Genomic DNA, 72089 nt, shown 5'->3' with positions numbered 1-72089 from the left:
ACACACACATCATTTCTCATTTAATTCCAAGACTTTGCAGACTTCAAAGAACCCTGGCCCTTCAGGTACTAGAGCTCTGTATAACTCAAAAAGCCTGGGGCCCTGACATACCCAATAGCAAGTCCTCCAGGAAGCCGCTCCTCAGGACATAGTGCTGCTCCCACAGGACAAAGATGTTTCTCAGCTGCCGCAATGGCAGGATCTCCAATTCATACATATCTCAACCCTTTTTCGGGAGGGTTCTTCCAGCATTAATCTTCCACTGTTAATGAGGTCATTAAATCTGAAGCCTTGTTCTCTGTGTTGATGACAATCTGCTTATCTTACAATCAAGCAGGGGTGACTTATTCTTTCAACACAAATTGAGTGCCTGCTGTGTGCGGGATACTCTGCTAGGGGCTGGGAATCAAACAGTAAACGAGACAGGTGCGATGTCTGTCCTAAATGATTTCACAGTCTATGAGATGAAAGTACCAAGTAATTTGGGGGTGCAGAGCAGGTATGAGATGTTATAGAAAAAGATGGATGCCTGAATCAGTCTTGGGAGCTCAGAGGGGCTTCCCAGAGAAGTAATATCAAAGCAAATTGTGAAGGGAGGCATTAACCAGCAACAGAATGTAAAGGGTAGTGACGGAAGTTAGGTACTTATTCCAAGTAAAGGAAAAAGTGTATTGGAACTCTAACGGCAAAGAGACTGGATGCTTTCAAGGTCCTGAAAATCTCAGTGTGGTTAAACTTGAGAATATAAGGTGGGAAGTGACATGAAAGGGGCCCAGGAAGACCTTGAAGGTGATATGAGAAAGTTCTGTCTCTATCCTGTAGAAAGGAGAGTCAGGGAATTCTAAGCTGAGAAGTCTCAGAGTTCACTCATTCCACCAGCTCTGAGTGCCAACTACATTCTGGTGACAGGATAGATTTCACCATCTTCCATTCATTCATTGGACAGGTACTATTGCAGCCTGTTTCCCAAGCCTGCACCCCATGCTAGGATTCTCTGATAAACACAACCCAGCTCCTGAGGCAGAAGAATAGGGTCTGGAGACAGAGAACGTAAGGCCAATTTGTGCTGACTTCCTAAAAGAGAAAACACCAAGGTCTGGGGGCAGAGAATCTAAGGCCAAGTTCTGCTGACTTCCCAAAGCTGGATCAAAAGGACAATATCTGGGTCTGGGGGCAGGAAGCCTAAGGCCTATTAACACCAACTTCTAAAGCTGAACCTAAAGGAAAAACCCCATCTCCCCAGCCGAGTAGCAAAGGATCAAAGGCTACTTTCCTTACAGTCCTCTCACTCTACCATGGCTTGGATGGAAAGGGAGAGTGCCTTGGATTGGCAGGGCCAAGCAGGGACCAGCCCTTCATCTGCATAGGGCACCAATTCACTTCAGCCTTTAATTAGCCACAGGCCAAATCCTTCATCCAGATAACGGGTAGCTGATAAGAACTTCAAATGGGGTACTTAAAGCCCAGAAAACTTTGGGCCCTTGAGCCACTTGCTGGGGCCCACTCCCACCCTGTGGAGTGCTTTCTCGCTTTCATAAATTCCTGCTTTCTCTGCTTTGTTCCTCCATTTCATTCCTCTGCTACGTTGTGCGTTTTGTTCAATTCTTTGTTCAAAACGCCAAGGACCTGGACAGTACATAGTCAAGACCCTCCACCGATAACACTTCTGCCCTTATGAGGCTCCCTGCTGAACAGAGATGTCTTTATCAAAACATCAAGATGACAAATGGGTGGCAATTCTCAAGAACCCGAAATGCGTGAGTCCTGGCTCAGAACAGCTCCCAGGACACGTGGTGGGTTACCACGGGTGAGGTAGGAGGGGTAAAACTCTGATAGGGTCTTGGTCTCTGTGAAAGCGGCACTGGGCTGGAGGAAAAAAAGTTGCCACAAGGAACACTCTCTGGGTGCCCTTCAAGGCAAGGAGAAATAAAGAAGGCAGGAGCAAAACATAAGTTTTAAATAAATAGTTTTTTAAAGGCCGGCTTATACCAGGGCCTCTGCAACCTCATTACAGCACATTTAGAGTTTTTCCAAAACACTCTTATAAGATAATTAACCTAATTTGGCGTGTTACAAAGTCATTTGAAATCTCTATTTGGTGAATGAAATAATATATTCACCAGCATGTGTATTTTAGTGATAACTCTGTTTATCAAGGGCCAGAGGAACCCAATCTGCCGGCAAGTGCCTCCGTGTGAAACCAGGGGCTGGTAATTATCTCCTGCCAGCTTCGCCACCTGTAATAAGTTTGTCTGTGATGTGGCCTAGTTTTTAAAATAATACCAGGTTGTCTCTAGAGCCCCCAATCTGAGGATTTACACCTAATACGATAAAAGTTGAAAGGAGGGAAGTATCCCATACTAACCAAAACTGCCATTAAGATACACTTAAATCAAATGTTTTTTAGCTGCTTTAAGTTTTATCTCAAAAAATGCCATTTAGTCTTTTTGTTGCTATTTCAGATGTTTCAGAACTAATCCCATATTAAGAAACAAGCCATTGGGGGCCATCTAGATGCATAAATTTTAATTACACGATTCACTTAATTAATTTTGACAGAGGGTTTCACAACAAAGATCCCAAGCCAGTCTTGCTTCCCCTAGAAAAACATTGCACATGTAATCCTTATTCACAAAACTCTGCTGAGGATGGGGTTTTAAAAGCCAGCATTTTTAACTGCTTTGATTATTAATAGCAACATGACAGATAAGCACACTTCTAGTAATGTCATGAAGTCCCAATCTGTCCAAATTTATGTGAATGTGGCCCAGGATTGCACTACTCTTCATTAGCTTTACTTCTGCTGAGATCTGGAGGTAAACATTTAAGCTAAATATTAATTATTAATCCAATATTTAAGCTCTATATTTAGCTTAAATGTCATGTATTCCAAATGATTAATGAGAAAAGTCATGTATTCCAAAGGAAGTGATAAAGTGAGTCCCAGAAAGAAACTAAGTCTGTTGCCCTACCATGTCTCAGACTCTACGAGTTGCTCCAGGGTGGAGGCCATATCACTGTCATAGGTCCACAATAAATGTTTCTACACCTACATGTCGTTCCTAGTCTCTAGCACCTCAGCCAGGAAATGTTCTTTCATTCCCCATCATTCAATTTCAAGAAGCAGGAAATCCTCATTCATTCTACCACAATTAGTCTAGCTAAACAAACAAACCCACTTGTGCTACGAAAGCATTTTACATCTTTCAACCAACTGCTTTGGATTTTTACCATGGGGTCTAGTCGATTCCATTACTCTTTCTGCGAACTCAGTCAGATGTTTGGTGACCTCCTACTGTGATACAGCTGAACAGTTCCTGCCCTTCAAAAGCTGACAATTCTGATAGTTGTACCAAATCTGGCCCTCTTGCAGGGGGACTAGAAAAGCAATTCCTATTTCTAAGTATCCTTTTTCATCCCTTGTGCATGTTCTTAATTTCAAATATGCACAGTGGATCTCTTACTCTTCACACAGTGGTGGTATGCCATGAGCTTTGCTATTTGTTGACAAGCCTCACTTGTAACTGCCTCCACAGACATTCCAACTCTAAATCTGGGCCCATGGTGTTTTCCAACCTCCAGTACGTATATAAGTTGCACAAGGGTCTCATTTGATTTAGTGCAACTAGGGTGACAGGGCCTGAGATTCTGCATTTCTAGCAAGTTCCCAGATATTACCAATGTGGCTGGTCTGCAGCCTACACTTGGAATAGCAAGGGACAGGTTCATACTGAGCTAAACTTTCCAGTTATTGCTCAAGTAAAGACAACATTTTGTTTCCTCTTTCCCCCTTGAGGTGATCTTTAATTCTAATTTACAATTTTTCCTTAGTATCATACTCTGATTTTGTTAGTGTTCCCCAGTTCTCATAAAAACCAACACCACAACCTAAATTAGTTCCACACAGGAACATGGCCATAAAAGTAGACTCACTTCACCCTTTCACCATTTGTCATTTCAATCACTGAAGACACACAAATTAAAAAGGGAGAAAGAGAGAGAGAAACAATAAAGTACCTTACGTCCCATGTTCCCCTGTTTATCTGAAGGTGTTGATTACCTGAAGGTAATTTTTTTCTTGTAAAGTAATTTATTTTAAATAAAAAAAAGGTCAGGCAGCTATTTCATTTATCACTATTACAAAGGAGTCTAACCCAGTGATGGAGAAAAGGAAGAAGAAATTAATTACAAGTCAGAAGCTGCAATAACACTCTCGGTAATTGTGACAAAAATTTTAAATTAACATTTCTGTCACTGAGAAAAGTTTGATTAATTTTACAATTGGAGATGCTATCACCAGAATATTGGGGGGATCGGAGGACACAGCAGTTTGCAGTTTGCAACACAGATCCGCTTCTTTAAGGCTGAGAATATATCTGCAAGGCACCTTCACACTTTATTAACAGCTCAATCAGTGCCATGCTGGAAATAATTAGCCAGGAAGCCATGGAGTAAATAGATCTGGACTGGCAAACCATGTGAAAAGAAATGTATGGGATGAGCTTCTCTGTAGCCATAACAAAGCAGACCTTGTTTTCTGTGTTACAAAGTACCCCAGGAAGACTGCTGTTGCCTCTGTGATTTTCTCTTTGGGAAATAAAACACCAGCAAGCAGCAGTTAGACTTTTTCATTCACATTTTAAGGTGTGATGCTGGGAGGGCTGGGAGTGGATCCAAGGTCTAAACAATAGAAATTAAGAGAAAAGGAAGGGTTTATTAATAACGTATTTAAAACTAGCCTAAAATGTTCTTCTCCTGACAAATTTATCAATGATCTATGAAGTATACTGGTCTCTAGTGAAAACAACATTAAACACTTAGTTTAGGGCTTATTATGTTCCCGGCACATAAATTCTAAGGGGTTTATTTGCATGAATTCATTCAAGCCTCATAACGACCCTTTACAGTAAATTCTATAATTATCCTCACTCTGTGGATGTAGTGCTGTGGCACAGGGAGGCTAAGAAACTTACCTAACATTGTGGACCTAGAAAGTGAGGAACAGAGCCAGAACATGCAAGCTGGCCGCAAAACCTGCAATGTTAATTGGGGAGCAGCAAACTACATCCCATGAGCCAAATGCAGCTCCTCACCCATTTCAGTAAAAAGTTCTGTAGAAACACAGCCATACTTATTTATTTACATATTGTCCATGATTATTTTTCACTACAATGACAGTTGGGTAGTTGCAACAGGGAGTCTCACTCGTAAAGCAAAAAACGTTTATTATCTGCCTTTTACAGAACCAACTTACCAACCCCTGCTGTTAACCACGATGCCACATTGCTTCTTAGATCATTTCTGCATTAACTCACAGCATCTAAGAGAAACCCAACAGTGATAGACACTCTGGGACACTGAAAAGTCGAGTGTCGGGGGAAATGTGAAACTAAAGGGATGGAAAACTTACTTGCAAATCCTATTTGCTAACTTTTTAATTTATTGTAGGCCCCCAACAGTGTTACATTATATTCTAATGTAAAATCTGTCTTTCAACTTGTGGAGGGAAGCTGGAAAGAAATACATTTTCTTTGTACGTGACCCCTATAGTCAAGGAGATGGTGGTTTCTAGCACAGATCACCGAGACACTCATCAGGGAAGTGGACCTAGGAGAACAGTATTTGTTTCTCTCTGCTGAGATCAAATGGAACTGCATGGCAAATTATAGCTTGAGATTACTGCTCAGATTTATATCTTTTGGGTATTTAGAGAAAGTTTGAGAACACATGGGTACTTTCCAATTCCCATAGGATGAAAAAAGAAATATAATCCAACTTGGGAAAGTATAGATCCTTCAAGAGTCTGGGATATTTAACTGTATAGGTGGAGAGACAAACATGGTACAATTAGGAAGAAAGAGAAGGCTAGAAATATAGTAAGAATGGAGAGGATTTTTTTTTAAAAGTGTAAGAGAAATGATAATTAACAATTCTTCATGTTTCACATTAATATGTATTAACTGGCACTTAGTAGAGGCCCCTGGCCTGAAACAGAAGCCTTACATGGTGTGAGTTAGGACAATATGAGGGTGAATCAGCTGGGAATGAAGGCTTAAGCACTCTGGGAACATTTATAATAATCATTCACCTATATAATCGGAGGAGAGAAGTCACACATTAAAAAGCAGAAATAAAGGTAGAAATTAAGAAATACTCTCAAAATCAAAAGAAAAAAAACCCAAGGGAATATGAACTATTTAAAAGTCATAGTAACTAAAACGATTGCATTGACCTAAAAGTAGGTAGGCAGAAAAAAATAGAAAATGAATTAAATCTTAAAATATGTACATAATATAGACAAAGGAGGCATGTAAATCAGTGAAAAAGAAATTTCATAAATGGCCCTTAGATCCCTCCTGACAAATAAGTTTTATATATATAAATTTCTTATATATCCAAATAAGTTTTAGGGGAATTAACAGGTTTTAATAAATTAGATCTTAAAAGAACTAAAAGAGTATAGGAGCATATTTACACACTCTTAGGATGAAAGAATCAAAAAGAAAGAGATTCTGGAAAAGATTTTTAAAATATTTGGCATCATAAAAATGAAATGAAAACCTTATTGTTAAATACCAAAGTCAGACAAAAAGCCTGTGAACAATTTACTGTGTGAATTAAGAGTTTAAAATGAAAAGATACTTTAATTACAATGGACAATACAAAAAAACAACAGTAATCAATAAAAATAATAAGGGGAAACACACAAAAATTCAGTGAGCCTAAGAGTAAAACACTTGAAAATCCCTACCTATCAAAACAATGAAAATTTTTGTAACAATTAGACACCATTTTGACCTAACAAATCACTAAAGATTAGAATCCATCACCTCCTCCATCTGCAGTGCACAGGGTTTAATCCAATGGTCTCCTCAAACAATTGTCGATGATTCAAGCCCATAAAACTTTAAAAGGCCTGATTAACCCAGCAATTCCACTTTGAAAATTTTATCCTGGGGGAAAAAAATCACAGATGTGCAAAAAGAATTGAATGAAAGGATAGTCTCTATACAATAGACAAATGTTAGAAGGGGAAAAAAGCTCTCTAAACTTCTAACAAAAGGGCATGGTTCTATAGGATAAGGCACATCAATAAATAGAATAACGTGCAGCTCTAAAACTCCTGTTGTAAAAGATATAAAGGTGGGGAAAATGTTCCAGATATACTGTTGAGTGAAAAGTAATTACAGCACAGTGTGTGCAATAAAATCCCTGATTCAGAAAAAAAGAAAAAAAATCATATGGAAAATATTTGTTATAGAAAAATGAAAGGAGGAATAGTGCTTTTCTTCTTCTTTGTGCTTTCTTGTATTTTCTAAGCTTTTCTTCGGGGGGTCAGAAATAACTTTGTAATTAGTGTTGATAAATGTGTTTGATGTTGACTGCGAAAGAGAACTTGGAAACAAGGCAAAGTTGATCAAACTCTCCCAGAGACTCAGTGGAGGTGGGGGTAGCAAGAGGGTTCCGGACAGCTGGACAGAGAATCAACCCAGCAATAAGAGACTGGTTAGTTATTTGGTCATATGCTAGCCCACTTAGAGTTAGAACCACTGTGGGACTCTTCTGTAGTACGGTGTTGCCTGGGAACCATCCCTCCTAATTTTCAGCACGTGGCAGCGGCCATGCCAAATGATCTTGGAACCCTCGGTCCACCTGCTCCAGAGCCCGGGATCACAGTGCTGTAAATGAGTCTCTGTGACTAAAAAAAAAAGCCAACTGACATTCCAAGACAGAAAGCATTTCATAGCGAGCGTGTACAATGATTTTTTCCTTCAGAAACCATCAAAAGTAAAGACTCCATTAGAAGTGTTGTCACCCAATCCGATTCTCTCTCCCCTTTCTAAAAGCCGCAAGAAATGTTAAAAGGCAATATGATAGAAAGCTTTTACTTTGAATCCATATACACGTGGCTTCTCTGATGGGAAGTGAGTTCTACCTTTGAAGGTGCGGGCTTCATGCAGAGAAGAGCTCAACTGATGCTCCACCGCCACCACTCCGCATAGTCCAACCTTCTCTTTCTGCTTTCCCAGGAAGGAGGAGAGAACACCAGGGTGTTAGGTAATGAGTAATCTGGGCTCATCTGCAGAATTATGCTAATAGGGTCCATCCCCAAACAGTGCTGGCACCTGGCACAGCACCTGACATAAACATGGAACAGATACTCCATAAATATGCTTGAATTAACAGAGAATTTCATGAAATCCACACTTCCTGGAAGACAACTTGGATTATGCTCTTTCTTAAATTCTCTTTCTATATATTTAACTGGCCAATAGGAGAGTATCTTCAATTTTACTCATTTTTATCTTTCTGAGATCATTCTGTGAGGTTTGGCTTTCTAGACATGAAACACTACTCAACTACTCATCACCACCAACCTTCAACTTCCAGTGCTACAAGTTGTTTGCTGGGTTCTGCATGTTCACAGGTAGGGCATATTGCACTCACCCAGCCCATCCTTCCTAGCTGTACAAATCACAACGTGTCTGGAATTTATTCCTTCCGGTGGGTTCTTGGTCTCGGTGACTTCAAGAATGAAGCCCTGGACCTTCGCAGTGAGTGTTACAGCTCTTAAAGATGGTGTGTCCAGAGTTGGATCCTTCAGATGTTCAGATGTGTCTGGAGTTTCTTTCTTCCAGTGTGTTCGTGGTATTGTTGACTTCAGGAGTGAAGCCGGAGACCTTCGCAGTGAGTGTTACAGCTCAGCGCTTAAAGGTGGCGCGTCTGGGGTTGTTTGTTCCTCGCCGTGGGTTCGTGGTCTCACTGACTTCAGGAGTGAAGCCACAGACCTCCACAGTGAGTGTTAGAGCTCATAAAGGTAGTGCGGACCCATAGAGTGAGCAGCAGTAAGATTTATTGTGAAGAGCAAAAGAACAAAGCTTCCACAGCGTGGAAGGGGACCTCAGAAGGTTGCCACTGCTGGCTCAGGTGGCCAGCTTTTATTCCCTTATTTGGCCCCGCCCAGATCCTGCTGATTGGTCCATCTTACAGAATGCTGATCTGTCCATTTTACAGAGTGCTGATTGGTGCGTTTTTACAGAGTGCTGATTGGTGCGTTTACAAACCTTTAGCTAGACACAGAGTGCTGATTGGTGCGTTTGCAAACCTTTAGCTAGACACACAACACTGATTGGTGCGTTTTTACAGAGTGCTGACTGGTGTGTTTACAAATCTTTAGCTAGACACAGAGTGCTCGTTGGTGCATTTACAATCCTCTAGCTAGATAGAAAAGTTCTCCAAGTCCCCACTCAACATAGGAAGTCCAGCTGGCTTCACCTCTCAACAAGATGAACCAGAGAGCAGGGTGAATTATTAGCTGATTTGAGATAAGGTTTCAAGTTTTCCTCCTCCCAGGCTAGCCTCTGTCAGAGCAACCTTTCACTCAGCCAGTCTTCTGACAGGCACTGCAGGCGGAAGAAGACAAAACTCACACTTGCATGTAAGGAACTATACATTGTGACTTCTTTCCATGTTGAGTTTCTTCCCTACTGTCAGGTCACAGCCATGCATCCCCAAATAATCAGTTTATGTAATTAATGCAAGTCATCTAAATAGGGGAAATAGAACAGTATGGTAGTTTTGATCTGTGTGGATGTGATTGGAGCAAATCAGCTGGTCTGTGTTTTCAATATATACATTTCTGTCCCCTCCCACTCCCACCATCACCCTCAGTGATTCTGATTCAGTCAGACTGGGATGCGTTCCATGAATCTGTGCTTTTCACTTGCTCCCCAGGTGATTGAGGAAGACGGCTTGAGAAATGTCTTATCTCACTATGAGCTCCAAAGATACTGGCAGCCTCTTATGTATTTATCCACAACATTTAGCCCCATGCTTATCATGGATAAGTTGCTTCATAAATATTTGCTGAATTCATGTTTACTAGGGATGTTTGTGCCCCCTTAAAAAACCACAAAGACAGTCTACTCATTGGGAAGGAATTTGGGATAAATATTTGAAATCAATGTGTTACTGCTTTACCACCAAAACAAAATGGTCTCCTTCTCTCATTTGGGTCTCCTGGGATCCTGTCATCTGTGCTCCCACACACTGTACCTCAGGAAAAGATAGGAAAGGCAAGGAGACGAAAGCTCAGCAAGTCCTCAGTTTCCCCAGATCACACATTCAAGGTCTGTCTGAATCTATGATGTGTGCCTGCCACACTTAGTCCTAAGAAGGTCATAGCAAGAACAGCAAGAGAAGTAACAGCCACAGCCATGGAGTTCCAGATGGTTTTAGCACCACCTGTCAGCCATTTGCTCTTGGGTGAGTTACTACTCTGAGTCTCAATTTTTTCATCCATAAAATGGGGAGCTGATTTCACTTTTTCTACTTTGAGGCATTCTTTAGAGAGATAGATCACACAGAGAAGGGTAAATGTGACAACTGTGTGAAAGCATTGTGTGTAAATTTGAAGATTTATATATCTAAGTCATCACTGTGAATAATATTAGTCTGTTAGTACTTTGTTTTCAAACACTCACATTTTCAGTAATAATTGTTTGAGTTTGAAAACTAGACAAGTTTTGACAACATGCATTTGTATGTACCTATTACAGTGCAGTCAATTTACTGAAATTGTTATTGCCCAGCCCCTAAACCCCCAAAAGAAAGTTGGGGGAGAAAAAGTAAATATCAGCTCTCCTTGCAATTCATTGTCTAAAATTATCATGAATTGGAGTTAGTTCTGTCTCTTGAAACTCAGTCTTCTTAATGAACATCATCTCCTTCTCTTTATATCTCTATTATTATCACACAAGCCTGTAAATAGTTTATATATCTTAACATTTAAAAACCTACTTTTGAGATACAGAATCCAAAACACATGATTATCTGCAGAATAATGAAGAGTACATCTTCACACCCTCCCTGTTTTAGTGTATTTGTCATGTCTTTTCCCTGCCTTGATTCCCAACTATTTGAGAAGTATATGAATACATTCTAATGAACATATTAAACCTTAAACTAAGTGGGCTTAATAAAATAACAAACGCCACATGCCCTGTCTTAGAAATTATTTCCATTTCATTCCATTAGTAATTTCACTGGTTCCATTTTCTTCTTCAGGGAATACTGATTTTTGATTTGCCTATTTCTCCCACCTCCCCAATACCATTTCCCTTTAAAGTTAAATTCTCCATGTGCAGTCAGGTGTTGATCTGGTCAAAGATGGGAAAGGAGTCGTGTTAGTCTGGATCATTGGGAGGAAGCTGGGGTAGACTAGGGAGAGCAATCAGTTCATGCTGAAATCTGACCCCAAGTGAGCCAGAGAGGAGAGAAGGTAGGGTGTGTACCTTTGTCACCAGGCATGGGAGAGAACCAAAATTCATGGACAAATATGTCTCTTATCTTCCAGGAATGGGTCTGCCTTAGACTTAAAATAACTTTTAGACTTAGGATAACTGTGACACTCTCAGTTATTTGCAAGGAGTAGTTGGTAGAAGGTGTGGTCCTGTTGCAAACCCATGATGGATTCCAAGTTGAAGTGGCTGGGACCTTCAGTCAGTTATGACACTTACAGTAGGAGGTCTGCAAAGAGCACTCCAATGGCTGCCACTGTCATATTCCAGGAATTTGACATCTGAAGGTCACTTTTCAGGTACCACATTTAATTGTCCCCATGAAGGTGGAGAAAGGACAAAAACGGGGAGAGACTATAGTGTTTGGAATGGGCTCAGGGAAATAACAGCGTTCAGAAATTTTTGGAAGTAGACTTTGTTTGCAAACCCAAACGTTTGTGAGATTTTTAAAAATAGCTTTTACTGTGAAGCCATAAAAGCTGATACGATTCAATCTCAGGAGCAGCAAGACCTTCCAAGTTAAAACGGTAAATAATTTGATTGAGATAAAGATTAATAGCCAAAATCATGCAAGTCAGTCAGAAGCACCAGAGAGCATCAATCTCCAAAGATTAATAATGGTAAAAGACAACATTGTGATAATCAGTTTCATAGTGATGGATCATGGGAGAGTTTAATGAGTGAATTTCGGGAGGAGAATTTCAATCGAGTAGACTAGACTTGGGGAAAGTGCAAATCACATGGCTAAACCTTAAAGCAGACCGTCTGCCTGGAGGACACAGGCGGGAATACCATTTTCCTGTCTTCGTACTAAATGCTGAAATAGCACACAAATTGGTGTCAGGAGGTTGAATGGAATCTGCTGCAGCAAAACGTGACTGGAGCAGAGAAACTGTGCTCACCACTCTAATTTAGAAGGCAGGAGAGCTGAGCTAACAGAATGTAATCGTGTCTTAATGTGCTCAAGGAGACTGAGAATCATTAGTCATTGTCAGAGGAGGCACACAAACTGATGTCGTTTATGGGACTGTCATAGTTCTGAAAGTTGGGAGCCGTTGTCCTCAGCGTTTGTCTCTACCTGCCCATGCAGGCATGAATCCAGTCCTTCTAACAGGTACTGGGTCCTCAGTGGGTACCAAGCACTCTTCTGGGCCTGGGGAATAGAATGACAAATAAGCCATGGTCCTAGGCCTCAGAGGACTTACAATTTAAAAAAGAGGGACCGGCAGGAGCATAAATCATAACACAATGGAATCTGTCCTGGCAATGGGTGGGAACAATAGTCTATGTTTGAGAACATGGACTTTAAAGACAAACTGGCCCATGTTCTAGCATCTGCTCTACTACATACTGGTTATGGAACCATGGTAAGTGTCTGAGTCTTGGATTCCTCATTTGCCAAATGGGGCAAGTCATAGGTAAGTTACTGGAAAGCTTAAATGAGATAAGATGAGTCTGTTCTTCACACAATGCCAGGCACATGGTAATGCTCTAGAAATTGTAGGAAATAATTTTGTCCCATAAATGAATAACTACAGTGATGTATTGCTTAATGACAGGAATACATTGAGAAGTGCATCATTAGGTCACTTTGTTATGCAAATATCATAGATTTACATAAACAAAACTAGACGATATAGCCTACTACACACCTAGGCTATGGAGTATAGCCCACTGCTTCTAGGTCACAAATCTGTAGAGTATGTTAATTTAAATACTGTAGGTGATTGCAACACAATGGTAAGTGTCTGTGTATCTAAACATAAAAAAGGTACAGTAAAAATATCGCATTATAGTCTTATAGGACCACCATTATATATGCAGTCCATTATATACCAAAATGTCATTATACTATGCATGACTATACCTTAAATTGTTATTATCATACACAAAATTAAAATGAAGAGTATAAGGACAGATGAGTTGTTTCTGCAAAGAAGGATGGAACCAAAATGCAGATTAACATCAGGGGAAAACTTTATAAAGAAACAGATATTTGAGATAGGTCTATATAGGAGAGTTTTCCAGATTTAGAACAAGGAAAAGTTTTCACGGATGGAGGAAATCTTATGAGCCAAAGCAGAGAGTATGAAAATCCACAGCCGGTTTGAAAAATGGCAACAATTTCTGTGTGGCTAGGGTATTTCACAGTCCATGGGACAAGGCAGCAAAGGCTGTTTGGGATGAGACAATGAGAAGTTTAAACACCAGGCAAGGGGGTCCTGAGGAGTCAAACTTGTAGCTGGAAGAATATTTTTTTAAAAAGGAAACATTGAAGATTTTTGAAGCATCTTCAAAGGAAAGAATAAGCAAAATGTATAGAAGAAAATGTACTATCACATAATATGTAGATTTTGATATGCCATTTGTCAAATCAGCTTCCTTCCAACAAAACTACATTTCCCAAATAATTGAAACAAGTGGGTTGGAATATGTGTATTGGACCCAAAGACCAAGTAGTAATGGATAATTCTGTCAACATCATCTATGTTTGTAACGATCAGTGATGATCTCACTAAGTGCCTGGGCACAATGATGACCACCATCCATTGAGTGAATGCTCCTTATGTGCCAAGGGCTTTGTGATGCGTGAGTTCTGTTATGTATCCCCATTTTGCTGATGAGGAAACAGAGTTCTTGAGATGTTACATTACTTGCCCAAGGTCACACAGGAAGTGGGGCACCTGGGATGTGACTGAGCTCCAGAACTCTCAAGTAGCCCACGTGTACTTCCTTATTTCCCTCCTTCTCCTTCTCCAAGACAACCAGCAGTGCAATCCATTCTCCATGGAGCAATAGAGACTTTGGACTCCCACTGGTTTCCATTCTAATCACATTGAGCAAATTACATTATAAATTAATCCTGATAAAACATTCCAGTCTTCCCTCCCCATAAGCTAAGGAGACTCACTGCAGTCCTGAGGCCCTGCAGAATGCACCTTCGGAGAAAAAATCCAGAGGCTTTGATTGCATTTGCTTTTTAATTAATCTAAAGTGTTAATTTTCAGCAGGAGGAAAGTTAATTTTTCCTTTTGTTAATCTAATGGCCACAGGCAATACTAGTACTATTGCAGCAAAAGTTTGGAATGACTGTCAAGCTCCCCGGTGCTACAATAAATGCAGTGGCAAATAAAACAGCCTCCCTGGAAGGCACATGAATTTAAATAATTTCCGCAGATGGTCTCTGCTTCTCTCAGTGAAAAGAGAAAAAGGCTAATTCCGACCTAATCAGGCCACACTAACATCTAAGCAAATCCTTTCTTTTGATCCTTTCACACTTCTTTTCTGAAAATGAGAAGGGAAAAAGAAACACGACTTTCTTCCAATAGCAGAGAAGAACCACAAGTTTGGGGTTTGAGAAAGTTACATGTTCTCCTCTCTGGGGACCTATTCTAATCCCAGGCCTTCTCTCCTGTCTCCCATTATACGACCTTATAGGTTGGGACTCTTTTGGACTAGAACAAAGACTCTTATTTGTAAAAGGAATTAAAGCTACAGGCTACCTGGTTCTTCTAAACGAAACTCAGAAAATGTCACATTTGTACGTCAAATAATTTAAGGCAGTCGAAACAAAGATGTTTGTTGTATGTAGCTAGGGTGCTCAAAACATACAAGGGTGATGAGCTGAGATGAGGATCTTATGACCGTATCTCTTGTTCCAAAAACCTGCATGAAGGTTTAAGACACCTCAGAGAGGGCCATCAGGCATTGGTCAAAAGCCAGAGCAGGAACCTGAATTGTAGAATTTAGAAAGGTTGCCAAGGTAGTAGCAGCAACCAGAGGGACATGAAATCTGGCCTTGAGTCTAGACTTCATGAGCGCCGCTCTGCCTGACGTTGTCATTTATCCTTTACAAACACTTTCTTACAAAATGTCTTATTTTATCCTGCACCATAATTTCACATACCAACTCAAACTGATTGTTGGTGGCTACCCAGAGCACCATGTTTAAAAAAGATTGTGGAACTCAGTGGAAATAGATTCTTTAATCTTAGTGATACCCAAGCAGGAACTTCATGACCTTAAGTGCCTAGGAAAACAGGGGCACATATATGAAGTATCCGCTCCCCACACACCACAATTATTTCTTAGCTAGCCAGTGATAGTAAGGTTCCAGTCATGAAGGGAATCTTAACTCCTAAGATATCACTTGTCCAATGGCCCTAACCCTAAACCATTTGGAATGAGAGAATTATCCTTTAAAGAAATCACACAAGCTTTATTTTCCTCCAAATCCATTGTTACCAAAGAAAGTTGTTCCTTGAAGTGAGCCTATCTCCTTTAAAACCCTTTTCTTCTTGATGGAAATAACTTGAAAGGCTGCAGCTTTGTCTCTGAGTCTCTAAATGAAGAACATGTTCAACTCTATATTGAAAACTGAGGGGAAAGACTCATGCAGGCATCAAGGGGTTACACCTTTCTGCGTAGAAAAATCCTTTCCCAAAGCGGGTTAGAAACAGGCACAATGAATTCAGCCCATCTACTTTTTAATGGCTTGCATTATTAAAAACATTACTTATGCCTTTTGCATGACAAAGAACATGAGTAATAATTTTGATAATAACTTTGTCTTTGATACACAAAGGAACTCGGTGTGAAAGTTTTAAAAATACTATCTTTGGGGCAAAACTGGAGATTAGCAACATGCTGGGAAATGAGCTATTCCATTGAGGGAGAAGACTGCAGTGCTTTTTTTCCTCTTTTAAATTTTAAAATTGGAAACCCAGCAGAAAGCTGCTAGAATGCTTAAACAGTCATGTCTATTAGAATATTTGGTCTCTGCAACAACATGTGGAACTGCTGATCAGAAAAAGAGTGTGTATGTATATATATATATTTACGTATCATTTCTTCAAACCTGCCCCTACTGTAGTAGTTTTTCTATCTACCAAAAACATCATGAAGACATTCTTTGTTTACACAGCAGTGGTTTGTGGTTCAATGCAATTAGTGGACAATGAACATTAAACTTTTATGACCAGCTTTAAGCACACCTTCTCTTGAAATTTTTTTAACCAAGTGACAACTGACATTCATTAATTCATTCATTCAATACATATTTATTGAGTATCTACTATGCACCTGATATTGAATCTAAGGGTACAGTGAATAAAACAGATGGAGATTCCCACCCTGGTGTATTTACATTCCAGTGTGGGGAGGAAGATGCTGAAAAAATAAACATAAAGAAGAATATGTTGTATGTTAGAAGATAAGTGCCACAGGAAGAGGTATATCAGACTAGAGTGTATAATTTAAAACAGGGTTGTCAGGGTAGACCTCCTTAGAAAGGGAACACTTCATTCAAGATATGAAGGAAGTGACAAAACTCACCACACTGTCCATCATCACCAGTGCCAAGACCCTAATCAAGATAAGAAAGTTGTGTATGGAGATTTAGCAGGGTCGGGAGATTGGGAGTTTTACTTTGGATCTTTTGGGCTCAAGATCTCAGACGAGAGATGACAAGTGACTTGGATATACTAGTCTGGAGGTCAGGAAGGAGATTTGGGCTGCAATATAAATCTGTATACTCTTGCCATATAGATAGCATCTACCACTGTGAAGCCATGTGAGATTGCCGAGGAAATGAGTAAATCTGCGTATGTTCGTTGCAGCACTATTCTCAGTAGTAAAGACATGGAATCAACCTAAATGCCCATCAATGATACACTAAAGAAAGAAAAATATGGTACATATATGTCATGGAGTACTATGCAGCCATCAAAAAGAATGGGATCATGTCCTTTGCAGGAACATGGATGGAGCTGGAGACCATTATCCTTAGCAAACTAATGTGGGAACAGAAAACCAAATACTGCGTGTTCTCATTTGTAAGTGGGAACAAAGTAATGACAACACATGAATACACAGAGGGGAATAACACATACTGTGGCCTTTTGGAGGGTGGAGGGTGGGAGGAGGGAGAGGATCAGGAAAAATAATGGGTACTAATGGCACTAGGCTTAATACATTGGTAAAAAAATAATCTGTACAACAAACCTCCATGACACAAGTTTACCTGTATAACGAACCTACACATGTATCCCTGAACTTAAAATAAAAGTTAAATTAAAAAAAAAAAAAAAGAAAAGAAAACCAGGATCAAGGGCTGTGCCCTAGAGCTTTCTAACCCTTCCCATACTGGGGAAAAGAGGAAGAACAGCAAAGGAGATGGAGAAGGTAGGAAGAAAAGCAAAAGAACGGGCTTGGAAACTAATTGAAAAATATGTATTGGGGAGGGAGACGTCATCAGCTGAGTCAATGCTGCTGACTCGCAGTCAAGAAAGATGAAGGCAAAGCATCATGAATCTATGGAGGGCATGAGTCACCAACATCTTTATCCAGGCACAGCATTTGCCTCAGAGACTCACACATCCTTTCATTTTATTATGTCTTACTAATCTGAAAATAGTCCACAGCCCCATCCCAGGCAAGGTCACAACCTGGTAGCTCACGAGATGGGGCTGGTCTCAACACCTGTTTGTTGTTGTTGTTGTTTTTGCTGGGTCATCACAGTATTTTAAAAATGTGAAGTAACACATTAAAGTTGTGAAATTCCCTGCTTAAAAATTACAGGTTTCCGTGTCCTCTATGAAACTTAAAGCTCTCACTGATCTGACCCATATTCCCACTGCACAGCAGCCACTGGCTGCAGCTGAGGGCTGTAGGTTTCCAGCTCACCAAGACCCCCAGCAATTTGTACATGGGTGCAAATGAACTCCCATCCCACCAGCCACCCCTATTTACCTGCCCTGTCTGGCTAGAGAAACAACCCACTGCAATCTCTCTTCTAAGAAGCTTTAAAAATAGAATCAGATCTCAAAGGTTCTGAAGGCACTATATGAATCTGCATTTGGATCAAAGTACAATTTTTGGGGAGTTTTGTTTACGAATCTCAGTCTGAAAACCTTATATCTTATTGTGACAGATTTCCTGTGGACCAGCAGGAAACACCGATTTTAGGAGCTGTTTAAAAGTATTAAATGGCAAAAAGGTTTCGTGTTTAAATGAGCATGAGAAATAGCAAGTTCAGTTTTTACTATTTCTTTCTTTTTCCTTTGCTATGGAACATCTCAGAGGTTGTAAATGCTAATTTGTCCTAGGACTCTTAAAGACTCATGCCCTGGCCGGGCGCAGTGGCTCATGCCTGTAATCCCAGCACTTTGGGAGGCTGAGGCAGGCAGATAATGAGGTCAGGAGTTGGAGACCATGCTGGCCAACATGGTAAAACCCCATCTCTACTAAAATACAGAAAAAAAATTAGCTGGGCATGGTGGCGGGTGCCTGTATTCCCAGCTACTTGGGAGGTTGAGGAAGCGAATCGCTTGAATCCGGGAGGTGGAGATCACAGTGAGCTGCGATCGTGCCACTGCACTCCAGCCTGGCAACAGAGCAAGACTCCGTCTCAAAAAATAAAAAGAAAAAAGAAAGAAAGAAAAGAAAAAGAGTCATGTCGTACACAGTGTTTCCCAAACCTACCTGGCCATGGAATACTTTTTTGGATGGATGAAGTCTCCAGAGACATGAGAGATGCACAGGACGCACCCGGGGAATGGCTTATTTCCAGATGTCAACACCTTCAATAGCATTTAATGCACAGATGTTCAACAAGTTGCAGAACAAATTACGAACTGGAGAGGCTGGACATGTCACCCGGCAAAGCTAACAGGATTCGAGACTTCACTCCATCCCTAGATGACAGCTGATGCAATGAGTCCTCAGTTCCTGCACAAAACCAGTATCGGGAGGCATGTCGTGTGAGCACCTCTCAGCTGCATGAGCGTTGATGTCCTCCCTCCAGCAGCAAGTCTACCTCCAGCAGCCTGTCGAACTGATATTCTCAACAGCCTTGGAAAGGGCCTGTTTCCAAAGCTCTGGGTTTACTGAGCTAGTCACGTGCAGAGCACATGGCCTTCCACTGCCTCCATCAGTCTGCTCCCTGACTTCTCCACCTTTGCTGGTGCATCATCACTTGGTACCAAAACTCATCTCACATTGAATTGGAAGACTGTCCCTGGCAGGAGAAGGCAGTGCCTAGCAGTATGTGTCTGGCATTCTGGCTTTAGTATGTGGCAGTTTTGCTACATTTGTAGAAGCATGAGTTTAAATCAAACTCACTCTGAGGATGAAATGCCAGAGAAAGGCCCTGGCCTGGCAGCTGTACCAAGCTGGCCCCCAAACATCTATATCTCTGCCTTTGTTGTTCTTGCCTCTTTTTTAAAAAGTTATTATTTACTCATATTTAATTTTCATAATAACTTCATGAAGCAGATATTACAGATTTACAGATGAGAAAACCAAGGCTCAGAAAAATTTACTCATCTGATACAGAAAGGAACTCAGTGTGAAAGTTTTTAAAATACTATCTTTGGGGCAAAACTGGAGATTAGCAACATGCTGGGAAATGAGCCATTCCATTGAGGGAGAAGACTGCAGTGCTTTTTTTCTAGTAGTGAGTAGCAGGGCTCAGATTTTTAACTCAGGTCTGATCTGATTCTAAACCACCCTTGCTGCTTAACCAGTAATCCTCAAACATGCTGGAAGAGGCTTAGCACAATCCCGTAGGAGACTGATGAACTCACACTTGTCCATATTCTTTCAGGGGATTCTCAGACACATTTTCCACCTTGACATGGTGGACAGAGACGAGCATGTACATTTAGCAAAAGATTTTCAAGTGATTGTGTCCAAACTGTGGCCTGTGTCTTCTTTGCATTGTATTTGGGTTTTTTCCCATGCGATTTTCAAAATTTTCGAGTTCTTTGCATTGAAAATAAATTGTGTCTATCAGTTCTAAATAATTAAAACACGATATCATTTAAAAATTAAATTTAAAGGTGGTACACAGCTTGCTCTTTATAAAATTTGTCCCTCATAAAAATGTCATTATCAATGTAGGCAGGCATTACAACCCCATTCCTGTGGGCCTGTGGGGTCTCATTTGGGGATGATGAAAATGTTTTAGAAATGTACACAGATTATAGTCATATAATATTGTGAATATATTAAATGCCACTGCTTGTATACTTTTAAATGGTTAATTTTATGTTATGTGACTTTCACCTAAAAAACAAAAACAAACTACCCCATATTCCTGGACCACAAAATTTAGTTCAAACACACTTTATCCTGAAGACCCAATTCTACTCTTAGTGAAGCCTCTGCAAGCTGCAGCCCTCCTGGGGCGCCACCAGGCATTACCTGGAACTCAGGGACAACACCAACTCGCAGAGCCGCCAAGATGACCCATTATCATTGGAAATAGGGCTGCAGAGTCAGCTCATTTGGGGCAAGGGAGAAAGTGACAAAGTAAAAGCACCATAATTACCAAGTTTTTAGACCACTCAACAGCCTTACAAACATCTGAAAGGGAGTCCTCCACAGCCTAGTCCCTTATGGTGAAATAGAAAAAGTTGGCCCAAATGTCTGCTGGCTCAACAGCCTCCACCTGAGCCAGGGTGATCAAAGGTGTGCCCATCTGCTGACAAAGCTGAGTCTCATTGGTGTTGAGGAGTACCCAGTGGGTGCTGTTGTCACCATATCTTTTTTTAAAAAAATTTAATTTTTAGTTTTGTGGGTAAAAGGTGTCTATATTTTTGGGGTACATGAGATGTTTTAATACAGGCATGCAATGCATAATAACCACATCATGGAAAATGAGGTATTTATCCCTTCAAGCATTTATCCTTTATGTTACAGACATCCAATTATATCATTTTAGTTATTTAAAAATGTACAATTATTTTGACTATGGTCACCCTCTTGGGTCACCACATCTTTGTTCTTTTCCTCCTCCCCTTTCCTACCTCAGTTTACCAAGTGCTGCTCAGTAGACCAATACTCCTATCCCTCTCCCTGCCTGCCCTCCTCCACACTTATTATTAACACTTGTGTCGAGGCAAGCATGCCATCCCCTCGCATGGAAGCAACACCTCTAATCCTGGGTCTTGCAGAGTGGAGAGCCTGGCCCCGCCTCAGCCCAGTGCCATGCACGGTCACCTGAGCCTTGAAGGTCCTCTGCTTCTGCCCAGCATCTCACAAAGTCCTCTGTCTCAAGTGATAAACAATTCCAATGGTTTCCTGCCCTTGCGCTCCTCACCCCAGGGCATTGCTTCCGTGAGTCTCATCTGAGCCCTGCTCAGCCAGCTAAAAACGTTTGTTACATAAACGTGTTCTTCTCATCACACGCAACACCGCACTTCCGAGTCACTGTCACAGGCACTTTCGTTTGGTGTTCAGGAACGTGGGTGAAATGTGCATTGTCATCTGCTACCGCGGGTGACCAAGAGCACACATTTACACCACGTTCCATCAGAATTCAAAATGCAATTTCAGGCTATGTGATGGTTTTGTGCCATGCAAGGCTAATCAGCCATGCGGGATCCAGGCCACAATGCTGGCCTGGTCAGCACTCTCTCCAGACTTGTTTATACTCCACAAAGATCAAAAAGCATATAGAGAATGAAGGCGAATACCATGAAATGGCCGTATACTTTAATTTCTTTCCTAAAGGTCAAGGCTTTATAATGAGGCTCACAAAGGAGAAATACAGCAGGCTAGAAACACACATTAAAAGAACCTCTCCTATATCAAAGGGAAAAAAATAGGTCATAGACCATTTTAATGGGATCATTTCAGTCCACCTGCCCCTGGTTCTAAAACCATTTTGGAAATAGAAAAGTGACTGGGATCTTTTATATTCACTAATAATGTCCCAACAGCAGTGAGGCTGAATTTAGTCTAAAATGACACACTTCTACAGAAGGAGGGAGAGGCCTGTGAGTGGAATGTGTCTTAGGAAGAGTTATCTCCAAAGAGAGCTTGAGACAAATTTTGTGTGCAAGTGGTTTATTTGGTAAAAGGACTCCCAGAGCAGGAGTGAGGGACTGGGGTCATGAGACAGGGAAGGGGGAATGCAACACAAAGCCATGCCATCAGGTTGGCCCTCCTTGGGCACTGTGAACTGAGCTGCTCAATCCCCTAGGACCTTCTGAGGGGCCTTATGAAACATGACTTAGAAATGTCCACCTAGGAGGTTAGAAGAGAAAGCTTTTATTTCCCGGCTGCCCACTGCCCCTGCCAAAAGTTTCCCTAAAAAGCACTAATTCTTGAGCCTCTGGGTTGCACCTGAAAATTTGCCAAGCAGCTCTGACAGTCACCCTGCGCCATAGCATTGGAAAAGCACAGAACAAAGGCAGCAGGTGTGTAATGCACAGCTGAGTAAGATGCTGTCTTGTTGTACCTTTGCTAAGCTGCTCCAAGGCCTCTGTGAACTGGTTGTTGCCATCGTAGTATAATAAGTCAAGAGAACGCAAAGCCATGTCCACTGCAGACCTCTGAGGCCCAAAGCCTTATTTATCAGCACTGGAGGAACTCAGGTACACTTGTTAAAAGATACCCAAAGTTCTGCACATGAAGCGAGACTCCCCGAATCCGACCTTCTGAAACCAGATTGCTCAAAATTGAGTGTACTCAATTCTCTGAGTGCCTTAACCACATACTTCATTCTGATAAATTAACAGGTACTCCCTTACCTCTTTACGTGAACAAAAAGAAGATTCTCATTTCTAATACCCAGACTGGCTCCTGTCCCAAACATGATGATATCATGGTTCAGAGAGTGATTTTGAATAGAAACAGCAAATATTTATAGTTCTGCCAACGTGGACATTTTTATTCTTTCCTCTTTCTCAGAGTAGCCTCTGACAAACTCTTGTTTACCACATTTTTACTCCCCCACCACACAAAGAAACATTTATGATTCAAAAATCAGAAGTTCCTTTCACGTCTTGTTCATTGGCAGAACACAACTAGAGAAGAACCTACAAGCCAAAGGTGCCCTTTCTCAGGGTATACTATAAACACCTGGGCAGCAGAGGCCACTTGTTTATGAGTTTTTCATTCTTATTCCACTAAAAAAGAGTCTCATGGAGACTTATGAAAAGTACTCATTGAATAAATCTGTGTATTTTTCAGTAAGAGGAGAAAAAGGTAATTCTCTAGTGATGTTGCTCAGAATAGTAAATTCTATAGTGGCTACAGGTATGTGATGGACTAAACTAAGAAGGTCTCCCTTTCTATTCTGTGGCTTCTCTAGGTTTCTTGAATGGATGGTGACTTTATTTCCTCCCTGCAATCTAAACCTGGTTTGCTTGGCATTTGGTTGTCAGCAGTTGGAAGGTTCCACCTTCAATACACATGCTGCAGCAATTGCAATAATTCTCCTTGCTTTTTCATCTGGGGATTTAAATTGTTCCATGAGATGTACAGACACCCAATTTGGGTTAGGGGTTTGATTTAAATGTGCTGTCAGTTTTGATTTTTCACATTACCTGCTCATGCTAGAAGAGAGGGCTCACTAAACTAGTAATAAGTTTTCAATCCAAAGAGATCAAAATAAACTCGGGGTCATGTGAGCAGCAAGGGGCTTCTTCTGACCAAGTTCAGCAAACTGAAGGAATGGAGCTGCCCAGCAAACATGATGAAGTGGGTGGGTGTGTGGTGGCGGGGATGGGGGTGGGTTTCCTCTCCAGAGTTTAGCCACATGTTTCTACTTTCATTAACTTCTCACCTTTTAGAGAACAGATTTGTAAATTGTCTGCACAAAGATGCAACAGCTGCTAATTAGATGTCCTCCTTACTGATTGCCTGACCGCAAAGAAAACAAGTAAGAATTCAAAGAGAATCCTTGCAGCTCTCCTTTCAGAAAATGTCTGACAAAGCAGTCTGAGGTTCTAACAGAGCCTTGTATACAAGAGGCACTCAATATGTGCAGAGCAAAAAGCAATGACATTCACCCAAGTGTCCGGAGTTCTTCAGCCAGTGCGTGGCTTTCCCTTTCTGTGACAGAGGTTTGGTTTTTGGTTTCCTACTCAAAGACACAAAACTGCCCACTGCTCCAGCTCAAGTGTGGTGAACAAAACAACGGTATCCAGAAATAGCCTCACTGGAAACCATTTTTAACAGTGTCAAACAAGCAGCTTGACAGATTTTCTCTTTCAACTCTCCTATATTTGGGCTAGCCAGATGACAGCAGTCAGGATGGGCTGGGTTACGATGCAGTGACAATAAAACTCCACGTTGCAGTGACTTATAACCACACAGATTTATTTCTCATTCACACTACATGCCCTGTGTTGAGGGCTCTGCTTACCTTAGTGACTCAGGGACCAAGGCTGATGATGGGCCCATCTCCCCTGTGCCTCTGTGTTCCCCACAGCTGGGTAAAAAGTAGCACTTCAGTGTTGCTCTGGCTACTAAGTGCTTTTGTCTAGAAAAGACACACACCACTTCCTCTCACATTTTATCACCCAAAGCCAGTCACTGACTACCCAACTGCAAGGTAGCAGAGAATTTTAACCTTCCACATACCGGGAAGGGGGTGGTGAAATGGAATACTTGGGCGCAACCCCAGTGACTAGCACACAGCCCTGTTCTTGCTTCAGCAAAGGAGACTGACTTGTGACTTTGTCTCTAACTCTGCATGGTGTTCAAAACCAGGCAGATTCACAGCTGAATTCTACAAATGTACAAAGAAGAGCTAGTACCATTCCTAATGAAACTATTCCAAAACACTGAGGAGCAGGGATTCCTCCCTAACTCATTCTATGAGTCCAGCATCATCCCAATACCAAAATATGGCAGAGATACAACAACAAAAAAGAAAATTTCAGGCCAATATCCTCAATGAACATCGATACAAAAATCCTCAACAAAATACTGGCAAAATGAATCCAGCAGCACATCAAAAAGCTTATTCACCACCATCAAGTAGGCTTCATCCCCGGGGCAAGGTTGGTACGACATACAGAAATCAATAAATGTGATTCATCACATCAACAGAACTAAAGACAAAAACCACATTATCTCAATACATGCAGAAAAGGCTTTCATTAAAATTCAATGCTGCTTCACATTTAAAACTCCCAATAAACTAGGTATTGAAGGAATATACCTCAAAATAATAAGAGCCATTTATGACAAACCCACAGCCAACATCATACTGAATGGGCAAAAGCTGAAAGCATTCCCCTTGAAAATCGGCAAAAGACAAGGATATCCTCTCTCAGCACTCCTATTCAACATGGTATTGGAAGTTCTGGCCAGGACAATCAGGCAAGAGAAAGAAATAAAGGGCATTCAAATAGGAAGAGAGGAAGTCAAATTATCCCTGTTTGCAGATGACATAATCCTGTATCTAGAAAACCCCATCATCTCAGACAAAAAGGTTCTTAAGTTTATAAACAACTTTAGAAAAATCTCAGGATACAAAATCAATGTTCAAAAATCACTAGCATTCTTAAACATCAACAACAGTCAAGTCAAGAGCCAAATCATGAATGAGCTCCCATTCACAGATGTTACAAAAAGAATAAAATGCCTAGGAATATAGCTAACTAGGGAAGTGAAAGATCTCTACAAACAGAACTACAAACCACTGCTCAAAGAAATCAGAGATGACACAAACAAATGGAAAAACATTCCATGCTCATGAACAGGAAGAATCAGTATTATTAAAATGGCCATACTGCCCAAAACAATTTATAGATTCAGTGCTATTCCCATTAAACTACCATTGACTTTCTTCACAGAATTAGACAAAACTATTTAAAAATTCATATGGAACCAAAAAAGAGCCTGAATAGCCAAGGCAATCCTAAGCAAAAAGCACAAAACTGGAGGCATCATGCTACCTGACTTCAAGCTATACTACAGGGTTATAGTAGCCAAACAGTATTGTACTGGTACAAAAACAGCACATAGACCAATGGAACAGAGAATCCAAAAACAAGACTGCCAACCTACAACTATCTGATCTTCAACAAACTTGAGAAAAACAATCAATGGGGAAAGGATAGCCTACTCAATAAACGGTGCTGAGGTAACTGGCTAGCCATATACAGAAGATTGAAACTGGATGCCTTCTTTATACCATATACAAAAATTAACTCAAGATGGATTAAAGACTTAAATATAAAACCCAAAACTATAAACACCCTGGAAGACAACCTAGGCAATACCATTGAGGACACAGGCACAGGAAAAGATTTCATGATGAAGATATCAAAAGCAATTGCAACAGAAGCAAAACTTGACAAATGGGATCTAATTAAACTAAAAAACTTCTGCACAGCAAAAGAAACCATCAACACGATATTGATTCTTCCTATCCATGAGAATGGAATGTTCTTCCATTTGTTTGTATCCTCTTTTATTTCATTGAGCAGTGGTTTGTACTTCTCCTTGAAGAGGTCCTTTATGTCCCTTGTAAGTTGGATTCCTAGGTATTTTATTCTCTTTGAAGCAATTGTGAATGGGAGTTCACTCATGATTTGGCACTCTGTCTGTTATTGGTATATAAGAATGCTTGTGATTTTTGCACATTGATTTTGTAACCTGAGACTTTGCTGAAGTTGCCTATCAGCTTAAGGAGATTTTGGGCTGAGACGATGGGGTTTTCTAGATATACAATCATGTCATCTGCAAACACGGACAATTTGACTTCCTCTTTTCCTAATTGAATACCCTTTATTTCCTTCTCCTGCCTGATTGCCCTGGACAGAACTTCCAACACCATGTTGAATAGGAGTGGTGAGAGAGGGCATCCCTGTCTTGGGCCAGTTTTCAAAGGGAATGCTTCCAGTTTTTGCCCATTCAGTATGATATTGGCTGTGGGTTGGTCATAGACAGCTCTTATTATTTTGAGATATGTCCCATCAATACATAATTTATTGAGAGTTTTTAGCATGAAGGGTTGCTGAATTTTGTCAAAGGCCTTTTCTGCATCTATTGAGATAATCATGTGGTTTTTGTCTTTCGTTCTGTTTATATGCTGGATTACGTTTATTGATTTGCATATGTTGAACCAGCCTTGCATCCCAGGGATGAAGCCCACTTGATCATGGTGGATAAGCTTTTTGATGTGCTGCTGGATTCACTTTGCCAGTATTTTATTGAGGATTTTTGCATCGATGTTCATCAGGGATATTGGTCTAAAATTCTCTTTTTTTGTTGTGTCTCTGCCAGGCTTTGATATCAGGATGATGCTGGCCTCATAAAATGAGTTAGGGAGGATTCCCTCTTTTTCTATTGATTAGAATAGTTTCGGAAGGAATGGTACCAGCTCCTCCTTACACCTCTGGTAGAATTCAGCTGTGAATCCATCTGGTCCTGGACTTTTTTTGGTTGGTAAGCTATTAATTATTGCCTCAATTTCAGAGCCTGTTATTGGTCTATTCAGATTCAACTTCTTCCTGGTTTAGTCTTGGGAGAGTGTATGTGTCAATATCATGAAAATGGCCATACTGCCCAAGGTAATTTATAGATTCAGTGCCATCCCCATCAAGCTACCAATGACTTTCTTCACAGAATTGGAAAAAACTACTTTAAAGTTCATATGGAACCAAAAAAGAGCCCGCATTGCCAAGACAATCCTAAGCCAAAAGAACAAAGCTGGAGGCATCATGCTACCTGACTTCAAATTATACTACAAGGCTACAGTAACCAAAACAGCATGGTACTCTTACCAAGACAGAGATATTGACCAATGGAACAGAACAGAGCCCTCAGAAATAATGCCACATATCTACAACCATCTGATCTTTGACAAACCTGACAAAAACAAGAAATGGGGAAAGGATTCCCTATTTGATAAATGGTGCTGGGAAAACTGGCTAGCCATATGTAGGAAGCTGAAACTGGATCCCTTCCTTACACCTTATACAAAAATTAATTAAAGATGGATTAAAGACTTAAATGTTAGACCTAAAACCATAAAAACCCTAGAAGAAAACCTAGGCAATACCATTCAGGACATAGGCATGGGCAAGGACTTCATGTCTAACACACCAAAAGCAATGGCAACAAAAGCCAAAATTGACAAATCGGATCTAATTAAACTCAAGAGCTTCTGCACAGCAAAAGAAACTACCATCAGAGTGAACAGGCAACCTACAGAATGGGAGAAAATTTTTGCAATCTGCCCATCTGACAAAGGGCTAATATCCAGAATCTACAATGAACTCAAACAAATTTACAAGAAAAAAACAAACAATCCCATCAAAAAGTGGGCAAAGGATATGAACAGACACTTCTCAAAAGAAGACATTTATGCAGCCAAAAGACACATGAAGAAATGCTCATCATCACTGGCCACTAGAGAAATGCAAATCAAAACCACAATGAGATACCATCTCACACCAGTTAGAATGGTAATCATTAAAAAGTCAGGAAACAACAGGTGCTGGAGAGGATGTGGAGAAATAGGAACATTTTTACACTGTTGGTGGGACTGTAAACTAGTTGAACCATTGTGGAAGTCAGTGTGGTGATTCCTCAGGGATCTAGAACTAGAAATACCATTTGACCCAGCCATCCCATTACTGGGTATATACCCAAAGGATTAGAAATCATGCTGCTATAAAGACACATGCACATGTGTGTTTATTGAGGCACTATTCACAATAGCAAAGACTTGGAACCAACCCAAATGTCCAACAATGATAGACTGGATTAAGAAAATGTGGCACATATACACCATGGAATACTATGCAGCCATAAAAAAGGATGAGTTCATGTCCTTTGTAGGGACATGGATGAAGCTGGAAACCATCATTCTTAGCAAACTATCGCAAGGACAAAAAACCAAACACCGCATGTTCTCACTCATAGGTGGGAATTGAACAGTGAGAACACATGGACACAGGAAGGGGAACATCACACACAGGGGCTTGTTGTGGGGTGCGGGAAGTGGGGAGGGATAGCATTAGGAGATATACCTAATGCTAAATGACGAGTTAATGGGTGCAGCACACCAACATGGCACATGTCTACATATGTAACTAACCTGCACGTTGTGCACATGTACCCTAAAACTTAAAGTATAATTAAAAAAAAAAGAAACCATCAACAGAGTAAACAGACAACCTACAGAATGGGAGAAAATTTTTTCAAACTATGCATCTGACAAACATCTAATATCCAGTGTCTAAAAGAAACTTATATTTACAAGAGAAAAACAACCCCGTAAAAATGTAGGCAAAGGACACAAACAGATGCTTTTCAAAAGAAAACATACAAATGGCCAACAATTATATGGAAAAAATCTTAACATAACTGATCATTAGAGAAATACAAATCAAAACCACAATGAAATACCATCTAACACCAGTCAGAATGGCTACTATTAAAAAGTCAAAAAATAACAGATGCTGGCAAGACTGTGGAGAAAAAGGAATGCTTATACACTGTTGGTGGAAGTGCACATTAGTTCAGCCATTATGGAAGAAAGTGTGGGCCAGGCGCGGTGGCTCACGCCTGTAATCCCAGCACTTTGGGAGGCCGAGGCGGGTGGATCATGAGGTCAGGAGATCGAGACCATCCTGTCTAACATGATGAAACCCCATCTCTATTAAAAAATACAAATAATTAGCTGGGCGTAGTGGCGGGCACCTGTAGTCCCACCTACTTGGGAGGCTGAGGCAGGAGAATGGCATGAACCTGGGAGGCGGAGGTTGCAGTGAGCTGAGATTGTGCCACTGCACTCCAGCCTCGGCGACAGAGCGAGACTCCGTCTCAAAAAAAAAAAAAAGAAAGAAAGTGTGGCAATTCCTCAAAGACCTAAAGATAGAATTATCATTTGACCCAGCAATCCCATTACTGGGTACAAACCCAAAGGAATATAGATCATTCTATTATAAAGACACATGCATGTGTATGTTCATTGCAGCACTATTCACAATAGTAAAGCATGGACTCAACCTAAATGCCCATCATTGATACACAGGATTTAAAAAGTACTGTATATACACACCATGGAACACTATGCAGCCATAAAAAATGAGATTGTATCATTTGCAGGGACATAGATGGAACTGGAGGCCATTATCCTTAGGAAACTACCACAGGAACAGAAAACCAAATACTGCATGTTCTCACTTACAGGTGGGAGCTAACTGATGAGAACACATAGACACATAGAGAGGAACAACACACGCTGGGGTCTTTTGGAGGGTGGAGGGTTGGAGGAGGGAGAGGATTAGGAAAAATAACTAATGGGTACTCAGCTTAACACCTGCATGTTGAAATAATCTGTACAAAAAACCTCCATGACACATGTTTACCTATGTAACAAACCTATACTTGTACCCCTGAACTTAAAAGTTAAAAAAATGGGAAGAACTTTCCATAGAAGAAAGCCCACATGTTATAGTCAAAATACAGTTTAAGGTATAACCCAACAACTCAGTGTTAAATGGTCAGGCAGTTCTTAAACCTCTATTATAATTACCACCCCCTTCAGTGAAAAACAAGGCCTCATGCCCATACATATAGAAAAACAGCACTCTCAATCGGCCTAACCCTAACTGCCTTCATGGTCTCACCCATACAATAATACTCCCAACACAAAGTTTTATTGATACCTGAAAATCTGACAGTCAAATCTAGTGGGGTTTTGGATAAGTGATGTGTCTCTGAGGAGAGTTGGAAGACTGGATGGGCAGAAAGGCCTCCTTCAGGGACCTCTAAGTAGAGAAGGTGAGAGAGACTCAATGACAGATGGCAATTACCCAGCAAGACTGCCCACCTAACAAGCTACACCTGACCAAGGTCAGGTGAGAGAATACGTCTCCTGTGGCCAAGGTGAAAGGTATAGCCCTTTCCAACTTTCTACAGAAGGGCTGCCAAGACACAAGCATAGAAGCCAGCACACCCCGTACTGTCCCTACATCTCCAGGGAAAAGGAGCCACACGTCCTTGGTTGAAGGCAAGGTCAATGAGATTTGACGTTGTCCAGGGAACCTCAGGGTATGTAATGGGGGTATGCCCTCTAAGGATATATACACACATAAACACACATATAATCATATATTAATATACATATACATATGTTCACAGTGAAACTCAACATAATGCAGTCCTGGGACAGTATGTCTGCTTTTCTCCTTAAGCAGAGATTGTCCAACTACAATCCACAGGCCAAATCTGGCTGTTTTCATATGGCCCATGAGCTAAGAGTAGATTTTACGTTTTTAAATTCTAGAAAAAATTTGTGGAAGTTAGTTCTATCTCTTGTCATACAAGAATCTACAAAATATCATCCATTTTGTTTCTTAGCCTACAAAGCCTAAAATTTCTATCTGGCTCTTAACCAGAAAAAATTGCTGACCCCTGTCTTCGAGTATTAGGAAAGGAGACTGCCTCCAGGTTCCCTCCTGGGGACACATTTATTAAGGAGATTTACTAAAGACCCCATGGACATGCTGTTACAGGAGGCCTTCCTCTGTTGGTCATGGAAATTTCATTGAGGTTGACTATGACTGTCAGTAAAGAAGAAACAAGAACAAAGTGACAGAGGACCAGGAGAAAGACAGGTTACGGTGGGAAAGCCCAGATTAGAATTCACAACCACAGTATACATTCAGTTCTTGTTTTTAACAACCTTGTAACAAAGCCTCTGAGCCTTGGTTTGCTTGTCTGTGAAATGGGGTAGTATTACTTGATCATCACAGTTGCCTGTGTTGTTGTTTACATCAACCAGAAACATATAGCAGAACCCCTTTGAACACTGAATAGGGCTGGGCAAATGGAGCTTACTCCAGTTGGTGGTGGCGTATCATCTCCACAGTTAGTAGACACAGCACCATTGTCTCATCTACATGGTATATTCAGCAAATATTCAACTAGAAATTTATCCACTCTATTTAAATGTGAGGAAATACAGGTAATTAAGCAAGGCTCAGCATGGATCTCCAACCACCGTTTACCAAAATAGTTTGGCATCTGTGATGTTCACAATTTCAGGGTCAATTTGGTACCGGACCATATAGCAGTAGGGAGGTCATGGACCCTGAGGTGAATGGAGAGAGGGAAAGAGAGGGAGAGAGAGAACACACAAGCAGAGATCAATTAAGAACCCTATTTTACTGTGTTCTCACTCCTTCCACATCCATGCAACCCTCCATCCATGGAGTAAGCATCTTCTATATTCAATGCCCCCTCAGTGATAGTGAAAGTGATAGTGATAGTGAAAAGATACATAGGGCTCCTGTGTTCAAGGAGCTTACATTCTGCTGATGCGAGGGGACAGAGGGTAAACAAATTGACAAATAAGATAATTATAGATGGTGATATATGCTTTGATAGCAATAAAAATGATTGAGAGAGTAACTGGGTGAGGTCAACTTCAGGATATTTGAGAATGATCTGAAAACATGGGCGAGTCAGACATGTGATCCGCTGCAGGAAAAGCATTCCAGGCAGAGGAAATGGCCATGTAAATGCTAGAATGAGGTGAGGGGAGGGGAGAGAATCCTGAAAAAAAAGGCTGGAGACATTGAAAGTTGGGCTTGATTTGGATTGATCACAAGAGATAAGGTTGCAGTTTTACAATTGAACATCTATGGTCCAATTCCTGATCTTAGAGGCTGGTTAAGGCAGAGAAGTCACCAAGAGGAACTGGGAGCCAGAGTGGCCAGGAGTCAGAGGGTCCTGCAAAATTACTGCTGGGGCGAGATTAGGACTGGTCAAACTGGAGTCATTGAAACTGCATCCAAGCAGGATGGGTAAGTGTGGGACCAGAGTGGCAGATTGGAGTTGAGAGCTGAGAAGACACAGGAGGCAGGAGGTAAGGAAAGATGGCACAAGGTCAGGGGACCAAAACTTTTGCCACTGACCTGAGTTTCTTGGGACTGCGTCTTTTGATGCTGGTTCAAGGTACCCTGGTTAGGTTGGGCACAAGGCAGCATTATGAGTCTAGAAATATGCTGGGCTCCATGACAGCAAATTGGAGACTAAGTCTTCTGTAGTCTCAAGAAGTTCAAAATCTGGTTAAAAACATGGAGTATAAGACACAATTAAAGGACGATACAAATGCTTAGCTGTGTGTGACATGTGTGTTTCTGTACATGCTATCGGTGGTCAAAGGAGGGTGAGCTCCTTTGATATGAAGCATTTGGGGCAGAGGAAAAAAGAACCAGAACTGAAGATGGGCTCTTCAGTTGACAAATGGGCACTTCAAGTGACAAATTTGAAATGGCAAGGAATGAGCAGAGAACAGGGAAGCCAAGAAATAGGGTGACAATTAAGAACATTCCAGATGAAGTCCTCTATTATTTCCTTTTCTGGTAATTAGAGCAAAATATATTTCATAGTAACATTTTAAGTTAACAACTGACTTAATTCACTCCACCTACCACCTGGCTCAGATCAGTATCACCTCCCACTTCTGAAAAGAGGGAAATCAGGAGAGACTCTTCAGAGAGATAAGAGAGGAAATTGGTTGTTCTGAAAACAGGGCCCTTTCTTCTTTGCAACCACTTTCAAAGGGGAAAGCAGCCTGATAATGAAAAGCATTATCATTATTATTTACTTCAAATACTGGGCTCTCTCATAACAAAAGCTTCATTCTCTGTAATCTTATTGTTGTTTGGTATCACTAAGATATTGAAATTCATTTACACCTCCAGCTCTGGATACAACGTGTGCCAGCTGCTGCTCTCCCTCTGTGGCCAGTTTTATGCTATTATGCTATTTATAGGGCCTTCTCGGTGAAGGTGGCAGGAATAGTGATGCCAAAGTTTCCTTCTTCCCTCCATCTGACAGCTGGCATGTTGTCCGACAACACAAAGGGAAAGAAGAAAGGTTGCATATCAAAATATTTTGAAGGCATCACTGTCAAACTTACAGACACACAACATGGATAATTACTCAAGTTTCACTGCAATGTCCAAAATGAAATCTTTCTAACCTGTGGACAGTTTATGAGTTTCAAGAAAATATTTGGTTTTTGACTCCAAATGCATACTTCTTCTTATCGCACATTCACATACTTGTGTGCACACACACAGAAAACTCAAAATAATTATTTTGCCAAACACATCAATTCTGAATATGATGGATTTTTTTTTAACTTCTGAAGTGTGAAAAGAGTTGATCTAGGTAAATTTCCATCAAGTAAATCCTACTCCCAACTAATTTTGATTAAAAAAAACCCCAAATCAACCAAAAGCAACATGGAAAACTCTGGCTGGCTAAGATGCCACCTAACACAACTAATTCTCAGGAGCAGTAAGACATAATGAGCACTCAAAGTTTGACTCAACTGAATCAAAATATGTTCCTAATTAAGTAGGTCCTCTCCATCTTCCAGCCCTTGAATTTTAAGAGTTTCTCTATCTGTAAACATCTTGGAACTTCCCCGTTGGGTCTTTGTATTATTAAGACATCACACTCCACAGTAGTGTCACAACTGGGCTGCAGTTGTGAATACTCCTTAAGGTAAAGGTCTTTTGTTAAGATGAATTCTCTCCATATCTTATTATCTGTCAGAAATTCTGAGGTTGAGATGATGAGAGGGTACAACAACTGTCAGTAACAGACACTTCGCTCATGCCCCTCAGCCTCCCAGCCACCTTGCTTTCTAGAACCTTCTCTCCCACCCCCAGCGGCCTGCCTGAGGAGTGGATGCCCAGCCATGAATGGTTCTCACAAAGGTTGTTCCTGACCTTCAACTTGTATGCCAGGGCTCCAGGGCATGCACTGCACCAATTAGATCCTCTCTCAGGAAAGCAGCACTCATAAGCTCCTAGGTAATGATGAGAACTTTAGGTAAGAACTGGGGCACAAAGAGGGGTGGCCTGTGCCCATGTCCTGAGGGCCTAAAGACCAAAGGAAAAGTGGTTCAGAGCGAGAAGAGATTAGACATGAAGAAAGAATCAGAGAAAGCAAGAGAGACAGACGTGGTATCTTAGTTTGGGTGGCTATAACAAACTACCATAACGGGATGGCTTAACAACAAATATTTATTTCTCACAGTTCTGGAGGTGAAGTCTGAGACTAGGATGCCAGTATGGATGGGTCCTGTGCTGTGCACAGTGAGGGCCCTGTTGTGCATTGCAGATGGGAGACTTCTTGTGTCTCCATATGGCAGAAAGAGTTCTCTGGGGTCTCTCTTATAAAGGCACTAATCCCATTCATGAAGCCTCCACCCACATGACTTAATTATCACCCAAAGGCTCCACTTCCTAACACCTTGGGGTTAGGATTTCAACATACATATTTTGGGGTGACAAATATTCAGTCCATAATAGAAGAGGGTCAGGCCAGTCCCTGGAGCTGCTTTGGTGTTGGACCTTGCACAAATCTGCTTGTGTAATATTTCCTGTATTCCTAGGCCATTTCTCTATCCTTCCAAAAGAAAGATGGCCTTTAAACTCCAGCGACTCGAGCAGGTCTCTGCTCCTGGCAACCAAAAGAGCCCTTAAATGTAAGGTGGCAGATAGACTGCTAGAATCCAAACCACTTGGTGGTGGTTAAACATACCGAATGCTGATTTCCATGCCAGACCTCCTGAATCAGAAGATGGGAGGGATGGAGACCAGGAATCTATGTTTAAGAAGCATCACATGCCCCACTAGAATCTGAGAGCTACATTCCTTACAGAAACATGTTCCAAGGCATTTTATAACATACCTACGAAAGTTGCTGAAAATACGAAGTACAAAAAATCAACCAAATCCCTACTCAGTTTTCAGAACATGTCATGTTCACATTATCTTTAAATCATTAAAAAACTACTGTAATCATTAGGTTAAGTTAATGCACAAGTGGCAATGCCTATGCTAATCATCCCTTATTATTGCAATGAGTTCTAACTGTTCTCCTTAAGTGAGGATGTGCCTATTAAAATGAGTATCATATGCACCAGACACCATGTGTCACATACAGCTTGATTTTCGCTTCTGTCCATGCAGTGTTATGTGTCATAGAAAAGCTGCTGTGTGATAAGTATGATGGTTTTAATGCCAGTTAAGTGAGAAAGATGATAAAATCTATCTCCAGAATCACAGAGCTTCATCTTTCAACAAATATTTGCCAAGTACTAACTCTGTGCCTGCGACTCCAGAACTGGAGTTCTCCTGGGCACAAGGAATACAGAAAACTAGGGTGCTAGGTCTTCACCTATAATTAATATTGCCAGGAAGAGTTATGGGCACCCAAACAGGCATATGTACAATGGAGACATGGAGAGGTCAGGGTCACTGCTACACTAGGGGAGGGACAGGGAGGGTGATCTTCAAGACTGCACTCAAACACAGTCTAGTGTAGCACTGCTAACAACGCGGTAAGTTAGTTAAGTCTGGAAGTGAGAATGAGAAAGCATGTTGGCTTACAGGTATACTATGTCCTCTAATCTTACTTTTCTTGCTAATAGAATAGACATAATATACTCCCATTGCCATTTCTTCTGTTTGAGTCCAGCATATAGCAACCTCTTGAGTTTTGACTAACCTCTTATTTCTCAGGTTGGTCAAAACTCAAGAAGATCTTATATGTTGGATTCAAAGACCCCCACAGCAAAAAAGAAGTTGGTTAATAAAACAAAAAATTTCCTAGAACTTCTGTACACTTAATTTCAATAAATATTTCAGTGTCTACTAAACTGTGCTAGTCACCAAAAATGTATACACATTACCATGTAGAGTTTAGAGAAACACAGAAATAGACAATAAAGGTATAATGAAGTACGGCAGCAGTGTCTCACATAAAATACAACGAAAGGAATCATTGAAAGAGGAACAATTAATTATGACTTACAGATAGAGGCAGATCTCTGAGGACAAAATATTTGATCTTGGCCTCTACATGAATTAGGATTTGAACTCTTAAGGCTTAAGTTGGGTGAGAGAAAAAATATAACAATTCTATAGTAAACAATTCTAACAAGTAATATATACTGTATGAGTAAGCTTCTACTATGTAACAAAACCACTGGAAAACATAGTGTCAGAATAGCATTTATTATTTCCCATGATTCTGTGACTTAGTTCAATAGTTCTGAGCAGGGTCCTCCATTGCCAGGTCACCAGCCCGAAGATGCTCTGCTGACACTGGTTGCTGAGTTAGAAAAGGGTTCCAGGATGATGAAGTGACACTGAACATCTGCTTATTCTGATCCTCTGTGGCTGAGGTTGCACTTTGGTCAGAATGTTAGCAAACTGAGCCTTGTCACAAACTTTATCAGACCCTGAAAGTCAATATCTGGAGTCCTCTCACCACCAAGAAGGTGAATTGATATTGAATTGAATCTTCCTCGTGCTGTTCCAAAATAAACCCTTGAAAAACAATGAGCAAATGGAAAATAGAGTGTCTTTTATTGATTGTGATGTTTCCACTTAACTCGATTCCGGCAGGGGAGTTTCTAAGGTGGCACATGCGTAGGGAGCAAGGGCATTGCCACGGTCAATAATTCCGAGGAAATGGACAGCCTCGTCTGCCTAATGGATCTCTCCAATTTCCTCTATTGGGATCCAACTTGGGATTAGTCACTCGACAGATTTTTCAACACTTCCTCTAGACTATGCTTTCTTTCAAAGCAATTTGGTAAGTGTCAGCTGAGCATCTGGGCTAACTTTCATGACTAAGGCCTTTTTATTAAAGACACCTTCCATGTGGTACTGATATGTTCTCATGCCTTCCTTTTTGAACCAGTGGTAGCCTTTGATTTTCTGTATGACTTTATTTTTCTCAATATATGACCAGCAAAATACACACTCCTGCATACCACACACACACACACTTTATAGGGGAAAAAAAGTGTCCATGAGGCATTCTTATCACTTTCTACTCCCTCCCTAGTGTCAACATCATTTTACATAAGTTTTTCATTTCAGTATCATTTTTGATTTATAGAAACATTGCAAAGGTGGTACATAAAATTCCTATATATCCCTCACCCAGTTGAGTTTCCTCTAATGTTACCACATTACTGTTACATTTGTCAAAAGCAGGAAATCAATATTTAGTAAACTCTGGACATGATTCGGATTTTACTCGTTTTTTCACTGATGTCCTCTTTCTGTCCCAAGACTCAATCCAGGGAACTTCACTGCATTTGATCCTCACGTTTCCTTGGTTTTCTCTGGTCTGTGAGAATTTCTGTTTTTGTTTGGAATGACCTTGACAAGTTTGAGGAGTACCAGTTAGGTATTTTGTAGATCATCCCACAATTCAGGTTTGTCTGCTGGTTTTCTTGTGATTAGCTTGGGGTTATGAGTTTTGGCAAGAATGCCACAAACATGAACGCCTTTCTTGTTATATCATACTAAGTGGTATGTGCTATCAATAAAACTTCTCACCAGCAATGCTAAGCTTCATCACCTGGCCAAGGTAGAATTTGGGAGGTTTCTCCTCTGTAAACCTTTGTTTGTTTTTAAAGCAGCGAAGCCTCAAAATGCACAGTCATATTTAGGTAGTATTTCTAAATACTATGTTGCTCAAGTACTAAAATGTCAAGTGCCACTGCTAGGTTAGTCTCCTTAATCATAGAGGCTGAGAGAAGTTGAGTGGGAAGTTAGAAAGTATTTGGGGGAGAAATGAGGAAAAAGGAGAAAGATATAAGTTGGTTTCAAATTTAGCTTTAATTTCCAAATTCTATAGTAAAAAGATTCTTTCAAATAAGATACTCATTTATGTTGGCCAACTGGTTAGTGTCAGCCTTGTAGAATTTAGCCTGAGACCCCTTCGTTAGTTATAAACAAGTCAAGCTGATACCCACTTCTAAACTTTTAAGATATTTTACATGGAAGTTAGCAATTGCCAGTTTAAAGTCTACTTTGCCTTTCAGAAGAACTGAGAATATAGGTCTGTGTAACTAATTCAACTGTATCTTGGAGGGAAAAAGGCAAACAAAAAGAGCAGTTCCATTTATTGAACAACATTTGAATTAGCACCTAGTATATAATGTTCCTTATATATTCTTCATGGTAACAAAATCTCTATGGTAGTAGAGAGCCCTGCTTCTCAAAGTATGAACCCTAATCAGCTGCATTGATGTCACCTGGGAGAAATGCAGTCTCAGGTCTCACCCTGGAGCTCTGGAATGAGAACCTTTATTTTAACTGGATCCCCAGGTGATTCCACTGTACATTCCAGTTTGAAGCACCCTGCCCTAGAGACCATTACCGATGAAACCTCTATTTGAAAGACAAACATCGTGCTCGTGAAAAATATATGTGTATGGACTTTAGTCCCTCGATCCTCAAGCCAACGATAATGTATACATTTTAGAAACACAGTTTGCTAAAAAAAAAAAAAAAAAAATTGATATTAATCTGTCAATTTTGCTTTCAAAAGCAAAATTGTTCTTTTGAACAAATCTGCTAACTGGTTACATCTTAAGGTAAACTATGCACCCAGATATATCCCTTTAACACAATCTTTCTTTAAAAAAAAGTTTGGAAAAATAAAGATCCATTTTAAAATGCAGATATACAGAAAGTAGAGCCTCACAGTTTGAATTTCATCTCATAACTGAGAGACAGGACAGGTTTCTGGTTCCCACGGTTTGTGACAAGTTCTTTCTCCTCTGTGCCCTGCTGCTACTTGCACTCCTAGTGGGTCTTCCAGGCAACAAACTTTTGTTTTTAATCATTACATGAGGATGAGGTTTAAAACATGCTTTCAGGACACAAGCACAGTGGTTAATTTGTGAATGGTTGTATGTTAGTTTTAAAAAACCACACATACACACTAAATCACATGATGGCGATTCTTACAGATTTCCAAATGCCAAAAGGAAAATTCCATATCTCCTTTGCTCTAAGTTTGGTGAAAAAAAGAAACATTCCAAGAAGTTACAATTGAAAGTAGACCGGGCATGAGGAAGGACTTCCTACCATTTGGGGTGGGGAAATTGCACGGCAGTAGAATGAGTCATGGACAAAAAAACAACATCAAAGGCAGCCCAACTGTCAGCTGCCAGAAATGCTAACATGCACAGATGTAAAACATGACTGAAGGGAGCAAAGCAGGAAAATTCTGGAGCGAGACAGAGTGAGATTCATGTCCACCCCAGCCCCCACCAACTGTGTGACATTGGGCAAGGTACTCAACCACTCTTAAGCCTGTTTATCTGTAAAATGGGATCATAATTGTACATACTTCGGAGGGGTGGCATAAGGCTTTCATGACACAATGCCCATCAAATATATACTAAAAAACTTAGCTATTATCAGTATTATCACCATTATTGTCATATATAAGAATGTATATCAAGTGCTTTGCACAATGCAGGCACATATAATTACTTAGTAAATAATGGGCTATTATTATTGTGATGGTAGTACATTCCTTGATTTCTTAGAATTTCAAATTTCAGAAAATGATAGAATAGATTGTAAAATTGGGTCAAAAACTAAAGTCCTTCCAGCCCACATGCCCTCACTATACCCAGGCCCCCTCCCCACATGAGCCTCTGAACACTGGCTTCTAATTCTCCTTTGGGCTTCCCTCTCTCGCTGAGGGGAATGTCCCCTAACATGACATGAAGGATAAGGTCAATTATGAATTCGAAGAAGAATCCAGTCCCTAGGCTGAGACACAATGTTTTTTCAAAAAGACATAACAAAGGTCACCCTAGAGACAACTTTTCTTAACAGATGATTCTCCTGGGCTGGAAAAGCCAAAATGGACCTCAACGTGAATAACCTGCCGGCATCCCGCATTTATTTTGACAGCTACAATTCTTCCTTTTTCAATTTCAATTCTTACTGATTTTGAAGATTCTCATTCCAGAGATGTATGCCATCATTGTACTACAGTGTTTAGCAATTTATCTGTGCCTGCTTTTATATGCTAGATTGATTCTTTCCTATCAAAGCTGCAGGTGGGAGAGCGCCCAGGTTGCTATCTGGTGCCATCTCTGCTCACAAGTGATTAAACTGAGACATTTCACGCTCTCACCTGAGGAAAAAATGCTAAAGTAAGCCTAGTGCCAGGGGGAGGTTCACATTTGGTAATGAAGCAGTGGAAGTTGGCAATGAACTCAATGAACTCCTTCTGAGAAGAAAGGCATGAATTAGGGAGAAGTGGAATCTGAGGGGGGCAAGGGCAACACAGACGTTGCTCTGAATTTCCATTCAAAATCCCCAGATTTCCCTCTGGGAAGTCAATAGAGAACTGCATTAAATGATTAAATACTTGCTTGGTTCTGGTTATGGGTGGAAATGGTGAGCATTTTTTTTAAAACGTGAAAATAGCTAGAAAAGATTAGGAAGTGTGGAAAGCGCAAACGAAATGAACCTGGATGAGAGTACGTTTCTTATTGCTAGTTTTTCCAAAAAATAAATTTGAGAGTAAATAGTGACATTTACTTAAGTTAATCTACTCATGGTGAATAACTGTAAGAAAAATGTTCCAAAATTTAGAGATTAAAGCATAACTCAAAACATTTAGGGATCAAAATAATGACTTATCTTTTCCCTTTAGCCTAATTTCAATTATTTCATCTGTAGGGACTATGATCATTGTGTTTCCTTTTTGTTGGTGAAGGTGTTTCTTTATGTCAACACACTTTTCCTCACCTTTTCTTCTGTTTCCATTGGAAGTGCTTCCCAGATTCCATGTAACATAAAAGGACTGTCAGTCATGGGGCTTTCTCCCACCCCCCAAATTGATCCTCTTGGCCAAATACTGCATGGGACTTTACTTATGCTAAATAAAAAATTGTTTTGAGTAGATAAAGAAAACGTGGTATGTAAAAACCATGGAATACTAATCAGCCATGAAACAGAATGAAATAATGGCCTTTGCAGAAATGTGGAAGAAGTTGAAGGCTATTATTCAAAGTGAACTAACTCAAGAATGGAACACCAAACATCGTATGCTCTCACTTATAAATGGAAACCAAGCTGTAAGGATGCAAAGGCAAAAGAATAATATAATGGACTTTGGGGACTTGGGGGGAAGGTTAGCAGGGGGGTGAGGAATAAAAGACTGTATATTGATACAGTGTACACTGCTCGGTTGATGGGTGCACCAGATCTCAGAAATCGCCACTAAAGAACATATTCATGTAACCAAAAACACACCTGTTCCCCAAAAGCTACTGAAATAAAATAAAAATTAAAAGTTAGTAATCATGACTATGACATGGATAGTCAACACTTTATCATTTTGTACTCACTAGAAAGACACTTTTCAGGACCTTCATATATATATATATATATATATATATATATATATATATATGAGAGAGTTTTTTAAAAACTCCAATATAACTGGGTTGTCTGGGATCTACTTAAACTAAAACATTACTTGTTTATCTGAAGTTCGGATTTAACTGGGAATCCTGTATCTTATCTGTCAATCTTATGTTGCACCCACCTGTTCACTTGCCAATGCCCTTGTTTATGTCCCATAAAATATGTGGCTGGTCTCTCATTCCATAAGGCAGCAATTATCAAGTGCCACCATCCTGTCAACCCGCGGGAGTTTGGGATAAACTACGTTATTCCCAGCTGGTTTTTTCAGTAGTATAGCCCTTACCTGGCCTTATCTTTGCTACAGCTGAGGAGTCCCCAACCCATGTGAGAGCACCACCACTGAGACTTGTTATCGTCAAGAGAAGAGACAACTACTGACTTAGGGAAGATGCAGTCTATTGTTGTGTTATTGACAGATAAAGACTAAGACAGCCTACCCTAGGATACTTCCACTGTGCTGTGAGGACAGCGCTTTCATCCCAGGAAAGGGTTGCCTCCCACAAACAAAATGGCTAAGGAACGACAGTGGAACTGAGCAGGATGGAGTAAATGAGGCAGGCTACTCTCAGTGAGGGTTCACCTTTGCTCCTTCACTGTTCCTAGGTGACCACTTTACTCAAATGTGACCAGTCCATTTCACGTGTTCTTTGGTTTTGGTGGGAGTATGTAAGTTTGCATGGGACTACATGCCCATGCATATGTGTTCTTGGGGCAGGGAGTGTCCTAAAAATCCCAGCCTCCTCTCTACAATCCCTTAAGGGCCTGGAAATCGTACTATGATATGTCAAACGTTCCTTCCTCTTCTCTCAGCTTCTTTCATTCCAAAACATTTATGATTGTAATCCATGCACTCAGTTCAAGAGGACATCCTGAGGCCACCTCCCCCCCAGTCTTGAGTTTGGAGGAACTCACGCAAAGGTATGCATTTTCCTGACCTGCCGCATCAGCCATGTAGCCCCCTACAAGGACCGTGGCATTTAGATTCACTTCGTAGGAGTTTCTAACAACGTATGTGGAGTTCAGGCCTGCCAATGGGCTGAAATTTGAAAAGTTTTCCAGGTATTATTTATGCAGCGCTGAGCTACATGAAGCATAAAAGACCCATTTACAAATAAATCTGTCGGATCTTGTTGTCTGTGTCAAGTTAGGAAGGCAGAGTGGACTTTTTTCCAAGATGTATTACAGTGCATTGTAATGGGGAGGGAGAGTGGTACAAGAGAAAGGGAACAGATTTAGAAATGTAGGTCCAAACAAAAGATGTATAAGAAATATGTCTTAAGCTTGGTGAAATGAGATGGTCCTGAAATGTGGAATTATAGACCTTGAAGGAACCCCAAAAATATACTAACCAGGTTAACTGAAAAGGGGGAATGGTGCCTCTTCTGTGCCTGGAGAATTTTACTCTTTCATGAGCTCTTGATTGCCATCCAAACAAATGGCAACACACAATACTTCAAACACTTGATGGCTGTGTTTTCCTATCTTTTGTTTCTTCTGATTTAAAATGAACTTTGAAATATAATTATTACCCCCTTTTCTTAGATGAGAAGACATTTAAAAATGGGCAAAATTTCCATTGCCACAGAACTAATAAATGATACAAACTCCAGGTTTTCTTGCTTGAAACCTCTTGGAGTCACCAGCTGTGTCCCAGGCACTATTAAAGACAGGTGAATAAGATAGACATCTTTCTGCTTCAAAGTGCTGAGCATGATACCTCTCCATAGACATTAAACACATTTAATTCAGTATTGTGAGATATACAAACTACTTCACATACCTTTAAAGAGTAGGCACAGACAATATAAAAATTCATTCAAAGTATGTAATACTTACTAAATCTTGAGTCCTGAGGACAATTTGAGAAGAGAGACAGAAGGAATAAGAAAAAGGAGGTAAGAGGCACATGGAGAGAGCCAGTGAGAGAAAATCCAGATGGCATGGAGTAGGAAACAGAACTCAAAGAGAGACAATATTTAACAACCAGACATACTCATCAGATGAGGGCAACACACCCATTTTCTTGCCTTCATAGTTTTTACCACCTAGTTCAGATAGCTTGACATGCCGAGTTTCATCTTCAAGATGCTCATGCCATATAGGACAATCTCATCCGGACATCTTAACCTCTCCCACCAGCTCCTTTAACTTGAATTATTCTTTTCTCATAACGTATTTTTTTCTACTATTAATGAGCAAATCAGTCCTCCTAAAGCAGTAAACTTTCTGAAGCTGAAATCCATTTCTGATTCCTGGTGGCATCTTCTATTATACCTACCACAGTTTCCAGCATCTAGTAGGCTCTCAATAAATCTTCACTAAAATGAGATTAAATTGAGGTTTCCCATTCCTATTTTACTACCTTGGATTGAAAAATCAGACCCTCTATTTAAATAAGACTTTTAAAATATCTACCATGCCAAAAAACCATGTCCTATTTTAATAAGCTGAATGTGCACACTGAGTTTTCATCAAGAGAAGGCACTCTAATAGATTCTGAGGGAGAGAGGCTGAAATGGAGAACACAGGAAGTGTCCTCTAAGGATTTACATTCTATGTCCCTTTCCAGGGTGTGTTTTCAATTTTATTTCAAAACTGAAACAGTCCTGCTTGGGTTAACCAGGGATGAACTTGGTCATTGAGCCATCCAAACTGCCTCCATCTTCTCACCTCCTGGTGAGCATCACTGAAGTGGGGGTAGGGGTCAGCCAGGTCCACAGGGTTCACCTGGATTCCATCCAGACACATGCTGATGGGGAAAACTATGTGCCAAATAAACGGACAATGGCAGCAGGCATACAACACACAAATATACCAGAGATGAACACAAAATCAGCAGTGTTCCATGATGTGTCTGATCTTTTTTCTTAAAGAGAAATATAATTTACCAGAGGAAAACGATGATGAATATTCCCTACCTTGCATGGTACTCGCCAAATGAGGATCTCAGCCATTAATTCAGGGTGTCCTCTAGGATACCTAGGATATTGTTGATGTTCAAATAAGATTCTCCTCAAGTGAGACCAGATGGCAAATGAAGATGAAATACAGCAATACATTTATGGTTATTATCTGTTCCTTGCAGCATTCTGATTTGTGAGAAAACAGGGCTATTCCATAGGCATCAAAATATGTATGTTGTAGTTGTCATATAAAAATCAAATACCTTGGTTGTGCTGAAAAAAGCCAGGATCACTAAGATTTTGTAATACAAAGAGGGTTTAACAGGCCAGGTGTGTTGGCTCACACCTGTTAAGCCTAGCATTTTGGGAGGCCAAAGTGAGTGGATCACTTAAGCCCAGGAGTTTGAGACCAGCCTGGGCAATAAAGTGAGACCCCATCACTACAAAAAATACAAAAATTAGTTGGGGATGGTGGTGCATGCCTATAGTCCCAGATACTTTGGAGGCTGAGTTGGGAAGATGGCTTGAGCCAGGGAGGTCAAGGCTGCAGGAATCTGTCTCAAAAAAAAAAAAAAAAAAAAGAGAGAGAGAGAAAAGAGGCCCTAATGAATAAACAAACTGTGGTACATCTACTCAATGGAATATTATTCAGCAATAGGAAGAAATGAGCTATCAAGCCATGAAAAGACATGGAGGAAGCTTAAACACATATTGCTAAGTGAAAGATGTCATTCTGAAAAGATCAGTGGTTGCTAAGGGTTCTGGGAGAGGGAGAGAGGGAAGAATGAATAGGTGGAGTACAAGACTTTTAGAGCAATAAAACTACTCTGTACCATATTCTAATAGTGGGTACATGTTGTTATACTCAAAACTCACAGAATTTACAAGGCAAAGAGTGAGCCCTAATGTAAACCACAGACTTTAACTAATAACAATTTGTCAATATTGACTCATCAATTGTAACAAATGTACCACACTAATGCAAGTTGTTAATAATAGGGGAATAGACGATAGGCTGAGGGGTCTGTGACAGAATGTGTTGGAACTCTACTTTTTGCTCAACTTTTCTGTAAACCATCAAAACTGATTTAAAAAAACAGCCTATTAATTTTTTAAAGCAGCCCTATAAGGAAAAACATGTAATTTGCTAGAATGAAATCTTAAGAAATAAAAATGAGTGTTATATGATTACAAACCTACTTTTTGGGGTGAGGAAGACATAATGGAGGGGCTTGGTCTATGGTATACTTCTGGTTGTATTATTCACCATGCATGGTGTGAATATTGAGAGGCAGAAAGGCTCACAAGCCACAAAAAGACAAAACAAAGGAATAAACTATATAAGCAAGCAGCCCCGAACATCTCAAGGCAACCAGAGAAAGCAGAGATGGTGAAGCAATGACAGCGGAGGGAGAACACAAGAACAAGATAAAAGGTCATGATAAAAATGGAGGAATTACAAATAAGACAGAAACTTACATGAGAAGTGGGGAAATGTAAAGAACTCTGAGAAATGTTTTTTAACCACAGTATTTGCTTTATACTTTCAACACGAGGCCACTGCAGCTGTATAGTATTGTGCTGTCAAAGGGCAGTATTTGAAGTTTTCATAGTCTTTCAAGAGTGAAGGGTAGGGGACTATAACAGGCTGTAACTTTTTCAAAACTTTCTAGTGCTTTTTCACCCCTAGTGATTTGCTCTCATCCATTTCTCTAGTTTGCCTTCATTAGGAAGATTTTTCACATTCGAATGGTTTCCAGACACACTCAACTTTTGATTAGAAGATAAGGGCAATAAGATGAACTAAAACAATTCTGGCTTGCTTTCTTCTCCAACAGTATTTCCACCCTGTGCAAAGAAGCCAGGTGAGGAACAGGGAGGAGATGATTAAGTGGAGTTAGGTCCTCTCCTGTCACCTTCTACATTAACTCAGGTGACCACAAAAATCCTCCTAAAAATGTATTTTTTAAAAAAGGAATTAATGGGCTGGACACAGTGGCTCACCCCTGTAATCCCAGCACTTTGGGAGGCCGAGGCAGGTGGATCACCTGAGGTCAAGAGTTCAAGACTAGCCTGACCAACAAGGTGAAACCCTGTCTCTACTAAAAATGCAAAAATTCACCGGGTGTGGTGGCAGGCGCCTGTAATCCCAGCTACTCAGGAGGCTGAGACAGGACAGCTGCTTGAACCCGGGAGGCGGAGGTTGCAATGAGCCAAGATCGCACCACTCTGCACTCTAGCCTGGGTGATGAAGCGAGACTCCGTCTCAGAAAAAAAAAAAAAAAAAAAAACAGAAAAAAGACAAAAGGAATTAATGCCTTCTACTGAGACTGAAAGATGCCATCTCCCTCCCCTGAAGGAATAAATGAGATGAAGTATATGATAGAGTGCTGGCAAAAGTTTAGATACCTAAACAGATGGTCCCTGACTTAAGATGGTTAGGATTTTTCGAATTTACGATAGTACCAAAGTTCTGCATTCAGTACGCTCCTTACACACTTTTGAATTATGGTATTTTCAACTTCAATTGGTTTATTGGACTTAACTCCCAAAATGAGGAATGCTTGTACTTCATCTTTGAGGAGGTGAGTCATTGTTTCTTCCCCCAGTGAATGAAGAAAGAGCTAGGCACCCCAGCTTGGGAAGGAATGGAGTGAAAGTGAGGGAAACCTTGAGAGACACTTCCCTGCAACATTTTACACAGCTCACATACCTTAAACTCTTCCTGGGAGAGAACAAACACAAACACACAAAAATCGCCTGCTGCAGAGATGGAAGCCTATGAGGAAGGAAGACTTGCTATTGGAGATATTTGGACACTCAGCAGTCTCCTTGCAATTGGGGTTGCTACCCACTATGTGGGTCAGTCATGCAATCAATTCACTGGGTCATAGTCAACATAGTGGCATTCTGTTTTGTTTGAGGGGTTTAAATTTGGTATTTACCCGTATGTTCACTTGAAATATCACTAAGATAATTAACATTAACTTTTAAATTTTATGTCATAAGGCTATTATTTTTTAAACTATGTGTCCTGGTTTTTTTAAGTTTGAAGAATAGTGCTCTGAATGGAAAGTGAGGTATCTGAAGTCACCAGAAATAGACGAGGAGAGTTAATTTGGTTCCCCCACTCCTTACTGTTCTTGACACCTGCAACCCACCCCAGCTTGAAGGCAGCAGCCCACTCCACCCCTGTACCTCCTGGTGGGGGTGGGTTTATCTTTCTGTGAAGGTGCTATGATGGTTAATACCGAGTGTCAACTTGATTGGATTGAAGGGTGCAAAGTATTGTTTCTGGGTGTGTCTGTGAGGGTGTTGCCAAAGGTGATTAACATTTGAGTCAGTGGACTGGGAGAGGGAGACCCACCCTCATGCTGGGTGGGCACCATCTAATCAGCTGCCAGCATAAAAGCAGGAATGGAAAGAGCAGACTTGAGTCTTCAGGCTTCCATCTTTCTCCTGCACTGGATGCTTTCTGCCCTTGAACATCAGACTACAAGTTCTTCAGCTTTTGGATTCTTGGAATTACAGCAGTGGTTTGCCAAGGGCTCTCAGGCCTTTGGCCACAGATGAAGGCTGCACTATCAGCTTCCCTACTTTTGAGGTTTTGGGACTGAGATTGGCTTCCTGGCTCCTCAGTTCGCAGATGGCCTATTGTGGGACTTCACTTTGTGATTGTGTGAATCAATTATCCTAATAAACTCCCCTTCATGTACTCATCTATCCTATTAGTTCTGTCCCTTTAGAGAACGCTAATACAGGTGCTCTGCAGGGGAAGTGGTTCCTGTGTCTCCTTATTCTTTATTTTTCTCTTAGGGGACTGTCCCCCCAACACAGGAATGAAAATAAAGGAAAAATTTGAGTTCCTTCAAGGAAAATTCCAGGTACCTAGCTAGCCCTGAGAAGTAAATGAGAAATTTGATAAGCAAGGTCACAGTAGCTTAAAACAATAGACAAGGGAGTTGGAGTCAGATGTTTTGCTCCCTATGGATGCTAAAGACAACATCTTAACGTACGTCCCCAAGATGATTTTCAGAAGCCTGAACCCCCACCAAGTGGATCTGCCGGCACAGCATGTAAACCGCAGATAAGGGGGAAATGGGGACTAAACTCTGACCTCTACTCTTTGTTCTAAATTTCCTCCCGAGGGGCTTGGGGCCTGGTGGAGTCACACCCACAAATCAGAATTATTTTCTTCTGATTCAAAGTTTTAGACAAAGCTTTGCCTCCTTAACCATTCGCAGATCAGAAAAGCTTTGAATCCACCTCTGCCTGCCCCCTACTTCAAAATGTCTCACCTTTTTAGTCAAACCAATGTATAGCCTCTATGTATTGATTTATGACTTTGCCTGTAATCGCTGCCTCCCCACCTATACAAAACCTTACCGTGAGCCATTGGGGAATTAAAGTCTTAAGAATGAGCTGCCCATTTCTCCTTGCTTGGCACCCTACAATAAGTCCCTTACTTTCTCTTGTAACAGCCTAATGGGTTCTTCTTGGCCACTGCCCAGAGAAGTCAATGCACTGAGAACAGCAGGTTTTGTGGCAAAGAGAGTTTAATACTTGCAGGGCCAGCCAAGCAGAAAGATGGAAGATAATTCTCAAATCTGCCTCCCCAAGAGCTCGAAGGCTAGGGTTTTTAAGAATAATTTGGTGGGAAGGGGGATAGGGAATGGGTTCTACTGATTGGCTGGGGATGAACTCATAGGAGCATCCAAACTGTCTTTGCATGCTGAGTTGGTTTCTGGATAGGTGTCAAAGATCCAATTGAGTCTTGGGTCTGGGTTGAGTCAGCAGGTTGTCAGAATGCAAAAGTCTGAAAAATATCTCAAAGATAAATCTTAGGTTTTGACAATAGTGATGTTATCTGAAGGAGCAATTGGGGAGGTTACAAATCTTGTGACCTGCAGCTACATGACTCTTGAGCAGTAAATGTTTACAGAAAGGCAAGCTGGGGAACAATGGCTGGTTATTGCTTAACTATGCTGACATCTTAGCAGAATTCAGGCCCTTCCCATAATCCCAAACTTGTGGCCTTTTGTTAGTCTTACAAAGGTGGTTTCAGTCCTCAAGCAAAGAGGGGTTAGTTGTGGGAAAGGACTAGTATTACCTTTGTTTTAAAATTAACAAAGGCAGTTAGCTTGTGAGGTTAGAAGCAGTACAGAGTCAGTTAGGTGAGATTTCTCTCACTGTTATAATTTCTACAAAGGTGGTTTCACTCTCACTGCAATCTTGATGTCAGTATTTGGCTTTGTTGCACCAGGTGAGTGGGCCCCAGTTCAGTTTAATAACACGATCAAAAGGTAAAGGCACCAGATGAGTTGGTCTTCCCTGTGTGAGACACCCATGGGGAGCCATGGGCAGCCTCTGAGGAGAAAAGTCTCCTTATTGCCTTCATGTCTTTATGCCCCAAGAGCATAAACACTCAGTGGCATTCTACAGGTTGCTCAGGGAGATAACACTCCCCTGAAGCAGTGGAGTATAATCAAACATCTTGGCTCCTCCTGAAACTCACTCCCAACCATTTCGGTCCCGATAAGTTAAAGATCTTAAGTAGTTTAGACACACACCTCTGCTCAAGGAAATTCACAAAACCTGCCACTGCTATACATCTTATTGAATAACTCACAAGTTCTCCTTCACTGATTAATCATTTTCCTCATCCCTTCCTACCCCTTACATTTGCCCTAAGAACAAAGAGCTTGTAAACCAATAAATTAGGCAGAGCTGAAGAGCTCTGGGCCATGAGCAAGCCTCTGACACGGAGGTCCCCTTGACCCGCCTTTTAAACACTAACTCCTTTGTCTCCGCTGGACTCAGGGTACCCACCATGTGGTGTGGGGCTGGTTTCCCCAACATCCTCCATGCAATATGTTCTAGGCCTACCTCAATTCATCCTTCCTGTGTGATTGATATTGATATTTTCTACTTTACCATAAACAAGAGCCACAAAGCCAGAGGCCTGGCCGTTCTGGATTCTGGAACAAAGTGATACAGCTCTTGAAGGCATGAGTGCAAGGCCCATGAATAATGGTCCTGAGGAATATCATTTTAAATATCTTTGGTCATATTGTGCTCAGACCAAAAAGCTGTTATATTAAAAGTGATGGACTTGTTGGTTGTCAGAAAGTATTCAGTGCTCTCTGATACATTCAAGCACAGAACTGGGAGGTGTGGGAGGGAAAAAAAATTCTGTGGGACTGAAACCACTTGAAATCTGTTGGGCAGTTACAGGGTCAGGACTGAATAGTCTCCTTAATATCACATCCTTGTCACTGACCTTGGCGGGGCTATGTCACCTTGGCAAAGGAACCTGATGGCAGGGAGTGTTAGTGGGGTAAGACATGGAGGATGTTTCTGGGAAAGCTAATTTATTGAGCACTAATGGTCCAGGTATTGTTCAAAGGGCTTTGTATATATCATCTAATGATTAGAAGTCTAAGAAAATTATTTTTCCTTATTTATATATGTATTACATTATCTCATTCCAATCTCGATTTTTAGGAACTCCAATAAAAAGAAACCATTCTCACTTCAGAAAGAAATTATAACCAACAGTGAAAAAGATCTGACCTAATCAACTCCATCTTGCTTCTCACCAATAACCTGTCTTTGTTAACTCCTGGGCCTAGGCCACCTAACTTTTGGAAGAACTTCCTTTACAGTTTAAAACAAAGATGGTAACAGCTCTTTTCCAAAACAAATACCCTTCTTGCCTGGGGACTAGACTGCCTTTCACTAACAAATTAGCCAAAAGATTAGAAATTATGGTTTAGGAGTCATGCAGCTGGAGGCTATAAGTTCTATCCCTCCCCAAATTGTTCCTAGGGATAACATCAGGATGGTAAAACCTAAGATCAGTGGTTGACATATTTTCAGACCCTGCATTTAATGGATCAGCTGGAACCACCTAGATCGATAAACTGGCTCATCTGACCTTGTGGCCCCTACTCAGGAACTGACTCAGCACAAGAAGATAGCTTCGACTCCCTATGATTTCATCTCTGATCCAACCAATCAGCACTCCCATCTCACTGATCCCTCATCCACCAAATCATCCTTAAAAACTCTGATTCCCGAATGCTCTAGAAAACTGATTTGAGTAATAATAAAACTCTAGACTCCCACACAGCTGGCTCTGAGTGAATTACTCTTTCTCTATTGCAATTCTCTACTTGATAAATTGGCTCTGTCTAGGCAGCAGGCAAGGTGATCCTGTTGGGCGGTTACAGGGTCTCTGGAGGTGAAGGAAAGGGGGACTGAAAGTTCCAAACCGCTAATCACATGGTGGGCCCCTCTGGTCATCAGCCCCCAACCTGAGTTATCTGGAGGCCCATTAAGAGTCATCTCATCAGCACAAACTCAGGTGTAATTGAAAGGAATTCACTATGAATAATAAATACACTCCTATCACTCTGGAAATCCCAAGCGTTTTGGGAGCTCTATGCTAGGAACCAGATACAAAGACCAAATATAATTTTTGTATATCCTACAATGTTTCACACTTTTTTTTTTTTTTTGGTAATTGGCACTAGTGGATATAAGAACTTCACAGATTTTAAATCGCTGTCCATCAGATTTTATTGGTGTTCTAAAGAGCTGGGAGGGGAACTTGATTCTTTACTTGAAGAACCCAGCTGGCTGGCAGCTGGCTGCTTCGGGGTATGCAGCAGACAGAGCCCTTTGTTGCTATTAGCATGTTGACTACAACTGTAGTTACCTGGTGACAGGATAAAATTATAGTCAGTTTATTCTCATATACCCTGCATGGTAGTCAACTTGCCAGAGTAAACCACTCTCCCAGGGAGTATGTAATTTTGATACTTGTTTAATTTCAATCCTCTCTCATTTGACAGAATGATTTCTCACCCATTTTAGATAGTGCCATGAACCCCTCAATTGAGTTTCTTCTTCCTGCTGTTATAGACTGTTCCTGCCTGAAATATTTAGAGAAACAGTTCTCCAAAGGCAGTTAATTGGGATTGCATGTAAGCACACATAGTCTTTTTTCTTTCTCTGACATAAAGAAAAAACTCCTTCAATATTTTTATTTTCCATTTTGTTAAGTATTTATATTGTGTCCCTTCAAAGCAAACTTCCACTTAAGGAAATACAAAACTTATAATGTATAGATTCTTTTTGAGGAAAGTCTAAAGATAGAATCAATCCATTGCAATTTTCTACTGATTTCAAACTGTCTACATAAACAAAAAGGCACCACAATTTCTAATCTATCAAGTTGTTTCATAAATAATTCTTGAAGATCTATAAAATCTAGTTTTAATGACTCAACAAAATTCTCAGTGTTCAGGTCTAGGACCAGGTCACAGACCTGCTATTAGAAAGCAGTCAATGTCATCCTAGGGATAAAATATAATTTACTTGACATCCCACTCCTGGTGAAATACCAGGATTGAGATACTGAGTAAATGATGCATGTACACACATACAAAAAAAGACATATCGCTCCTTTTATAGACTACATTCAAATCAGGAACAAAGCCAAAAGGACAACCCATGCAAATGACGACACATGCAAAATGATTTCCTAATCTAGAATCTTCATGCTTACTTCCAACACAAATGTTTAGTCTCTAAGCCCATTCTCTTTGGCCCCTTCCTTTGAAATGGGGATAGAAAATGGAAGGAAAATATTCTCATGAATCCCCATAAGCAGGGAGCTATTGGATAAGTTGCTTCATTTTCCTGTCTCTCTCTAATAGTCTAATAGTGTCTCTTCTTGGTTGCATCTTTGGGAATGCCAATAAAGAAATTCGGTTTTGTTTGTAACGGAGCTTTGCTCTGTCACCCAGGCTGGAGTGCTGTGGTGTGATCTCAGCTCACTGTAACCTCTGCCTCCCAGGTTCAAACGATTATCCTGCCTCAGCCTTTCGAGTAGCTGGGATTACAAGTGCATGCCACTACACCCAGCTATTTTTTTGTATTTTTAGCAGAGACGTAGTTTCACCACATTGGCCAGGCTGGTCTCGAACTCCTGACCTTAGATGATCTGCCCACCTCGGCCTCCCAAAGTGCTGGGATTACAGGCGTGAGCCACCACGCCCAGCCAGAAATTTGTTTTTAGCAAATCAACTTCAACTTGTTTGGGTTCTAAAAAGAAATTTTCCCATTCCCTGATGTCCCACCCACCAATCATATGAACTAATGAAGTAAAATGAAGGCGGCATGCTTGGGAAGGGGACAGATGTTGGAGGACGAGGGAAGGTTAACTCATGTTTTTGTAAACTGAATATAGTGCAGGGCCACATGTGATTCAGGCTCTCTAATTTATAAACTCCACAATTACTCCAGAACCTCCCCAAATCCCTTTCTTATCTTTCCATGGAAATTTTCTCTAATCTCTAGGCCACATGATCCTGAGAAACAGACACACCAAGATCTACATGGAAACACACATATGTATTACACATATGTGCTGACACACTTGTATATACCAGGCATATATACATATAGGTGGATATATACATATACACATGTGTTTCTATATTGCACACACATTCAATTCCCAACTTCTGCATCATAAAAGTCTACATCAAGGGTGTCCAATCTTTTGGCTTCCCTGGGCCACATTGGAAGAACTGTCTTGGGCCACACATAAAATACATTAACACTAACGATAGCTGATGAGCTAAAATAAAAAAGTCCCCCAAAATCTCGTATTACTGGTGAAGGGTCTTGACTACAAGTTGTCCAGGTCCTTGGCATTTTGAACAAAGAATTGAACACCACACACAAACAAAGTAGAGAGGAATGATATGCAGGAACGAAGCAGCAAAAGCGGGAATTTATGAAAGCGAGAAAGCACTCCACAGGGTGGGAATGGGCCCCAGCAAGCGACTTAAGGGCCCAGTTACAAAGTTTTCTGGACTGTATCCCATTTGAGGTTCTTATCAGCTACCCTGATGAAGGATTTGGTATGTGGCTAATTAAAGGCTGAGATGAATTGGTGCCCTATGCAGATAAAGGGATGGTCCCTGCTTGGCCGTGCCAACCCAAGGCACTCTCCCTTTCCATCTGAGACATGGTAGAGTGAGAGGGCTGTAAGGAAAGTAGCCTTTGATCCTTTGCTATTCTGCCGGGGAGATGGAGTTTTTCCTTTAGGTTCAGCTTTAGGAAGTTGGTGTTAATAGGCCTTAGGTTTCCTGCCCCCAGACCTTGATGTTTCTCTTTTAGGAAGTCAGCACAAATTGGCCTTAAGTTCTCTGTCTCCAGACCCTATTCTCCTGCCTCAATAATGTTTTTAAAATATTTATGAATTTGTGTTGCGCCACCTTCAAAGCCATCTTGGGTCACTTGGGGCACATGGGCTGCGGGTTGGACAAGCTTGGCCTACATAATGGATCAGCAAAAAACAAACAACAACTGGACTTAGAGAGTTGAGAGAAGGAAAATTGGGCCACCAAGAATAAAAGTTCCTGGGGTTTGTTTAATAGGGCTGGGGAATGGTAAAAAAAAAAACAAAAAACAAAAACAAAAAAACAACAAACCAAACAAAACCCACTCCTGTGTTGATAGTTTTGCCCCGATCATAGTTATTAATATTTTCTCTTTTTTTTCTCATTTTTCTGTAGGTTCTTCAGCTATGCCACTTCCCCTCTCTCCATGCCTAGATGGGTTATGCTGACTTTCTACTTTAACTCTTCTTTCAAAGCCAAGCGATATCAAAATAATCATGTAATTCCATAAGAAGTGCTCTTCTGCAGGAAGAAAGTGTAGCTGAGACAGTTAATTTTCCGGACAACACAAGAGTTCCCTTTCAAATCACTGAAGTCAGAGGCATCTGATAACAAATGGAGTGTGCCATTTTTCTGAAGCAAGAGACAACCCTGGAGCTGATTTTCTGTGTGTGTAACAATGGTGTCTACAGGCAGAGCTGAGCCTCCGCACAGGAGTCTGCACATCTTTGCATCTGAGACAGTCGGTACAAGTCAGAACAATTCACTGGAATTCCCCAAGGAATTAAATCCTCCAGGATCTTTAAAGGCACAGACATAAAGGTGCCACTTTAAAACCCCAAAGAATTTACACCAAACTTTTTAACATTCCTGTGGGTCTTCGTTAATGATCATATGAGGTTTCCTTAAGTAGCCTGCAAGGAGGGACCTGGGGGGAGTCTGATATGCAGAATATGAGAGAATCTTCAACTAGGGAAGCACCTAGAAATAGGTGACAGTATCCCAGGGGTGTGCAGACCCTCAGGACAAACATGAAATATCTTCTTAAACCTCAGTCTAACCAGAAGATTTAGGGGAAGACCCAGTAGATAATGTAGTGGAAAATTGCCATTTGTTTTGAATTACAACACAGGATTCAATGAGGTTTAAGCAGTGTAGGAGCCAAAGGAAACTTGGCCCTCTGAAGGTTCACTGAAAAATCAACTCAAAAGGCAGATTAATACAAGAATAGGCATATACATTTATTTAATGTGTATACACAGGGTCCTTCAGAATAAAGACCCAAAGAAACAGAGATAATTGTCCATTTTATGTTTAGGTTCAACAAATTATGGACAGTATGTGTGGAAATATGATTGGAGGAAAAGGCTATGATCTAATGCTAATAGGCTGAGTGGGGAAACCCAGCAAGGCTGTCTGTCTAGATTCTTCTTGGTCTTTCTGAGCAGCATTCCTTCCTTCTGGGTGTGGGGCAGGACCCTCTCTGGAATAGGGGCGTTGTGACCTACAGTCAAACAAGGTGGGGCAGATGATTTATGGCCAGCTTTTGTACAGAAAAGCTGTACAAAATTAGAGGGAAAATTAGAGTAGTATTTTTAGTTTTTTATGGCTGGCTTTAGTGAAAAGGGGCTTGGGTTTCTGTGACTCATGATGGGGAGGACAGAGTCTAGTTTCTATGGCTAGCCTTATGGGGAGAATAAGTCTGTGAGACAGGAGGGCGGAGAAAAACGTTTGCCTCTGAGGCTTCTGCTGAAGCCTTCATTTGGGGATATCGTTTGCTAAGCCCCAACAGCAGTATACTTTCATTCTCTTCAGCTATTATGGATAATCGGGGGTAGCCTTTGAGAAGCTTCTCTGCCTATTCTAGAGCTTTCAAATTCCATCTACCCATCTATTTGGGTTCATAGACTCTGCTTTTCTAAGATGGGCATTAAAACTACATATTTGGTTTACATCAAAGGATGATTAAAGAAATCAGACACCCATTGTTACTGTTGTATTTGTAGAAAGATGTTGTCTATTATACCACCAGTGACTCTCCTGTTTGAAGGCTACATTTGCAATTTATATTTCTGTACTTCTTTGGAAAAAAAGAGTATGTTTATTTCATTTTGACATTGAGAAGTATATGAATACTTCCCCCCTTTTCCCTTTGGCTTCCTGGAGGCTCAAAACCAAGCTTGAAACGGTTAACAATATCTCAGATCCTGAGATCTTGCCTTTCTAGTGTTATTCCTCCCCCAATCATAAACTTTTCCTCTAATTTATATATTTCCAGCCCATGATCATCTTTAAGTGTCTATATTTCTTAATCATTTTGTAGAGTATGTTTTTATATTAAAAGCTTCAATCCTTTATGGAATAAATTAGGAAGTAAACATTTAGATGCTGTATATATTAGAAGTGCATGGGGCCTTACATGATTTAATTGAGTCCTCCCATTGATGCATGAGGTAGGTGTTCCATAAATGTGCAGTAACTACTCAAGGCCATACACCTAGAAAATGACTGAGCTGAGAATAAACTTTTATTTCTCTCACTCCATGCCCCATGGTCTTTCCATCAGTTGGTTCCCAGGAAGAAATGCCCAGAGTTCAGTCAGTCAGAGGCACACAGATTGCCCCACCATGCCTGCCCCTGCCAGCACCCATCTTCCTTGTCTGGAATGTTTAGATGGGCACCATCATGTCCTTCCAGATTCATGGATTCCCACATTTTCAGTGGGGCCTCCATTCATCAGTGGCCTGTGACAGAAACCTAACTCTAATTTAGCAAAACATAAACAAAAAACAAAGCAAAGCAAAAATAGCAATCTATTGACTCAGATGTGGGAATGGGAGGTGGGATCTTCAGGTGTAGAGTTCTGTATCCCCTCTCTTAGTTCTGCTTCCTTCTACTTGACTTCAAATTCAGCAAGGTTATCTTTACATGGCAGGAAACACAGATACAACAGCTGTAGACTTGCATGGCCTTCTAGCTTTTGATACCAAGAGATAAAACATGATGCTCACTGATACAGTTTGGATCTGTGTCCCCACCCAAATCTCATGTTGAATTATAACCCCAATGTTGGAGGTGGGGCCTGATGGGAGACAATTGGATCATGGGGGCAATTTCAATGTTAATCAATCCTCTCAATGGGACTCTTACCTAAAGAATATATAAAATATTTTCCTGATCATGACATAAAGTAGATGTGAACACATTCTTAGCATTCAGCCATGTCTCTTGTCTATTATATTATAAACCACATGCTAACTTTGATTTTATTGGGAATTGTTCTAATTTCTTTTTTTTTTCCCACTTCTCTTTTTTTTTTAACTTTAAGTTTTAGGGTACATGTGCACAATGTGCAGGTTTCTTACATATGTATACATGTGCCATGTTGGTGTGCTGCACCCATTAACTCGTCATTTACATTAGGTATATCTCATTATGCTAACCCTCCCCACTCCCCCCACCCCATGACAGGCCCCAGTGTGTCATGTTCCCCACCCTGTGTCCAAGTGTTCTCATTGTTCAATTCCCACCTATGAGTGAGAACATGCCGTGTTTGGTTTTCTGTCCTTGCAATAGTTTGCTGAGAATGATGGTTTCCAGCTTCATCCATGTCCCTACAAAGGACATGAACTCATCCTTTTTTATGGCTGCATAGTATTCCATGGTGTATATGTGCCACATTCTCTTAATCCATTCTATCATTGTTGGACATTTGGGTTGGTTCCAAGTCTTTGCTATTGTGAATAGTGCTACAATAAACAAACATGTGCATGTGTCTTTATAGCAGCATGATTTATAATCCTTTGGGTATATACCCAGTAATGGGATGGCTGGGTCAAATGGTATTTCTAATTCTAGATCCTTGAGGAGTTGCCACACTGTCTTCCACAATGGTTGAACTAGTTTACAGTCCCACCAACAGTGTAAAAGCATTCCTATTTCTCTACATCCTCTCCAGCACCTGTTGTTTCCTGACTTTTTAATGATCGCCATTCTAACTGATGTGAGATGGTATCTCATTGTGGTTTTGATTTGCATTTCTCTGATGGCCAGTGATGATGATCGTTTTTTCATGTGTCTGTTGGCTGCATAGATGTCTTCTTTTGAGAAGTGTCTGTTCATATCCTTCGCCCACTTTTTGATGGGGTTGATTTTTTTCTTGTAAATTTGTTTGAGTTATTTGTAGATTCTGGATATTAGCCCTTTGTCAGATGGGTAGATTGTAAAAATTTTCTCCCATTCTGTAGGTTGCCTGTTCACTCTGATGGTAGTTTCTTTTGCTGTGCAGAAGCTCTTGAGTTTAAATAGATCCGATTTGTCAATTTTGGCTTTTGTTGCCATTACTTTTGGTGTTTTAGTCATGAAGTCCTTGCCCATGCCTATGGACTGAATGGTATTGCCTAGGTATTTTTTTTGGCAGTGTGAGAATGGACTAATACACACACTCCCTCAGAGTCCATATCACTCTTTGATAAAGATGTGGATTGTCTCTGCTTAGGTATCATGTCCATCCCTAGATCAATCACTCTGTCCAAGAGGATTGGGTTCAAACCTACCAGCCTGGGTCCTGTGCCTCCTTCTGCCATGGAGTGAGTGAGACCACATAATGGTGGTCCCATCAGCATCATATAGAATGAGGGAGAAACAGGAAAAGGAAGGAATGCTGCAAAGACGAAGACATAAGCCCACAGCAGCCTTCATTTTCATATTGTACTTGATAAAGTTGTAAACTGAAATATTTACTGCATTGGTAGAAGTGCTATAGGGCTGGGCCACATCTTTTGCATTTATGTCACCAGCACATAGCACGTGGTAGTGGTCAAAAAGTGTATGTGAGTTTGAAGGAGTAAGAGTGGAGAGGAGAAAGATATCTTATTTAAGAAAGAAAACCATATCCAGATTAACTGCTTTCCTATATAACCAATGATTAAGGTAGGACACTCTTAGTCAACAGTACCAAAACTATGTGTTTTCTATGTCCAAGAAATAGCAGTATTAGGCACATCTACTATCCGCCTTTGGATCAGCTAGCCCTTTTTCTCCACGTCCACAGAGGAGGATTGGCCTCTATTTTCATTCTAAGAAGTAATCGAATGGACCCTTCCACCTCATACCAACTGCACTGTTACTCACCTGGCCCCCATGAATACTATGTCACTCAGCTAGTGAGGAATTAGTAGTGACCTCCTAGGGTAACACTGTCTAGTCCACTCATTTAATAAACTCATGGAATAGTCTCAGGACATAGGTAAGTGTGAATTTTTCCTCTTCAGTTAATTGCAATCTTCTGCCATCGATGCAAGTTCTCCAGAGGAGCACTTCTCAAAATTTAACAGGATTATGGGTCACCTGGCGATTATTAAAGTCAGGTTCCGCATTAATAGCTCTGGAACGAGGCCTGAGATTCTGCATTTCTAACAGGTTATCAAGTGATAATGTTTTTGCAGATCCTCAGACTACATATTGAATAGCAAGGATTAAGGTGAATGGGGTAGGCTTGATGAGAGAAGATGCAAGACTACTGTCACTTTCCCAGCAAGGAGTAAGTTGCAGTTATTAATATAAATAAAAATTGAGGAAAATGCATGGAGGCTGGTGGATTGAGATGTTTCTCCTATAACTTCAGACACTCTGTTGCCTGTTGTACCTCAATGAGAGCACTCAGCACAGACTCCCCTGTGTCACTGTGCACGCAGTAAGTCATGTCTCTTTCTCCTCAATAAGAACTCCTGGGAAAGTATGGTTTATAACACCGGCCTAGTTTCATGGCCCATTGAGCTGGAGGCCATTATCCTTAGCAAACTAACATAGGAAGAGAAAACCAAATACTGCATGTTCTCACTTATAAGTGGGAGCTGGATGATGAAAGCACATAGACATATAGAGGGGAACAACAGACACTGGGGCTTTTTGGAGGGTGGAGAGTGGGAGGAGGGAGAGGATTAGGAAAAATAACTAATGAGAACTAGGCTTAATACCTGGGTGCTGAAATAATCTATACAACAAACCCCCCCGACAAGAGTTTACCTGTGTAACAAACCTGCACTTGTACCCCTCAACTTAACATAAAAGTTAAAAAAAAAGGAAAAGGTGCTGATGAATTGTAACAGATTATTAGAAAATAAGAGGGACAATAGTAAGTGAGTCATATGATAAAGGGAATTTCAGCAGAGGAACTGAATAACTGATGCAGAAAAGGAAGAATCAAATCAAGTGGAAGAGGTTCATGTGTCTAACGTGAAGAGTAACTAGATTTATCTGAAACTCAGGAGGTTTGATTTCTCTTGTGAATGTGTTCAATAATTGAGCAAATAGCTTACTGTTGAGAATGGAGAAAAATATGCTGTCATACATCCCTAGGTTCTTCAGTCAAATACTCTTAAATTCATAGTATTATTGTGAATTATTATTCATAGCCAAGAATCTGCAGTTCTTGGCTATGGTTGGGATCATTGCTTGAAGTTACATGGTATGCCACTTTTACTTTTTGAAGTTAACATTAAACCTATGAATGTGAGAAAATGCCACATGGTTGAGGTTTGGTCTTATCTCAGTTTAAATACAATTAGAGCAATAAGTTGAATGCTGCATTATTATAACACCTGAATCACAACAAATAAACCACTAATTTACCTGTCTCCCCTCCTCCCCCATCTCTTTCCCCAGCAGATCTTCACTGTTACTCAGATTGATCATTACTAGATAAAAAGATGGCCATGCAAACATATCAGCCACCTGCAGATTCTATTCACAGGGCAGGGATTGATAACACACGTGCATCAGGCTTCTCCAGAGAACACAGCCAATAGGATAGAGGTACAGACAGAGATATATAGATATAACTAACATAGGTTTATAGATCGTTCTAGAGAGATACATATGGAGATTTATTATGAAGAACTGATGTATACAATGGAGGCTGAGAAGTCCCAGAAACTATTGTCTGCAACCTTGAGACTCAGGAAAGCTGGTGATGTAATTCAGTCCAAGTCCACACACTAGAGAGCCATGGCAGCCAATGGTATAAATCCCAGTCTGAGGATAAGGGAAGATGAGATGAGACGCTCAAGCAATGAGGTAGAAAAAAAGGAGTGAATTTCTCCCTTTCCTCTGCCTTTTGTTCTATTCAGGCCCCCAGCGGACTGGATGATGCCCACCCATATTGGGGAAGATCATCTATTTTATTGAGTCTACCAATTCAAATGCTAATCTTATCTGGAAACATCCTCACAGACACACCTAGAAATAATGTTTAATCTGGGCACCCTGTGGCCCAGTCAACTTGACATACAAAATTAACCATCACAACATGGGACACTTCTCAAAGATACCTCCCTGTCATTGTCTTAATTTTAGATGAGTGTATTTTCTAAATTTGCCTCTAGATCTTTATGGCTTATATTCATGGTTGGATGTTCATCTTATTTACAGATAGGCATCTTGAGACACATCCACTTATTATTCAATGTGAGTTGCCAGCAGACCAGATAACATGATTCCTAGCAGCACTAGAGTGATGCCTAGTTAGGCTTCTTTAGGTCTCATCTAATAGGGGTAATTTCAAGAGCATTAACAATTTAACCATACGTGTGTCCCCACACTGCCTGCCACTGCTGGGAAGAGCAGCCCAACCCTCTCAAACTCCCCTTCATAGCAGGGTGAGGGGAGTCTCCGTTTCCTGAATCTATGACTTTCACCTGTCAGAGTCTAAATAGGACAATTACTCAGATCAGCATCAGCTGGAAGTGTTGATGACTAAAACTGAATCCAGCAGTGTCACTCTACCAAGCTCACATTAGACCAAGCACGGGGAGGTAGCCTGCCTTCTCAAATGAAAACATTTGTCAAGCTTATGCATTTAAACATAGAGGGCAGAAGCTTTGATATGAGGACAAGCCTGGCAAAGGCCATATAGAAATGATAGTGGATGATCAGAGGTGGAGAGGGGGTGGTGGTTGTGGGGACAATGCCAATGAGCTCATTGTGAAGCTAGAACCAACCGGGTCTTCATTATGTGGCCAGGCCGCAGTCATAGGTTTGGGAACAAAACCTGAAATTAAGGTGCCCTTTAGGTTAGCTCTGTTGATTCAGAGGGATTTAAGGTCCTGGCATGAATCCTTACCCAGCAAACAATCTGATGGAGCAGCAGTGTGGGAAATCAGACAAGTTTAGGTCCCAGCTCTGTTTATCACTAGCTGTTTAACAGTGGGAGAGGAGCTTGCCTCTTCTGAGCCTTAGTATTCTCATTTGCAATGTATATAAAATACTGATTATGTAAGGAGCTTGCAAGGATTCCACGTGTTAGTGTGGCGAAGTATGTGCCTCACAGTAGGAGCTCAGCAATCATGGCTGCCGTTACTCTGAAGGGCCAGGCATTCTGACCCAGAGCATGCGGTTATTCTACTCCCAACAGTCAGTCTCACTCAAGGGGAGGGAAACAACTGCAGATTCCCAGGGGAGTCAAGTCCTGAAGTCTGAATTGTTAGCCAGTTCAACTTGTGCATCAAGCATCTAAAATATGAGAACCGTTGGGTTATGTTATGGAGACCATAGTTAGACCATTTTTGGTGCTGAAATTATTTTAAGCCAGATGTTCTGTTCCAATGGCCTATAGAGAGTACTACTTGGGGCACATACAAGAGATTAGAGATTTTGCAAATTCTGTTATCTATTGGAATTTTTGCACTTACAGTATTCTTATATTTTAGTTTCAAAATCCATAATTTAGGGCTCAGAAATATATTCCCATAGAAATACTTTTTAAAAGGTTGGTTAGATTTCCAGGAACACTTGCTAAATCCTTGAGGTAGCTGAAAGACAGCACTTTTAATTTGCATTGTTATAGGTTAAAAGGACTTCTTTTTGGATATGATATTAAAGAATCAAAAGGGAACATGACTTTAAAGGCAAAACAAATACTAAAGTAAATATCAATGTACCCAGAATAAGAAGTAAAGCCTTCTGGAGGTCTCTAGTTAATTACTCAAGTCACACATTTGGCATTTTAGTTATGAATATGAAGGAACAGCTCATGGGCGGGGGTCAAGCAATGGTAGGTGGTACAATGGGCATCCACCCATTCAGCTTCTGGGAACTATTTTCCACTTTGAACAGTTGGTAAAGTTAGTTGAGTGGGTACATTTAAAGACTCCCTTTAAAAGGAAGAACTGTCTCATGGACTCCCAATGTCAGCTAATTTTACAGAGACCTAGATAATATAAAAATAGAATGATATTATCTGCTGTTATATCATCACAAAGAACACAAATTAGAAATTAGCAAACCTACCAAACCAATGTAATTAACATTAATTAATGAAATATGATGTTTTGTTAAATGAAATAGCCACTTGCACTGTGAATGCCTACTACTTGTCTGTTCTAGTGAGTTTGGCATGTTCAAACCAACTCTCTGTTTACAAAATCCCATGGAGTCATTTGCCTTCATTTGGCTTAAAAACATAGTCTACTTGTGTTTCTTTTTATATTGATACTGGTTGCCCACTACCGGCTCTGGGGCAAGAGATGACTCACAAACACCGAGACTCCAGAGAAGACATAGATGAAACAGACTCCAAGACCTCATCTTCTGAATGACCTTCTGAGTGAGGAAGCCTAGCCCTTGTAAGGGCAGAGTCATAGCCATGGGCCCACCGGCTTCACAGATAGTCATGAAACTTTTTATATGGAGGTCACCAAAGGGAGAATAGCAGTTTTCACAGTTCAGCCTTTTGAGACAAAAAGAACAGCCTTCCTGCCTGTTCAGAGGGAAACTGCTGCATAAAAGGGTTCAAGCCTGGTCAGAACACCTGCTAGGTTCTTGTATGCTCAGCTAGGAGGCCAACCAGACCTGTACCGCCCAAAACATTGGCTAGTGAGTGCTTCAGAATGGGGCTGGCCTGAATTGAGAAAGGCTTTAAGTGTAAAACATACACTGAGTTTCAAAGACTTAGTATGATAAAAAAGAATGTAAAAGTCTTAGGAATAATTTTCCTATGGATTATATACTGAAATAACATTTTTAGATATATTGGTGTAGTAAAATACTGTATGTTATAAAACCTTTACCTATTTGTACAGTTTTTAATGTGGCTGCTAAAAAGACTTAAAGTTATTTTTATACATATATATATATCGCTTGTATTCTGTTTCTACTGGACAGTGCTCTGGGCATTACTTGATTCCTCTCTTTCTGATCCATTAGTGAATCCCAAGGTTCTCCAGAGAAACAGAACCAACAGGATGTATGTGCATACACAGGGGCAGGGGGAGATGGGACAGGGAGAGGAGACAGAGAACAAGAGAGAGATAATTTAATTAATTGGTTCATGCAATTCTAAAGGTGCAAGGCAGTTTAGGCCAGCAGGCTGGAGCCCCAGGATAGAGTTGTAGCTCAAATCCAAAGGCAGTTTGCTGGCAGAATTTATTTTTGCTCAGAGGAGGTCGGTCAGTTTTTGCTCTACTAAGGAAACCAACTGATTGGATGACACCCACCCACGTTATGGAGGATAATCTACTTTGCTTAAAGCCTACCCATTTAAAAATAAATCTCGAAATGTCCCTGTCTGACAGCTTTGAAGAGAGCAGTGGTTCTCCCAGCACGCAGCTGGAGATCTGAGAACCGGCAGACTGCCTCCTCAAGTGGGTCCCTGACCCCTGACCCCCGAGCAGCATTGATGCAAAAATCCTCAATAAAATACTGGCAAACCAAATCCAGCAGCACATCAAAAAGCTTATCCACCATGATCAAGTGGGCTTCATCCCTGGGATGCAAGGCTGGTTCAATATACGCAAATCAATAAATGTAATCCAGCATATAAACAGAGCCAAAGACAAAAACCACATGATTATCTCAATAGATGCAGAAAAAGCCTTTGACAAAATTCAACAACCCTTCATGCTAAAAACCCTCAATAAATTAGGTATTGATGGGACGTATTTCAAAATAATAAGAGCTATCTATGACAAACCCACAGCCAATATCATACTGAATGGGCAAAAACTGGAAGCATTCCCTTTGAAAACTGGCACAAGACAGGGATGCCCTCTCTCACCACTCCTATTCAACATAGTGTTGGAAGTTCTGGCCAGGGCAATTAGGCAGGAGAAGGAAATAAAGGGTATTCAATTAGGAAAAGAGGAAGTCAAATTGTCCCTGTTTGCAGACGACATGATTGTATATCTAGAAAACCCCATTGTCTCAGCCCAAAATCTCCTTAAGCTGATAAGCAACTTCAGCAAAGTCTCAGCATACAAAATCAATGTACAAAAATCACAAGCATTCTTATACACCAACAACAGACAAATAGAGAGCCAAATCATGAGTGAACTCCCATTCACAATTGTTTCAAAAAGAATAAAATACCTAGGAATCCAACTTACAAGGGATGTGAAGGACCTCTTCAAGGAGAACTACAAACCACTGCTCAAGGAAGTTAAAGAGGATACAAACAAATGGAAGAACATTCCATGCTCATGGGTAGGAAGAATCAATATCGTGAAAATGGCCATACTGCCCAAGGTAATTTACAGATTCAATGCCATCCCCATCAAGCTACCAATGACTTTCTTCACAGAATTGGAAAAATCTACTTTAAAGTTCATATGGAACCAAAAAAGAGCCCACATTGCCAAGTCAATCGTAAGCCAAAAGAGCAAAGCTGGAGGCATCACACTACCTGACTTCAAACTATACTACAAGGCTACAGTAACCAAAACAGCATGGTACTGGTACCAAAACAGAGATATAGATCAATGGAACAGAACAGAGCCCTCAGAAATAATGCCGCATACCTACAACTATCTGATCTTTGACAAACCTGAGAAAAACAAGCAATGGGGAAAGGATTCCCTATTTAATAAATGGTGCTGGGAAAACTGGATAGCCATATGTAGGAAGCTGAAACTGGATCTCTTCCTTACACCTTATACAAAAATCAATTCAAGATGGATTAAAGATTTAAACATTAGACCTAAAACCATAAAAACCCTAGAAGAAAACCTAGGCATTACCATTCAGGACATAGGCATGGGCAAGGACTTCATGTCCAAAACACCAAAAGCAATGGCAACAAAAGCCAAAATTGACAAATGGGATCTAATTAAACTAAAGAGCTTCTGCACAGCAAAAGAAACTACCATCAGAGTGAACAGGCAACCTACAAAATGGGAGAAAATTTTCACAACCTACTCATCTGACAAAGGGCTAATATCCAGAATCTACAATGAACTCAAACAAATTTACAAGAAAAAAACAAACAACCCCATCAAAAAGTGGGCAAAGGACATGAACAGACACTTCTCAAAAGAAGACATTTATGCAGCCAAAAAACACATGAAAAAATGCTCACCATCACTGGCCATCAGAGAAATGCAAATCAAAACCACAATGAGATACCATCTCACACCAGTTAGAATGGCAATCATTAAAAAGTCAGGAAACAACAGGTGCTGGAGAGTATGTGGAGAAATAGGAACACTTTTACACTGTTGGTGGGACTGTAAACTAGTTCAACCATTGTGGAAGTCAGTGTGGCGATTCCTCAGGGATCTAGAACTAGAAATACCATTTGACCCAGCCATCCCATTACTGGGTATATACCCAAAGGACTATAAATCATGCTGCTATAAAGACACATGCACACGTATGTTTATTGCGGCATTATTCACAATAGCAAAGACTTGGAACCAACCCAAATGTCCAACAATGATAGACTGGATTAAGAAAATGTGGCACATATACACCATGGAATACTATGCAGCCATAAAAAATGATGAGTTCATGTCCTTTGTAGGGACATGGATGAAACTGGAAATCATCATTCTCAGTAAACTATCACAAGAACAAAAAACCAAACACCACATATTCTCACTCATAGGTGGGCATTGAACAATGAGATCACATGGACACAGGAAGGGGAATATCACAGTCTGGGGACTGTTGTGGGGTGGGGGGAGGGGGTAGGGATAGCATTAGGAGATATACCTAATGCTAGATGACGAGTTAGTGGGTGCAGTGCACCAGCATGGCACATGTATACATATGTATCTAACCTGCACAATGTGCACATGTACCCTAAAACTTAAAGTATAATAAATAAATAAAATAAATGCAGCAAAAAAATAAAAATAAAAATAAAAAAAATAAAAAATAAATAAAAATAAATCTCATCCAAAAAACCACTTTCACGGAATCATCTCAGATAATGGATGGCCAAATATCTTGGCACTGTGGCCCACCCAAGTTAACATGAAATTAACCACTATAGTTCTACTGTTGTATCCTGAGCTCTGCCATTTCCTTCCCTTCTCACTGTGGCCACCTTAGTCTAAGCCAGGATTTCTTACACCTGGACAAGTGTAAGAGTCTTCCAAATGACTCCCGAAGTCTGTTTTTACAGAGCTAGCAGTATGGTCATCTCAAAGACTTCACATCATGCCTCTCTTGCTCAAACTCCATCAAGGGTTTCCCATTGCTGTTGGTATAAATGCCAAACTTTTTGCCTTGGGATCCCACATGTTCTGGCCTCTGTCTATCTCTCTTCTGCCCTGAGTTCACAAGCCCTTCCTCTTCAAGATTTAACTGTATTGCCACTCTCTTGGCTTCTCAAAACAAAACAACAAAACAAGCTGGTTCTATTTCAAGGCCTTTGAATGAGTAGTTCCCTCTATCTAGAAATCTTTTCTCCCTGATATTCACATGATGGCTTCTTCTTGTTGTAAAGATCATTTAAATGTCACCGCCTCAGAAAGGCTATCCTTGACCACCCAATTAAAGCAGGCAAACTCAGTCATACCCTTGGGATATATTTTCTTTGTTGCACATATCAGTCTTTAAAATTATTTTTTGTATTCACTTTTTTGCCATATTTTTCCCACCCAAGAATGTGAATCTTATCAGACCAAGGCCTTGATAGAATAGTTTGTTGATAGTGCTATAGTCCTAGCACCTAATATATAGTACGACATCTGTATATATGTGTTCAATGAAGAATGTTATCTTAGGTAGAATTAGTGTTACTTCATCCTGTACACTGGAGGAGGGCTGGAAATTTACCTCTGTGGTTGGAAAGTACAATGCACATCTCTTCTTATCCAGTCAAAGGTAAATTGCCTTATAAAGGTCATTCAAACCTTTTCCTGTTGGAAGCATGTGATATTTGTTTATTTTCAGAGTCAAGATAAGACTAGGTGGCCGGGGCTATCTTTAAATAAATGAATCATAATTAAGGCTGGAGTCTTTTTAAAAAGAGACCAGATCCTGCCTTCTTTTATTAATCAAACATAAGGCTCTCCCCTGGGATGTGATGCTGGTCATGGGACAATTATACACTTTATCAGCAACTCTTCAAGAGCAAGCTCCTGAACTTTCCCAAAAATTGCACATAAGGTCCTCCCTCCTATTTTTAGATTACCCAGTTAATCTGAACATGGGTAAAAAGGTGATTAATAATTTAAGATTTCAAATATGTTATATTTTATATTGGTATACTGGGAGTCAGTGAAAACGTGGACAATATAGATCTTCTTACAGACTCCATTTTACTTACGAGTTTTATGTGTTTGAAGGGTAACTAAACAATTTTAATATAAATATTAAAGGAAACATGGATAAATGAAAAGTTTGCGTGAATTTTTTTTTAGCTAAACCTTAACCTTTCCAAACCATTTTTGCATTTGACAAACTGCCTATTGCTAGTCCCCCAGACCCAAGTCCTTGACAGTATGTGTTTATCCTCTTCAGCTACAGGGGATTAGATGGGAATACTTTAGAATCATTAATGCAGTGATTCAGCCGAACCATGGCTGGTATCTCACCAGCAAGCCATATAGCCTTCCAATGTGGGAATGAAGTTGAAAAGTCTGACAAATATCGAAAGCAATGTGGTTCATTTCTGAAATGGCAAATTAATTCTATTTCCAGGGCAGACATGAGAAATAAATATCTCTATTTGCCACTCTAGAAAGATTTCATATTTAGGTCACTAAAATACAAAAGTTCTAGATCTACCTCCACCCCACCCCTGTTTAAAAACTCCCACAAACACAAATCACAAAAATATATAAAACAAATAATAAGGTCATCAAAAAGCAAACTGTTGTGGTTGTCAGGGTCTCCCTGGCAACCAGGGGAAATAAGGACTTACGTAATGGATACAGAGCTTTAGTTTTACATGATGAAAAGAGTTCAGGTGGTTGGGTACACAACAATGCAAACATACTTAACACCCCTGAACTGTACACTTAGAAATGGTAAATTTTATGTTATATATATTTTACCAAGATTTTTTCAAAATCACATTGAGATATCAAAACTCAAAGTCTTGCAGTTTTGGTCTTTAAAGAAGCTGCACATAGAAGCTTCTGGGCCCCAGGAAAACACGTTACATGATATCATGTGTCAGTTGGCCAGGATGCCTTAGACCAATGAGAACCTTCACCAAAGGGGCAGGCATTTTGGCTTTTAACCATCTATTGCCTGCCTGGCTTGGAAGCATCTGGTCTAGGCATGATCAGATCCTGCCTCTTTCCACTGATTTCCACCCTTTGGAATCTAAGGCCTATCCTCCTCCCACACACTCTTTCACGGATTAACTCTGAGTAGTGATGGCTACACAGTGGAGCTCATTACCTGGTGGGGCTGTGCGAGAAGCTGGCATGCACCCATTCAGGGGTCCTCACCAATTCTGGGAAGTGGGTACTGTTCTTCCTCCCATTTTATGACTAAGAACACTGAGCCTTTGTAATGACACATTGATCTACATACGCCTACATTTTCCTCTTTCCAGGAAGAGTCACAAATAAAGGAATGAGAAAGCAACTGCCCGTTCACCTCCAGTCTTCTGGGTTTGTGCAGCATGCCCAGAAATCCCAGCAATTATTTCATCCACTTCACTATAAGCAACATTTTCCTGCATGAAATGCACTCCATCTGGGCTCAAACAGAGATTTATAAAAGCAACCTTTTTTGTCTTCACACAAAAGAAAGGCTAAGAGTGAAACCGTGGTGAGGTTTTGGTGCTCAGCAGAAGGCTTTGGGAGGAGTCGAGTGCAGTTAGATATAAATAACATCGTTTAAGCCAGGATGTGGCTTGGTGACAGCTAACTCTGACTCTGGTCGCTTTGCCAGAACAGCTTTCAACTGTCTCACGTGATTTCACAAACCCTTGAACTGCAGAGTTATTTCACACCTGCAGAGGTAATGAATGCCTTTTGAGAACATTTGCAAAGTTGGTTGGCAAAAGTCAAAGAAACCAGTGGAACACAAGCTCTCCAGAGGCCTTTTTCCTGTTCCACACGTGCTGTGCCTCAGTGAGTAGAGGGAGGCCGTCAAATGGAGTGACTACAAGTTCACAAATAAATTGTCTTCTTTACCAGTGAGTCAGTGTACCTCAATCTCATCAGAATAGAAAAACAAAAATGAAAGAACATCAGATTTCATGGTAGTGGCAAGACACAGGGCTGAATGTCCTGCCTGCAGATGTGGGGCCCCTGTTCATAGACTGCCATGTCATCTAGCACATAAGCAAACAATGCACAAATGCCTGTGTATACTTGTTACAATTCATGCCAGGAATTTACCTCCTGGGTATGTGAAGTGTCTGTGTTTCAGGGAGTGGAGATTTCTGATCTCTCCCTCTCCTGC

This window comes from Pan troglodytes, chromosome 2 (genome assembly GCF_028858775.2).
Source record: "Pan troglodytes isolate AG18354 chromosome 2, NHGRI_mPanTro3-v2.0_pri, whole genome shotgun sequence".
NCBI lineage: Eukaryota > Metazoa > Chordata > Mammalia > Primates > Hominidae > Pan > Pan troglodytes.
Note: the sequence above shows the minus strand (reverse complement) of the source record.